The 69,518-nt window shown below is 55.6% G+C and overlaps 1 protein-coding gene across 2 annotated transcripts; it reads left to right on the top strand.

Moving 5' to 3' along the window:
- Positions 1 to 47,238: 47,238 nt before the first annotated feature.
- Positions 47,239 to 68,286, top strand: PDGFB (platelet derived growth factor subunit B). 2 transcript variants are annotated; one of them, XM_023222249.3, is made up of 7 exons: positions 47,239 to 48,375; positions 56,227 to 56,323; positions 58,564 to 58,653; positions 60,253 to 60,458; positions 61,844 to 61,988; positions 66,107 to 66,257; positions 66,637 to 68,286. In XM_023222249.3, exons 1-6 carry the CDS (start codon positions 48,313 to 48,315, stop codon positions 66,229 to 66,231), a joined length of 726 nt encoding a protein of 241 aa, XP_023078017.1. In that variant the 5' UTR covers positions 47,239 to 48,312; the 3' UTR covers positions 66,232 to 66,257; positions 66,637 to 68,286. The 2 variants fall into 2 exon arrangements, with proteins under 2 accessions (XP_023078017.1, XP_023078018.1); XM_023222250.1 differs by having other exon boundaries at positions 48,210 to 48,375; positions 66,787 to 68,286.
- The last annotated feature ends 1,232 nt before the right edge of the window (positions 68,287 to 69,518 follow it).

Below are 69,518 nucleotides of genomic sequence, written 5' to 3'. Positions count from 1 at the left end.
GAGCACAGTGATGAAGCTTTGGCTGCTCAGGTGGGTGCCCCGCAGATCGTACAAATGATCGCAATGTTCCGTGACTCCCTCTCCGGCCAAGCCCTGGGCCCTGAGCCAGCACCGTTCGGGGCGTCTCCTTCATCCTCTCTGTGGTGGGGCTGCGAGGAAGGCGCTGGGCGGGCCAGGGGCCTGCTCCTCTGAGGCCTGCCGTTGGGGCCGATGGGGTTGAGCCAAGGGTTGGGAGCCTCTGAGGTCATACTCCGTCCACACCGACGGCTGCCTCTGTCCTTCAGCCAGGGGAACAGACAGCTGGGGAACTCCCAGGCCGGTGAGACCAGAGGCCAGGACAGCCTCAGGAGGTGGCCCCAGCCGCTGGATGACTTCACGGGTCTTTCCCGCCCTGAGTCACCCGGGCTCACTGACCCTTGGGCACCTTTGGAGGGAGGGGCGATGGCTGGCTCAGCTGGGTGGGCTGGTGGGAGGTGGGGCTGGGCTCTGTCACCTAACGGTGGAGGAGCAGCTGGGGAAAGGGGCAGGGTCGTGGCTTTCTGCCCATGGTGTTGCCTCTGGGGTGCTGTGCGAGGACATCCATCTTGGCCGCTGTCTCGGCCTCGGGACCATATCAACCCCTCTGGGGGTGCTGGTTCCTCTTGAATCCCTCCCCCTCCCAGCTCAGGCCTGCTGGAATGGGCTGCCCCAGAGCGAAGGGAGGAATAGTCTCTGTCTCCTCCCGCCCCGCACTCCACACAGCTGTGAATCAGCCCAGGTGAGGAAGCTGACTCACCTTCCCCACCTGGCCCTGGAGAAAGGGACTCTTTCCCCTGCCTGGGGGTTAGAATGAACTTGGCTGTTATTCTCGGAGGAGAGTGACTCTGACAGGAGGGGGCCACAATGCGGAGACTTGGGGTGTCGCGTCTCTGGGAGGAAGTCCTGAGCACCTACTGCACGCCGAGCTCGTGGACAGTGCGGACATCCTCTGCTCCAATCTACAGCCACCTGCTGTGAGTGTCCTCCTCTGAAACGAGGTTCAGAGTGGGCAGTGACTCGCCTAAGGCCACCCAGCCCAGCCAGTGCCTGTGGAAGGAAGTCCAACCTGGGCTGGTTCTTGCTCCTGGAACTTCCTGGCCCCATCTTCTATGCCTCAGCCCCTCACTGTGAGCTCAGAACCCCTCCTTGGAGACCAGGAGAGGCTGGGGATAGTGGTGGGGGGACAGGAAAGAAGGGGTGAGGGTGCAGAGCCAGCCTCCTGCATACCCCCTCACCCGTGTCACAGAGTCCAGGGGTCGACAGGGACAGGGAAACTCCCCTTCCGTGCCCCTATCATGAGTTAAGCCTTTCTCCCACCATTCTGCTGTTAATCGTTAAACAGCCCAGTGGTTAATTAATTACCCAAGACCCACAGGGATTCGGTTGAGTGCCCCCGGTATCTGCGATCAGGGCACCCTCTCTGCAGTACCCCGGTCTCCCAGCCCCTGATGTGAGAACAAGGAGGCACACAGATGAGGCCCGCCAAACTCACAGACACAGGCGAGGATGGGACTGTCATCGGTCCAGCAAACCCTGCTCTGTCCTGGGCCCTGGGCCACAGCACAGCCTGCAGGAGACGGGGCAAGGCACCGTCAGGAAAGAAGACGGAACCCCAGAGTCCAGGCGGGGCTAGGAGGGCTCCCTGCCGTGGCACACTGGGGAGTCTGGTGTCTCTGTGTCCTTGGGGCACTGGCGGGGAGACACTCAGCCTACTCAGTAGAGTGTCTGCTGACTGGTTCTGACTCCGACTGCCCCTTTGCCAGCCTGAGCCTCCGTTTCCATCGTCTGTGCACAGGGCTGATCATTTCCTGCTCTCCTCGCAGGGTGAGCTGGGGAGAATGAAGAGCCGCTCTGGCGGAGGCACTAGGGCTGCCCTAGCGGGTGTGGAGGAGGCTGGGGAGGTTGCTGCTGAGCAGCAGTGGGACAGGCCACCTGGTTCCTAATTCAGGAGTTGACCCTGGTCAAGCCCTTTCTTCTCTGTCAGTCTCGGTTTCCCTATTGATAAAACAAGGGGTTGGAGGCCCGGCGTGGTGGCTCATGCCTGTAATCCCAGCACTTTGAGAAGCCGGGGCAGGTGGATCACTTGAGGTCAGGAGTTTGAGACCAGCCTGGTCAACATGGTGAAACCCCGTCTCTACTAAAAGTACAAAAATTAGCCAGGCGTGGTGGTGGGCACCTGTAATCCCAGCTACTCAGGAGGCTGAGGCAGGAGGATCACTTGATTCCAGGAGGCAGAGGTTGCAGTAAGACGAGATTGTGCTATTGCACTCCAGCCTGGACAACAGAGCAAGACTGTCTCAAAAACAAAACAAAACAAAACCAAAAATGAGGGGTTGGGATCAGTGACTGTCCGGGATCATTGAGGAGCCTGTCATGGGCAAGTGGGCTGCTGGTGCCAGGCAGAACCCAAGTCCACTGTCCCCCACTCCCCGGCCCTGCCATGCTCCAAGGTGCCCAGCTCCTGCCTGGAGAAAGTGCTGAGCTGGGAACGTCGGCTATCACCTTGCCATTGACTCAGGGAGGCTTACCACCTGGAGGCCTGAGGATGCCACGGCAACTTCCAGCCTGGTCAGCCGGGCAGGGGTCAGAGGCGTCCACTCTGCCATGCTGATCATTTCCACCTCATTGCCGAGGGGCCCCCCGGGTCTCCCAAAAAACTGGAGACATTGACCCTGGGAGGCAAAGGATCTTTGAAGACAACTTGTCTTCTGGGATTTTAGAACTTTTTAAAAGTTAAAATGAGGTCAGACACAGTGACTCATGCCTGTAATCCCAGCACTTTGGGATGCTGAGGTGGGAGGATCACTTGAGGCCAGGACTTTGAGACTAGAATGGGCAACATAGTGAGACCCTGTCTCTAAAATAATTAAAAAAATTAGCCGAATGTGGTGGTGCACACCTGAAATCCTCGCTACTTGGGAGGCCGAGGAGGGAGGATTGCTTGAGCCCAGGAGTTTGAGACCAGCCTGGGCAACATAATAAGACTCCATCACTACAAAAAATAAATTTAAAAAAATGAGCCGAGCGTGGTGGCGAGTGTCTATAGTTTCAGCTACTCAGCAGGGCTGCGGCAGGAGGATCATTTGAACCCAGGAGGCCCAGGTTGCAGTGAGCCATGACTGTGCCACTGCACTCCAGCCTGGGTAACAGAGACTCTGTCTCAAAAAAAAAAAAAAAAAAAAAATTAACCCATTTATGCCTGAGGTTGCAATTTTTAAAACTTTTGCAATCAGACCTTGGCAATGACCTTGAGCAGTAGGACAGAAATAACTCCCAATAATGGAACACTAGGCATAAATGAAATGATACACAAATAACACACAAGTCTAGAAATACACCCTCCTTGCAGCAGGACCAAATGATGGAGACACATCGGCCTTCCACATTGTTGTGGGTTGAACAGGGTCTCCCCAAAATTCACGTCTATTCTGCACCTCAGAACATGACTTTATTTGGAATAAGGATTTTTGCAGATGTAATTAGAGTATGGATCTCAGAATGAGGTCATCCTGGGCTGGGGTGGATCCTAAATCCAGTGAGAGTGTTCCTACAAGAAAAAGGGATGGGAGATTTGCAAACAGAGACCCAGGAGAGGAAAGGGCCCTGTGAAGTCAGAGGCAGGGATTGGAACAATGTGACCACAGGCCAAGGAACCTGGGAGTCCCCAGAAGCTGAAAGATTCTTCCCTGGAGCCGTAGAGGAAGCATGGCCCTGCAGACACCTTGATTTTGGACTTCTAGCCTCCAGAGCTATGAGAATAAATGTCTGTTATTTCCACCACCGAGTTTATGGTAATTTATTACAGGAAACCAGAAGCCACCTGCCCCACGGCCCTGCTCCGTCTGCAGCTCCTCCCTCCAGGGTTCTTCTCTGCTCTCCACACATGACTGTGGCATTGCCGAATGCAGAAGTTTTGTTTTGAAATGTGGCATTTTTTTTTTTTTTTTTGAGACGGAGTCTCGCTCTGTCGCCCAGGCTGGAGTGCAGTGGCCGGATCTCAGCTCACTGCAAGCTCCGCCTCCCGGGTTTACGCCATTCTCCTGCCTCCGCCTCCCGGGTTTACGCCATTCTCCTGCCTCAGCCTCCCGAGTAGCTGGGACTACAGGCGCCCGCCACCTCGCCCGGCTAGATTTTTGTATTTTTTAGTAGAGACGGGGTTTCACCGTGTTAGCCAGGATGGTCTTGATCTCCTGACCTCGTGATCCACCCGTCTCGGCCTCCCAAAGTGCTGGGATTACAGGCTTGAGCCACCGTGCCCTGCCAAAATGTGGCATTTTGAATGCAGAAGTTTCATAGGCACATACCAGACACGGCGTTCTGTAAACGTTCCGTAAATGGCTCTGGTCGTTGGTGCAGGTGGGGGCAGCTCCCAGTTTTCCTTGGTTACACAAGAAGCCACTGTGAACACTTTTGCCTCATCTCTTCTGCACGTGCTTGATGATTTCTGGAGGCTGGAAGATTCCTTAGAAGGAGAATTGCTGGGTCAAAGGGTAAGCCCGTTTGCAATTTGACTGGTGCTGTTAAATTGAGTCAAATCAGAAACTCAGAATCTTAAGAAGGAGAGGAGGCTTGGCGCAGTGGCTCATGCCTGTAATCCCAGCACTTTGGGAGGCCAAGGTGGGAGGATCGCTTGAGCCCAGGAGTTTAAGGCCAGTCTGGGCAACATAGGGAGGCCTCGTCTCCACAAAAAATACAATAGTTAGCCAGGTGTGGTGGCGCATGCCTGTAGTCCCAGCTACTTGGGAGGCCGAGGTGGGAAGATCGCTTGAGCCCAGGAGTTCACGGCTGCAGTGAGCCATGGTTGCACCACTGTACTTCAGCCTACGTGACAGAGCGAGACCCTATCTCAAAATAAAGAAAGAAAGAAAGAAAGAAAGAAAGAAAGAAAGAAAGAAAGAAAGAAAGAAAGAAAGAAAGAAGTAAAAGAGAAGTAGGGAAACAGACTTTTGGATTTTACAGTATGGGACACTTCCAACCCCAGAATTATAAAATTTTAGGAGAGGGGACCTCAGGAGAACATCTATTCTGGGGTCTCACTTCAGGACCCAGGAGTGATATCCTTCAAACCCTGTCTGGGTTTCTGTTTCCCTGGAATGGGCTTGGAGAAAGCAGAGGAGATAGGACCCGGGAGCCTGGAACTCTGGGGCTCCAAGGGAGCTCTGGCAGTGGGTAGTGAAATGCCTTCCCCACCTGGGCACCTAGCTCTTCTACCCAGAGGCTGCCCCTTTGCAGCCGAGGTGCCAGGCCAGCTGGGCCTCTGTAGCCACACAGTGACCCCTCTGTGCTTGGCACACACACACACACACACACACACACACACACACACACACACACACACACAAATGTGAACAGAGCCTGTAATCCCAGCACTTTGGGAGGCTGAGGCAGGTGGATTCCTTGAGACCAGGAGTTCAAGACCAGCCTGGAGAACATGGTGAAACTCTGTCTCTACAAAAAACACATGAAAAAAGAAATTAGCTGGGTGTGGTGGTGCAGGTCTATGGTTCCAGCTACTGGGGAGGCTGAGGTAGGAGGATTGCTTGAGCTGGGGTGGTTGAGGCTGCCGTTAGCCAAGATTGTGCCTCTGCCCTCCAGCTTGGGTGACAGAGTGAGACCGTTTCAAAAAAAAAAGAAAGAAGAAAGAAAGAAAAAGAAAGAGAGAGGGAGAGAAAAAGAAAGAAAAAAGGAAAGAAAAGCAAAAGAAAAGAAAAGAAAATGTAAAGGGAATGAGCAGGGGTGGATGGGACGGGCTGTGGTCTGCACTAGGCTGACTCGTGGCCCTGGCTGGAGTTCCGAGGTCTGGAACAGGGCAGGAGGCTCTGCATTAGATACTGGTTGCCTGCCTTGGAGTCTCCTCCATTCTTATTCTAGTGGTTTTAGAACATGCTCTCCCCCCAATTATTTGACACTCCTCTTCTTGAAAGATGGCAATCTATGTCCTTTTTCCTTGAATCTGGGCTCTGCGGATGCTTGATCAATATGGTGCCAGTGAGGCCATGTCAGTTTCTGGACCCAGGCCATAAGAAACTGCAACTTCCACTTCCCACCTCTTGGGACTCAGCCACCATGCTGTGAGGAAGCTCAACAGCCCCATGGAAAGGCCGGTGTGGGAAGGAACAGAGGACCCTCCACCCCCTGCCAGCTGTCAGCCCCAGCAGAGCCAATGGGACCTCCAGCTGCCACTCAAGTTGCCCTAGCTGATGCCCCATAGAGCAGTGCTGTGCCTTCCTGTGGCACCTGGCTTGACTTGCAGATCTGTGAGAGAAACAAATGATTGCTCTTTTTTTAAGCCACTAAATTTTGGGATTATTTGCAGTGTAGCAATGGATAACTGGAGCACCCTTCATGACCAACAAAGTCGCCACCAGTGCCTGCAGGCTGGGTTAAGAACACAGGCTTTGGGGTCAGACTCACCAGCCATGTGTCAAGGCCCGTCTTTGCCTCAGGGGCTTCATCTGCATGTGGTGACTGTAGTAGGACTCGCCTCATAAGGTTGCCATGAGGATGAAATGAGACGACACACATGGAGCCTGGTGCCGAGGAAGTGTGTGGTAAACGGGAGCTGTGACAAAGGTTTACCACCATGGTTGTTATTTTCCTAAGCAGAGAAAATTACTCAGTCTAAGCTGGGTTCATTCAAACAGGCAGATCCTTCCCTGCTTGTTCCTTCGAAGACCCCCTCCTCCAGGAAGCCTTCCCTGACCACTCCTCTGGGCACTTCCAGCCCTCTGTGCTATGTCTGAAAGAACAAGAGTTCCCTTGTGCTCATTGCCTGTTTACAGCTGCCAGATTGGGACCTCCCTGAGGGCATCATTAGCAGTGCCAGCAAGGAATGGAAGTCTCTAAAGCTGGCACTCGGTGTGTGCCCACACAGGCGGGGGCCCCGGGGCTGCTTATGTCACTGAGTGACCCTCAGCCAGCTGGTTATCTCCTGAAGTGTACACCTGGGTGGGCCTTGTGTGCAGGCCTCTGTGTACGTCGGCGTGCCTGTGGGAGGTGGGTGTGCACGTTTGTACACACGTGAATAGCAGTTGGTGTGTCTGCGTAAAGGTAGGTGGAGTGAGCACGTCCCTGTACACAGATGTGGATACATGCTCATGTGCACACCACTGCACGTTCACGATCGTGTGTGTGCTCGTGCAGTCGCAGGAGTGTTCCTGTGCATGGGTGTGTCCACGTGTGTGTGCCTTCGTACTGGGTGCGTGCCCTGTGTGCCAGGCCGGGCTGTATGGTAGGAATGTAGGGTACCAGCTGCTACATCTGGGGCCCACTTGGAAACTAAAAATAGCCCATGCCCAGCCCTGTCCCGCCGGGCCGGGGGCCGCCGGGCAAGCTCCACGGGGGCACCCCAGCCAGGCTGTTGGCCTCATCCCTTCTTGGGCCGCCGCCCTGCCTGTCCTGCCCTGCCCTGCCCCGCCTGGGGCTCCCATGAGCTCATGCACACCCTGCCCAACCAGGGCAGAGAGTGGGTGGGGAGGTCCAGAGTCGTGCCTGCTAGGCCGAGGCCCTGCCCACGTCCAGGCGGCTGGACACCCGCAAGGCCTGATAAGGTCAAGTGTGGAGTAGGGTCCGCCTCCTCCCTCCAGCCAGGGACAGCCGGGCGGACATGAGTCAGCACAGGGGGCATCAGGCAGCCCGGGCCTGACCACTGGCTGGTGATGGGGCAGGCTTGGGGATGGGACCGCCTCCCTGAGCAGGCCAGGGGCTGGCCAGGAGGAATCACCTGCCGGGTCGGCCAAGCCCTGACCTCATTCTCCACCTTGAGGAACCCCACCTCCACTTCCGCCCAGAAAGCCCCTCTGGAGTCCCCTGGCTGGCTTCCTGCCCTGGCCTGGTCATTGCCGGACCTCAGGAGGGCTGATGGCCACCCCTGCAGAAGGGCATTTCCGGCCTTAGCTGCACGGCCCCAAGGGTTCCATATGCCCCTTCCTCGGGAAGTTGTCCCTGGTTCCCCAGGCTGGATGGAGGAGGAGGGGAGCTCTGAGATCCCAGCTCCCTCTTGGAGCCCCCCTCTCTGCAAAGTCAAAGCCTGTTTACTCGTGTCCGGACCTGAGCTTCTTGAGGGCCAGGAAGTGTGTCATTTCCATCTCTGTTTACATCTGGCTCCCTCGCTGGGTCCCCAGCACAGCCCAGGAGGGGTCATTGTTGTTCTCCTTTACAAGGGAGGACTCCGATGCCTGTCATGGATGGTGACTGGCTCACAGTCCCCAGCCAAGGGGTGGCCAGTGGAGGCTGTTCCTGGATGTCCTGCTGTCCCCATCACTGTGCCACTGTGGTCCTTCCTCCTGGAGCCCCTGACTTCAGAGGCTCTGATGACCCAGCCCAAGCACCCATGACTGATTTTTCATTCTGTGAACCTGGTGCGTGTGCAGCTTGGGCTGGGCCTTCCCTGGAGCTCAGCTCCACAGAGCAAGCCAGGCAGGGCCGGACACGCTGATCACAGCTGAGTGTCAGGGTGGAGGCTCCCGCTGTATCTTTTGCCCCCCTGCAGGGCCCTGCCAAGAGGAGAGGAGAGGGCACCAGCTTGGTATAGGGAGAGCTCGTTGTGAGGGAGGGGCCATCAGATGCTCCATTTAACAGATGAGGACACTGAGGCTCAGAGAGGGGGTGTGATGTCCCCGAGGTCCCACAGTGAGGAACGGCCTGGGCAGGTCTTAGGAAACACTCCCTCGTGCTCATGGACACACTCGTGGCACTGTGTGTCATAGTGAAAGAGGAAAAATGGTCCTGGACGCTTGCCAGTCCTCTGTGAGCACCCTCCACACAGAGGGACACACAGGAGGGGGCTGGATCCATGCTGACCAGGTGGGGCTCCAGACCAATGAAGAAGCATGCTTTCCAACACCTCAACACGGCCGGGCGCGGGGGCTCACACCTGTCATCCCAGCACTTTGGGAGGATGAGGCAGGTACATCATCTAAGGTCAGGAGTTTGAGATCAGCCTGGCCAACACAGTGAAAGCCCATCTCTACTAAAAACACAAAAAGTAGCCAGGTGTGGTGGTGCACACCTGTAGTCCCAGCTACTTGGGAGGCTGAGGCAGGAGAATCGCTTGAACCTGAGAGGTGGAGGTTGCAGTGACCCGAGATCACACTACTGCACTCCAGCCTGGGTGACAGAGCGAGACTCCATCTCAAAAACAGTAACAACAACAACAACAACGAAAAAACACCTTAACACAGACAGAGCAATGGCATGCGTGTCCATACATAGAAGCAGGGCAGCTTCGTGGGTGGCAAAGAGCCTGGCCTCTGGCACCGATGGCCTGGGTTTGAGTCACAGTCTTGTGGATCCTGGCTGGTTGACCCGGGGGAAGGACTTCACCTCTCTGTATCTCTGTTTCCTCGTCTGGAAAGCAGAGCTCACTACAGCAGCTCCTGCGGAGTGGGTGCAAGGAGTCAGTGAGTTAAGATGTGTAAGCGTTTAGAACAGCAACTCACACTCAGGAAGTAATTTCTTTTTTTTTTTTGAGACGGAGTCTCCCTGTGTTGCCCAGGCGGGAGTGCAGTGGTGCGATCTCCGCTCACTGCAAGCTCTGCCGCCTCCCGGGTTCACGCCATTCTCCTGCCTCAGCCTCCCTAGAAGCTGGGACTACAGGCGCCACCACACCCAGCTACTTTTTTTGTATTTTTAGTAGAGATGGGGTTTTACCGTGTTCACCAGGATGGTCTCGATCTCCTGACCTCGTGATCCGCCTGCCTCGGCCTCCCAAAGTGCTGGGATTACAGGCGTGAGCCACCGTGCCCGGTGTAATTTCTTTTAAATGTAAATTCAAGCTGGATGCTGTGGCTCATGCCTGTAATCCTGGCATTTTGGGAGGCTGAGGTGGGAGGATTGTTTGAGCCTAGGAGTTGGAGACCAGCCTCGGCAACATAACAAGATCCCATCTCTCTATATATAAAAAAAAATTAGCCAGGTGGCCGGGTGTGGTGGCTCATGCCTGTAATCCCAGCACTTTGGGAGGCTGAGGTGGGTGGATCACCTGAGGTCAGGAGTTTGAGACCAGTCTGGCCAACATGGTGACACCCCCTCTCTACTAAAAATACAAACGATTAGCTGGGCATGGTGGTGCATGTCTGTAGTCCCAGCTACTTGGGAGGCTTAGGAAGGAGAATGGCTTAGTCCCGGGACGTGGAGGTTGCAGTGAGCTGAGATCACGCCATTGCACTCCAGCCTGGGTGACAAGAGCAAAATTCCATCTCAAAAAAAAAAATAACAAAAAACCAATTAGCCAGGTGTGATGGTGCATGCCTGTGGTCCCAGCATTCAGGAAGCTGGGGTGGAAGAATCGCTTGAGCCCAGGAGGTCGAGGCTGCAATGAGCCGTGATGGTGCCACTGCACTCCAGGTGACAGAGTGAGACTCAGTTCAAAACAAACCAAAACAAACGTAAATTCAGAGGAAAGTGTTTTTGAGCCCACACTGTAACTGCGTTAGTTTCCTATCAGTTTCCTATGGCTGCTGTGAGGAATGACCACAAATGTAGCAGTTTAAAATAACACGGATATGAGCCCTTACAGCTCTGGAGGTCGGAAATCTGAAGTGGGTCTCGTGGGCTAAAGTCAAGGTGTGGGCAGGGCCTGTGCCTTCACGGGCTCTCCTTTGCCTTTGCAGCTCCTAGAGGCCGCTCACATTCCTTGGCCTGGGGTTCCTTCCTCCCCTCAAAGCCAGTCGCACAGCGTCTCCCACTCCCTCTGACCCTGACACTTGCTCTTCTGCCTCCCTCTTGCACATCCAGGGATTCTTGTGATCATGCTGGGCCCACCCAGACGTCCAGGATGATCTCCTTGTTTTATGTTCAAGGTGCTGGGAACACAACACAGTGGGTAACACAACAGACACCGTCCTTGTCTCACAGGAGACAGACAGTAATTCACATGTAGCCCTGTGACACATCTGGAGGGGGAGATGCTGGGGTGCAAAGTGAAGCAGGGGAGGAGGACGGAGAGCAGTGGGGAGCCTCATCTGCATAGTATGACTCCTTTCCAGTGAGAATGGATTTGCCGTATTTGCATATTTCTTCTTCTTCTTTTTTTTTTTTGATCTCGCTTTGCCACCCGGGCTGGAGTGCAGTGGTGCGATCTCTGCTCACTTCCACCTTCGCCTTCTGGGTTCAAGCGATTCTATTGCCTCAACCTTCTGAGAAGCTGGGATTATAGGCCTGTGCCACCACGCCCAGCTAATTGTTGTGTATTTTTCTTTCCTTTTTTTTTTTTTTTTTGAGACGGAGTCTCGCTCTGTTGCCCAGGCTGGAGTGCAGTGGCGCGATCTCGGCTCACTGCAAGCTCCGCCTCCCGGGTTTACGCCATTCTCCTGCCTCAGCCTCCTGAGTAGCTGGGACTACAGGTGCCCGCACCACGCCCGGCTAATTTTTTTGTATTTTTTAGTAGAGATGGGGTTTCACCGTGTTAGCCAGGATGGTCTCGATCTCCTGCCTCGTAATCGCCTGCCTCGGCCTCTCAAAGTGCTGGGATTACAGGCGTGAGCCACTGTGCCCGGCCGTATTTTTATTTTCTATTTATTTATTTATTTTAATTTTTTTTTACAAGACGGAGTCTTGCTCTGTTGCCCAGGCTGAAGTGCAGTGGCACGATCTCGGCTCACTGCAACCTCTGCCTCCCAAGTTCAAGCGATTCTCCTGCCTCAGCCTTCCAAGTAGCTGGGACTACAGGTACCCGCCACCATGCCCAGCTAATTTTTTGTAATTTTAGTAGAGATGGGGTTTTACCATGTTGGCCAGACTGGTCTCAAACTCCTGACTTCAGGTGATCTGCCCATCTTGGCCTCCCAAAGTGCTGGGATTCAGCTGTGAGCCACCTTGCCCGGCTCCATTTGCATATTTCTTCTAGAACCCAAAGCAGGTCTAAGTGGTTCTGAATAACAGCACAGTTTATCTTCCTGCCCATTGGCTGTCTGACTTTAACGTAATGGTCTAATCTCTCTGGTCTCTTCACAGGAGGAGTCATTGGAGTGCCAAACTCCTCCTGGCGATGCTGTGAGATGCCCGAGGAGACACCTTGAGTTCTCTGGATATCCTGTTTGCGAATCTCACCTTGGGCAGGAAGTACCGAGGGATTCCCAGGCACAAGCTCCATGGGCAGGGCTGGGGGGTGGTGGTGCAGCTAGGGGCTGGAAATGCCTCTGGATGGAGCCCGGATGGTCTTTGGACCTGGGATGTGGCCATTCTGGGAAGGAATCCAGCTGCTCCGAGCCCAGCTGGGTAGGCAGGAGTGTGGTGGTGCCACTGGGGCCAGAACTACCCCACTAGCTCACCAGAGGGAACTGGAAAATGAGCCTGGGGCCTGGGGCCTGGGTTGGGCTGTGCTAGATCCCAGGCTGTGGATCCTCAGCTGAGAAACGGGAGGGCCTAGGGAGGAGCAGGGGTGGACCTAGGACCTGGCCCCCAAGCTCCAAACCGGCTTCCATAACTTCTGGTTGTGTGACTCAGTTTCCTCATTTGTAGACGGGGACTGTAACTGTCTCCCATTCTGGGGTGGTTGTGAGGACCAAGTGTATTCGTGCACACCGAGATGGGTGGGGATTTGCAGGGTGGCTGGTATACAGGGGGTCCCATCCAGGCTTAACTCCCCTCCCCTATTCTCTCCAGCTCCCAGGGAGCTGGCCCCGGGCCCCAGGGACACCTGCAAATGCCCCTTCCTGTCCCAGGCTCAGAATGAATTGAGGGAACAATGAAAAACAAACAAAACAACCATTTACTTGCTGAAGAGCGAATATGTTCACGTGTCTGATGATAATCAAAATACTCAAAGGATATGCAGTGAGAGAGAAGTCCTCCTTCCGCCCCATCCCCATGCCATTTCTTGAGTATATTTTTCCAGAGATGCCCTAGGCGGGTACGCGGGGAGATGCATTTGTATTCTCGTCTCCGCCTTAAACACACCCTGTGAATGGCGGAGTTTTTCTTGGAGAATGGCAGGCATCAGCACAGAAACAGCTTCCTTGAGCTGCGGTGTATGGGTGGGTATTCCATTGTTATTTGATGAGGCTGTAAAGGGAAGGGTTTTTTTTTTTTTTTTTTTTTAAAGCAAAGGAATAGCTTCATGGAAGCATCCTTCCTGGCATCTGGAATTCAGAGACTTGGGCTTGAGTCTGAGCTCAGCTGCTTACCACTCAGGGACTTCATGTGTTGCTTCCCCTGAGCCTCAGTGTTCTCATCTGCAAGATGGTGCTTGTGGCTGGACACGGCGGCCTATGCCTGTAATTTCAGCACTTTGAACTGTCGATGCATGAGGATCGCTTGAGGCCAGGAGTTCAAGACCAGCCTGGAGCCAGGCTCAGTGGCTCACGCCTGTAATCCTAGCACGTTGGGAGGCTGAGGCAGGAGGATCACCTGAGGTCAGGAGTTCGGGACCGGCCTTGGCCAACATAGTAAAACCTTGTCTCTACTAAAAACACAAAAATTAGCCGGTGTGGTGGCACGCACCTGTAATCCCAGCTACTCAGGAGGCTGAGGCAGGAGAATCGCTTGAACCCAGAGGTGGCGGTGAGCCAAGATCACACCACTGTGCTTCAGCCTGGGTGACAGAACGTGACTCCATCTCAAAAAAAAAAGACCAGTCTGAGAGACATAGTGAGGCCCCATCTCTACCCCTGACCATCTCGCCCAACACCCAAAAAACCAAATGTAGCTGGCCATGGTGCTGTGTGCCTGTAGTCCCAGCTACTAGGGAAGCTGAGGCAGGAGGATCCCTTGAGCCCAGGGGGTCGGGGCTGCAGTGAGCTATGATCACACCACCATACTCCAGCCCGGGTGACACAGCAAGACCCTGTCTCTACCAAAAATAAAAAAAAGTAAAAGATAAATATAAAGAAGGCGGTGGTTGCACCCATCCAGGAGATAATGTTGCCCATGGGCAGCCTGCGGGCTATGCCCCGTTTGTGGATGTGTTTTGCTCATAAAACTTTTCCAAACTCTGGAGATTTCAAATTACAACCCAGATTTCTGGCTTCTCTTGAAAAATCAAAAGTCTGGCCATTGCAGGCTGGAGCCAAGTAGCCACTGCCCGCTTTTGAAGGGCCAAGGGTGCTCCATTTGGCCTCTGGCCTCACCACTCCCTATTGCTCATGTACCTTCCCCAACCTGGTAGTCCTCCTCCGCAGAAGGGTGTGCTGGGGTTAAATTCATGCAAACAGAATGGGCAGGGACCACAGCGCTCGGCACAGGCCCAGCTTCACTCTCCTGGTGGATACTTGGGGTATCTGGGACTCAGTAGCCAGAGCCATGGACGATCCTGTCCTGGAAACCCAAGCCCTGAGCAAGCGGCTCCAGAGTGTCTCCTCCACCAGAAGGGAAGCTGAGATGCCGGCACCATGTCCGGGAAGGGCTCTGGGCTGCAAGCCAGGCGGTTTCATCCCGGGAGGCGGCGGCGGAGGCTTCTTCCCTAGGATGGAGCCGGAAGCCGGGCTCCAGGCACCTGGAGTTCCCATCTCCGGGTCCCCAGGATGTAGATTCCTGCGCACAGCCCCCCACTCCTTCCTCTTCCCTACCTACCTTTGGCAGTCACATCCTGCCTTTCAGGGGTGGACCAGGACTGAAGGGGAGACAGGGAGGTGGGTGGGGTCCCAGGAGGACCTTGGGGACATCCTCTCTTCAGGGTGGTTGCAATCTCTTCTTGGCCCCAGGGTGCCTTGGAGCACAGTTTGAAAACCACTGATGGAGCCCTTTTGCTAGATGGGAAAACAAAGGCGGGAAAACAGAGGCCTGGAGTGGGGAGGGGTAGGAGGGTCAGAGGCCTGGGGACCTTAGAGTCCCCCCCTCCCCAAGTCTATGACAGAGCCCCGGCATGTGAAATTGAGGCTCACTGAGCCCCCAGCCAGCCTCCCTGGAAGGCTGCCCCTCACCCTGCTCTTGTCGTCTGGAAGGCCAGGGAAGCACTGGGGCTCCTCCTCCTCTAAAACTCGAATTGCCTCCTCTGCCAAGTGCCCACCTTACAGGATGGTTGTGAGGAGTCAAAGAGATGAGAGAGGGCAGATAGCAAGATTAAGAACAACAGTAGCTCCTGCCTCCTGGGCTTGAACCGCAGGCTGTCCAGCCTGGACTTGGACAAGACCATTTTTACAGCGCTTTCTTGGGAGATAATTTACATACCCTAAAATTTACCCACCTAAAGTATATGAGTCAATGGTTTTGAGTATATTTACAGAGTTGTACAACCATGACCACAATCTAATTTTAGAACATTTACATCATCCCCCAAAGAAACCCAACACCCATCAGCAGCCACTCCCTGTTCCCCTCCTCCAGCCCCTGGAACGCTCCTCTGTTTTCTCTCTAGAGTCCTCTGCTCTGGACATTTCATATAAATGGAATCATACAATGTGTAGCCTTTTGTGACTGGCTTATTTCACTGAGCATCGTGTTGTGGCATGTGTCACTCTTCCATTTCTTATTGTTCGTTGTTATTTCTTCCACTAGAGCAGCCGGAAGGAACATTCCTTTTCATGGCCAAGTAATATTCCATTGTAAGGACATACCACAGTTTGTTTGTCCACTTATCTGTTGATGTACATTTGGGCTGTTTTCACCTTTTGACTATTAAAAATAATATTTCTGTGAGCATTCTCGTACGTATCTTTGTGTGGACATATGTTTTCATTTCTCCTTTGTAAAATATCTCAGAGGAAAATTGCTGGGTCATGTGGCAGCTCCATGTTTAACATTTTGAGGAACTGCCAAACTGGTTTCCAGAGCGGCTGAATCGTTTTGCATTCCCACCAGCAACCTGGGAGGACTCCAGTTTCTCCACATCCTCACCAACGCTGGCTCCTGTCTTTTCGATCGTAGCCATGCTAGTGGGTGTGACGTGGTCCCACCACTGAAGGCACGGGTTTCCATTTTCATTTATGTAATCAGCAGTCATGTTGGGTATCTTTTCATGGGCCTATTAGCCATTCATAGATCTCTTTTGGAGAAATGTCTATGCAAATGACAGCTTGCTATTAAAACCTTACAGCCACACAGTTGGAGGAAACTGGAACTATGGTCAGCCACACTGACAATGAGGAAACTGGGGTTCTGAGGAACTCTTGAGAGATAGTGGGGACAGGAGCCCCATGGTGGGACACTGCGCCCAGGGGGAGGGGGTGTGGGTGATGGGGGAAACAAGGAGGTATGAGAACCCCCTCAGCACTGCAGGCTGGAAGAACTGAACCCTGATTCCTATTACTCTCTGCCTCTGTCTCACTCTGGGACCTTGGGCAAGACACTTCCTACCCTGAGCCTCAGTTTCCTCACCTAAAAATGCCTTCATTCTGCCGTGGGAATCAGAATTGGTGCTACACATGAATGTACTGAAGGCCAGAGCAGGGTCCTGGTAGTTCCAGACCTGGGAATCACTCACCCTCCAGTCCCTGGCCCTCCAGGGCTGGCTGTGGGCGAGCTCTCTGCTCTGGGTCTCAGGCCAGCCTGCACTCTTGGCCACCAAGCACTAAGAGTTCTGGGCCTGCAAGGAAGGCTTGCTCAGGCTGGGGCTGGGCAGAGAGCATGCAGGCAGCGTCTTGGCCGCTAGTCTGTGGGAAACAGCACATTTGTCCCCGAGCGAGAGCCTCTCCTGCACTGACCACCTGCAGCCCTGGCCACCTGCTGCTTCTACCTGGGACCAGGGCGGGTGCGGGGCATAGAGCTATCAAAGGAGCAGAGGCGGGAGCGGGCTGGGAGGAAGCTAGGCTGAGAGTCCCTCCACTGGGGAGAAACTGGGCAGATGGCTTCATTCACTCATTCATTCGCTCACTCACTCATTCATTCATCCAGTCGTGTGTGCTGGCTTCTCATGGCCGCCCGTACTTCCCTGATGGAAGCGTTCACTGCAATGCAGCCACTCCTCAGGAAACTTGCTGAAGGAATGGACACCATGAGCGTGGGACCTGTGTTGAGAGCCAAATACCTCCAGCCCCTGCCTTCACAGCATTCTCGGCAGAGGAGGAGGGACAGATGGAGTAACAACGGTAGCACCTTAGAGTCTCTGCTAGGGACCAGCCACTCCCCCAAGTCCCTTGGTCAAATTAAGTCGTTTAATCCACTATGCAGCTCTTATGGTAAAACCATTCTTGTTTTTTTTTTTTTTTTTTTTGAGACAGAGTCTCGCTCTGTCGCCAGACTGGAGTGCAGTGGCGCAATCTTGGCTCACTGCAACATCCGCCTCCTGGGTTCAAGTGATTCTCCTGCCTCAGCCTCCCGAGTAGCTGGGACTACAGGCACGCACCACCACACCTGGCTAATTTTTGTATTTTTAGTAGAGACGGGGTTTCACCATATTGGCCAGGCTGGTCTCAAACTGCCTGCCTTGGCCTCCCAAAGTGCTGGGATTACAGGCGTGAGCCACTGCGCCCGGTGATAAAACCGTTCTTATCTTCTTTTTATATATTGGGAAACTGAGGCTCAGCGAGGAGCAGAGACTGGGTCAAGGTGTCCCGGTGGGTTAGTTGCAGAGCTGGAGGCAGAAACATGGTGTCTGGTTCCCAGCTCCAGACTCCTCGACATGATTCTGCCTCTTTCTGTCCACTCCCCAACCCACCCTCTGGAGTTTAGACCTGGTGCTTTCCAGCTCCCTGCCCCCTTCTCTTAATATTTGACCTGTATTTGAGAACAGAAGTCTAGTGTGCTCCCTGCAGCAGCCAGGAGATGTGGGTTCAAGTCCTCCCTCAGCCATCAAAATGCTGTGTGACTTGGGCAAGATCTCCAACCTCTCTGTTTTCAGCTTCTTCATTGGTCAGCGAGAGGGCTGGACTGGGTGCTTTTGAAGGCAGCTAGGCAAAGGCCATGTCTTAGGATGGCTCTGGGGAGCATGGAGCGGGTGATGGTGGGCTCCCTGGGGCAGGTTTGGGTGGCACCAGGTTTGGGGAAGGGACAGTTGCAGCCTGCAGGCCTTTTTCTTCCAGGGGACGCTGAGTGGCCAGGCTTATCACTTGCCTGTCTTGGGCCACTCTTCCGAGCGGCTCCTCCGGTTTCAGCCTGGAGTCTGCGATAGCAGGGACTGTGGGAGACCTGGCGGGCAGGTGGGTGGCCCTGTTGCTCACAGGGCTCCGGGCACCCCGTCTCCTCCAGGTTATCTCTGCTCTGGGACAGACTGGGAAAGTGAGAAGCTGCGCTATCTCCTTCACTTCCCCCCGGAGATAGGGCTGCCTCAAAGCCCTCTTGTTCTGTCCCTACAGTCCCCTCACATCCACTGGCTCCAGAGGAAGGGGGGCACAGCCTGTAGTGCTGAGGTGCCATTCCCTCATGGGGGCTGCAGTGGGGAGCACGGAGTGAGGCTGAGGAGTCACTTTTCCAGCCCGCTGTGCCCACTGTGGGCCAGAACAGGGGACAGCACTTCCCATCCAGCGGGGCTGATGCTGACCAATTGGGAAGTCTGGGGAGCCCCTGCTGCCACAAGCAGTGACCACTAGTTACCGGCTCATGAGGCTCAGAGCCTGGGGGCTCTGGAGAGCCCAGGCAGTGTGAGGGGCATTTGGAAACCGGAAGCAGAGACTAGTTCAGGTGTATTTGAGGATTTCTTTTTTTTTTTTTTTTTGAGACAGGTTCTCACTCTGTTGCCCAGGCTAGAGTGCAGTGGTGCCATCTTGTCTCACTGCAGCCTCCGTTTCCCTGGTTTAAGCGATTCTCGTGCCTCAGCCTTCTGAGTATCTGGGACTACAGGCGCCCGCCACCGTGACTGGCTAAGTTTTGTATTTTTAGTAGAGAAGGGGTTTCGCCCGTTGACCAGGCTGGTCTCGAACTCCTGACCTCAGGTGATCCACCCGCCTCAGCCTCGCAAAGTGCTGGGATTACAGGCGTGAGCCACCGCGCCTGGCCTGTATACAGCAAATCCTGAAATGGCTTCCTGATGACTCCCACCTAAGGGCAGGGACACCTATGTGCAAATGTAGGTGTGGCTGTGGGGACTTCATTCACCTCTCCCAGCCTTAGTTTCTTGTCTGTAAAGGGGGTTTGAGGGTGGCTTGTTTTGCACAGACTGTTGTTCAGGGGAAGTGAGGTCCTCTGGGTAAGCTTCGGCATGGTGTGCCCCGTGCAACTTAGGGTGGACCCGATGAATGGCTGTTTCCCATGCCCAGGTTAGAGTAAGTGCTAATGCGTGTTGGAATTCAAGTGTCTCAGGCCTTGTTCTAGGCACTGGGGACATAGCAGGGATGGAGGCTGGCCTAGCCCTGCCTTGGGGAGCCCAGATCCAACGGGGACACAGGTGACTCTGGGCATAAGGTGGTTGGTGGCTTGAAGGAAGGTAGACAGAATAACAGCCCCCTAAAGACACCCACGTCCCAATTCCCAGAACAGGTGACTTTGCCATCTCACATGGCAAAAGCAATTCTGCAGATGTGACTCAGGCGCAGAGCCTGGAGACGGGGATTAGCCAGGTAGGCCTGCTGCGATCACAAGATCTTTCTAAGAGGAAAGCAAACTGAACTGTACACTTAAAAATGGTAAAATAGGCCGGGTGTGGTAGCTCACGCCTGTAATCCCAGTGCTTTAGGAGGCTGAGGCGGGTGGACCACTTGAGGTCAGGAGTTTCTGACCAGCCTGGCCAACATGGTGAAACCCATCTCTCCCAAAGATACAAAAAATTAGCCAGGCATAGTGGCAGGCACCTGTAATCCCAGCAACTTGGGAGGCGGAGGCAGGAGGATCACATGAACCTGGGAGGTGGACGTTGCAGTGAGCCAAGATCGCGCCATTGCACTCCAGCCTGGGCAACAAGAGTGAAACTCCATCTCAAAAAAAAAAAAAAAAGGTAAAATAATAAGGTTTGTATTACATATACTTTACCATAATTTAACAGGTTAATAATGTAATAAACCAAACCCACTGAACTGTACACTTTAAATGGATAAATTACATGGTATATGAGTTATATCTCAATAAAGCTGTTTTTTAAAAATCCAAAAGGGGCTGGATGTAGTGGCTCATGCCTGTAGTCCCAGCACTTTGGGAGGCTGAGGTGGGCAGATCACCTGAGGTCAAGAGTTGGAGGCCAGCCTGGCCAACACGGCAGAACCCCATCTCCACTAAAAATACAAAAATTAGCTGGGCATGGTGGCGTGCGCTTGTAGTCCCAGCTGTCCAGCTATTCAGGAGGCTGAGGCATGAGAATTGCTTGAACCTGGGAGGTGGAGGTTTCAGTGAGCTGAGCTAGTGCCACTACACTCTAGTTTGGGTGACAGAGTAAGACTCTGTCTAAAAAAAAAAAAAAAATCCAAAAGGAGGGACCTTCTGCCAAATACCCAGCCACCAACCACTACTCCTGAAGGTGTCAGGATCAGGAGAGACTGAGGAGCCATCACACTTGGGAGGGGACTAAGGAGACTTGATGACCTGATGCCATGTGGGATCCTGGCCAATCCTGGAACAGGCACAGGACATCAGTGGGGAAGCTGGTGATGTCTGAATACAGTCTCTAGATTACAGGGTCGTCTCCATGCTAACTCCTTCACTTTGATAAAGGCACCACGGTTATGTAAGATGTTAACATTAGAGGAAACTGGCAGGCAGGTATATGAGAAATTTCTGAATTATCGTCACAACTCTTCTATAAATCTAAGTTGATTTCAAAATGAAAAATTAAAAAAAAAAATAGAAGGTAGCTGGGCGCAGTGGCTCACACCTGTAATCCCAGCACTTTGGGAGGCCGAGGTGGGTGGATCACCTGAGGTCAGGAGTTTGAGACCAGCCTGACCAACATGGTAAAACCCCATCTGTACTAAAAATACAAAAATTAGTCGGGCATGCTGGTGAGTGCCTATAATCCCAGCTACTCAGGAGGCTGAGGCAGGAGGATTGCTTGAACTGGGAAGTGGAAGTTGCAGTGAGCTGAGATTGCGCCAGTGTACTCCAGCCTGGGTGACAGAGCGAGACTTCGTCTCAAAACAAGAAAAAATAGAAGGAGGGGAGAGAGTCAAAGTCAGAGAGGAAATGTGGCAGAAGGAGAGATCAGATGAGAGTTTGCAGATGCTATGCTGCTGGCTTTGAAAACAGAGGAAGGGGCCACAAGCCAAGGAGTGCAGACAGCCTCTAGAAGCCGGAGAAGGCAAGGAAACGGTTCTCCCCTGGAGTCTGCAAAAGGAACTCAGCCCTGCCGAGACCTTGGCCTCCAGATCTGTGAGATAAAAAGTTTGTGTTGTTGTAAGTCACCATGTGAATGGTAACTAGTTACAGCAGCAATGAGAAGCTCGCCGAAGGCAAGGAGGCGATACTAATGATGATGGCCACAGTGATGGGCACTTTGAGTGCTTAGGAAGGGCCCAGCCCTGTTCTCCAAGCACTTTACATAGCTTAACTCAGTTAATTTTCAGACACTGTTCTGTGGGATGATTATTATCCCTGTTTTATAGACAAGGACACAAAAGCACAGAAAGGCGAAGTAACTTACCCAAAGCCACACAGCTGCAAACACAGAGTGGGATTCTGACCCAGGCAGGTGGTGGCTGAGTATGTGCCTGTGACCACTGCCCCCCGGTGCCTGGCGGCAGCATGTGTGTGAACTCTGACCCCGCTTGCTCAGGGCTAGGCCCTTTACAGAAATGATTTGGTTTAATGTTACGACCGTCCTATGGGGTAGATGTTCCTGTCATTCTCCATTTTACAGTTGGGGAAACTGAGGCTCAGCAAGATGGAGCCCCTTGCTCAGGGTCACAAGGCCAGAGACTGTTCCCCAATGCTGCTGCCTCCTTGCTGGGGCTGGAGGCAGGGACTCATGTTACCTGCAGGGTGTTCCCACTCTGCGGCCCCCTTGCACCCCTGCCCTCTCCAGCCCCCATCTCCACATTCCCCGTGCTCCCTGATTGGGAATGACGTCCAGTCAGATGTCCCTACACTACTGCACGCCAGGGGCTACAGGAGGCTTCATGCCTCTTGGCCCCATTGTTTAGGCCAGGAAGCCAGCCCTCCCTCCTTGGCCAGAGGAGACAGTCTCTGGGGAGAAGGTTCCTTCCCAGAGAAGCAAATGGCCAGGAAGCAGGCCCTGGCTGGGCCCAGGGCAGAGATACATGCTGGTCCTTTAAGGGGAAGGGGCCAGGCTGGGGGCTGCATCACTGGGTCCCTTCTTTTGTTGTTGTTGTTTTTTCGTTTTGTTTTGTTTTTTGAGATGGTCTTGCTCTGTTGGTCTGGCTGGAGTGCAGTGGCACTATCTCAGCTCCCTTCAACCTCCACCTCCTGGGTTAAAGCAATTATCCGGCCTCAGCCTCCAGAGTAGCTGGGATTACAGGTGTCCACCACCACACCCGGCTACTTTTTGTATTTTTAGTAGAGATAGGGAGGGGGGGTTCTCACCACGTTGGCCAGGCTGGTCTTGAATTCCTGACCTCCAGTAATCCGCCCCCGCTTGGCCTTCCGAAGTGCTGGGATTACGGGCCAGAGCCACCGCGCCCGGCCCTGGGTCCCTTCTTATCAGGAATCCTTCGACGGGGTGGACCAGGGCCAAGGGCAGCTGGCGGCAGCAATTGGAGTTCGGGTCAGGGGCTCCCTCTGGAGTTAGGGTCAGGGGCTCTTGCTGAAGCGACTGCCTCCTCCCTCCCTGGGTTAGTTTCCTCAGCTATAAAACAAGACAGTGGGGCTGGGGTCTCTAGGCTCCCCGCATTCTGTGAGCCCATGACCCGGGGGTGGGTCCTCCCCTGTTCATTCATAATAAGATGACCACTTACTGGGGTGTCCACCGGGGGCTGTTCCCGTGAAGCCTCACAGTGACCAGGGGAGGAACTCCACTACAGTCTACTTTAGAGGTGAGGAAGCCGAGGCTCAGGGTGGGTGGGGAATGCCTAAGGTCATGCAGCCAGTGTAGGGTGAAGCTGGGGTTTTTTGGGCCACCCTAGGCCACCAGTCGCCCTACTGTCCTGAAGTCACTGCTGTTTCTTCCTTTCTCTCCTAATCCACGTGGAGCTGAGGGGTGGGAGGTGGCTGGGGTTTGGAGTGTGAGCGGGGGGTCTCCCGTGGGGGCAGTGGGAACTCAGGAATGTGCAAGTCACTGGTGCTACAGTCTCTCCTGCCCAGTCAGGGCCGCACCTCCCTCTGGGCTGGACCAGGGCTCTGAAGCCAGCTGTAAACCCTCCCTGGGGTCAGGGAGGGCTCCCTGGAGGAGGTGGCGTCTCAGCTGAGCCAGAGAAAGCATTAAGCAGGTAAAGGCAGGAGTAGAGGGCGTTCTGGGCAGAGGGAGGCTCTCCTCAAATAGGAAAGCTCCAATCAGACTTTTGAGCTCTGACTCCCGGGCCCATGTCCGCAGTGCTGTGTCTTAGACCTCTGCTGCCCCGGGGACCCTCTGAGCTGCCCCTGGCTGCGGTGGGGCAGTCTGTCCCCCTGCCAGGCTCTCCCAGTACCTGACAGTTTTCCCACTGGACTGTCAGGAAGGTGTGGCCAAAAGTCTGGACTCAGGATCCGGGCTGCTCCGGTTCAAATCCTACCCCTGTCCCTCGTAGCTCTGTCACCTCAGCCAAGTGACTTCATCTTCTTGTGACTTGTCTCTGGATTACAATCATTAACATCCCTCCAGCCGAGTGAGGAATGGTCACGAACTGAATGAATGTGTGCAGAAAGGACGGCCAAGAAGCTGAGTGTGCTGTGTGTCAAGATAGCCAGGTCGGGCCTGGGTGGAGGGGGTGCCACTCCTGAGCTCCAAACCCTGGGGGCCCTCTGGAACCTGGGCCCAGCGTGGCCAGGCCTATAGAAGAAGCCAGAAATCCAGACTCTTGTGAAATCTCCCAAGTTTTAAGGGAAGGCCAAATGTTCGAAAACAACTTGGGGCTGAGGAAAACCAGGACCCTGCCCTCGGAGCTGTTAGATGTCACCCTCTGCTGGCCCACCTGTCCCCAGGTGGGATGCAAATGAAAGGCCATGCAACCGAACACCTCACATTGCATATAACTGAATGCGGAGGTGGGTGAGAATGTGCCCTTCTTCCCATCATGCCTTGTGGTAGAAATACCTGCAGGGCATAGGCTTTGACTGTCCACCGCGGAGTCTCTGGAGCCCAGACCTGCGCCTGGCACACAGTGGGTTCACCTTCTCTGTTGAATCAAATGAATGAATGAAAATGATTAGAGGGAAGCATGATGACGGAGGTAGGCGAGGGACGGAGGAAGGAGCGTGGGCACGGCTGAGCAACTGAGTGGCCATGAGCACTGTATGTCACCTCCTGGGGCTTCTCTGCTTCTCTGTAAACCAGGCATGGCTCAGGTCCTTAGAAAATCAACTGGGTTGAGTCAGAAGCATATCACACACGGCTTGCTGACCCAGGAATTCCATGCCAGCCAAGGAGCAACCCCTAAATATGGAAAAAGGAAAGCTATCTGTAGAAAGACATCAATCGGAATATATTATTTATAGCTTCGAAAAACTGGAAATAACTGAGATTTCCAACAATGAGGGAATGGCAAAATAAACCATGGAATATGATTTGACAAAATATTAGGCAGCCAATAAAAACGAGGTTCAGAGAAGAGGAAAAAGAAACGAGATTACAGAGAGTAAAAGAACTAGAAAAGTGCCCATGATATAATGGCAGGTCAAAAAGGCAGGATACCACCGTTTTTTTTTTTTTTTCTTTTAATATACAGTATGACCTCAGTCCCTTTTTTTTTTTTTTAAAGTCCTCAAACAAAAAACTATGGAAGGAAATACATCAAACCTTAACAATGATTGTCTCTGGGTGGTGGGGCTGTGGGTGGTGATTTTTCTTCCTTATTTTGACTTTTCTGTAATTTTTAGATTTTCATAAATGAACATGTATTGTTGCTTTTATGGTAAAGACATTAAAAATGACTTTTTTTTTGGACAGAGTCTTGCTCTGTCGCCCAGGCTGGAGTGCAGTGGCAAGATCTTGGCTCAGTATAAGCTCCGCCTCCCGGGTTTAAGTGATTCTCCTGCCTCAGCCTCCTGAGTAGCTGGGACTATAGGCGTCCACCACCACTCCTGGCTAATTTTTTTTTTTGTATTTTTAGTAGAGATGGGGTTTCACCATATTGGCCAGGCTGGTCTCGAACTCCTGACCTTGTGATCTGCCCATCTCGGCCCCCCAAAGTGCTGGGATTACAGGCATGAGCCACCGTGCCCAGCCAAGACATTAAAAATGAAAAAAAAAATCAAAGGAATTCGGGGTGGGGATGGGGTGGATGCTATCTGAGTTCTGCCCAGGTATTCGAATCTCGGAAAGGGAGTTGGCATCAGGGAAGGTTCTGCGCTTGGAGGCGGCAGCCAGGTGTCAGGGGCTGTCTGTGTGATCCCAGGCAGATCCCTTTAGGCCTCAGTGGCACATCCTGTCAAATGGGGCCTAGTCACCTCCTTTTTATTTTTTATTTTTTTGGAGACAGAGTCTCATTCCTGTTGCCCAGACTGCTGTGCAGTGGTGCACCATCATGGCTCCCTGCACTCTTGACTTCCTGGGCTCAGGTGATCCTCCCACCTCAGCCTCCTGAGTTGCTGGGACTACAGGTTTGCGCCACAACGTCCGGCTAATTTTTGGTATTTTTAGTAGAGACAGGATTTCACCATGTTGCCCAAGCTGGTCTTGAACTCCTGGCCTCAAGTGATCCACCCACCAGCCTCCCAGAGTGCTGGGATTACTGACGTGAGCCGCTGCACCCGGGCCTCTGGCCACCTATTTGACAGAGAACGTAGCAAGAACAGGAAGGGAATGTGGCTGAAAACAGTATCGTTGTTAGTTCTTAGGAAGGCCAGTTCTGTTTTCAGACACTCGGAAAGATGTCAGCGTTCTTACTAGGGTGTCCCTGGGAGTATTTTTAGTCCCGGAGGTACAGATGTTCTTGACTCATTTTGGAAAGTAGAACTGGGGTGATTTCTAGACACGCATCACTCTGTGGGGGAGGGGCATGGCCAGAAAGCCAGAGTCCTGGGTTCTAGGACTGGCTCTTCCTATATTGCTGTGTGATCTTAGACAAGTCACTCAGCCTTCCTGGGCCTCAGCTTCCCGTGTGCAATGGGCTCTGGACACCGAGATCACTAAGATGACCAAACTCTCTCTGTTTAAATGAGGCCTTCTCCCCCAGGCCCTAAGCGGCAGGAGCCCAGGAGTCTGAGAGTGAACCCCTTACCGGCTGTGGTCCCCAGAAACTTTTTTTTTTCTTCTTGAGATGGAGTTTTGCTGTTGTTACTCCAGGCTGGAGTGCAGTGGTGCAATCTTGGCTCACTGCAACCTCTGCCTCCTGGGTTCAAGCGATTCTCCTGCCTCAGCCTCCCCAGTAGCTGGGACTACAGGTGCCTGCCACCACGCCTGGCTAATTTTTGTATTTTATTAGAGATGGGGTTTCACCATGTTGGCCAGGATGGTCTTGACCTCTTGACCTCATGATCCGCCCGCCTCGGCCTCCCAAAGTGCTGGGATCACAGGCGTGAGCCACTGCGCTCAGCCTCCCAGAATCTTCCTATGTGTCCTGTGACCTCATTTGCAGCCACCCTTCCCGAGGGGAATATGCATGTGTGTGAGGGTGTGTGGGGGTCTCTATGGAAACTCAGTTCACCATGATGGGATCACCCTGTTTCCGTGGACCTCAGTGATATTCCACTGCCCGGGGGTCCAGTGGTAGGGGAGGGTGGAGGCTGCCTCAGAGCAGGTGGTGTGTCCAGGAAGAGAGTGCCTGTGAGGAACTGGACGCCCGTCCGTGTGCTGTGCACACACATCCCCAGCTTGCACGAGCAGGGAGCTGTGATGGGGCCCAGCGAGTTTCCGGCTGCCCTTGTCCTTGGTGCCATGAGGAACCTCAGAACCTCAGTCCTGAGCACTCCCAGGCTTCCACTCTGACACACGTAGTAGATGTGTGTGACAAGCACCTCACATCCCTGTAGACGCAGATCAAAACCTAATCACGGTGCATGCACTTTCTGTGCTTTCTACAGGCCTGGCTTTCCACAAAACCGGTGCCAGGAATCTTCAGAACGATTCTGTGAGACAGGCACTGATTCTCTTCAGCATTTACTGATGGGGAAACAGAAGCTCAGAGAAGTTAAGACACTCACCTGAGGTCACACAGCAGCGAGCGGCAGGGCAGGATTCGAACCCAGGCTGTCTGCATCAGGCCCACACCATGACTCACGCATAGACTCTTCCAGCTGCTGATCTGGCAGATGAGGAGAAGCCCAGCGGAGATCGGTGGCTTCCCACGGTCCCATCGCAGGTTAGTGCCGAGCCCAGGCCCTCTCCAGGCCCCTGGATTTGGGAATGGGTTCTTTGCCCATGAATGTGAGTGGAGCCATCTCTGAGTCCTGGTTTCTGTGCCCAGCATGGGGCCAGGCAAGCAGGCCAGTAGAGAATGCGTCGATTGGACCTGAATAGCTTCCCTGTTCACTCATTTATCACCAGTCTGTCCACTAAGATCCTTCTTGGTGCCAAGCCCTGCACCAGGCCCTGGGGTACAGAGACGAGCAAGACTTATTTTCTGCTCATAATCCAGGGACTTCCAGGAGAAGGTGAGGGTGAGATTTGTTCAGATAGAGGAGGGCAGACAGGGCGTTCCAGGCTGGGGAAATGTCTGATGCATCTGGGGAATCTCCATGGTTTCCGGGAGGGCTGGGGAAAGCGAAGGAGGGGAGGTTTCGAGGGTCTGACGCTGCTGGAGGCAGGCGGGTGGGTCAGGTAGGGGGGACAGCTGCTGAGTCCACTGAGGCTCTGGAAGTTTCAGGCCCACCCTGGGGAGGGAGACGTAGTCTAGGGAAGGACATGCCCCCCCACTTCTGGGTCACGGCTGGAAGGGGAAGTGGGGGCTAGGCACAGGGTCTGAGGTCACAAGGCGGGGACAGGGAGGTGGTAGAGCAGCACCCCTGCTGGTCCCTCAGAGGTGGGGAGGGCAGAGGGAAGCAGATCCAGCACCCGGGTTCTCTGACCACAGCTCCTGCGGCGCCTCCTCCCTCACTTCCCCAATGCGACAAGCTCGTCCCCGCCACAGGGCCTTTGGACCTGCTGTTCCTCCTGCCTGAAATGGCTTTCTACTTTCAGCCACTCGCCTCCCCAGAGCAGGCTCCAATTTGCTCATTTGTTCATTGTCTGTTCCCCTCTTGGGACATGAGCTCCACCAGGGCGGACTTGGTCTGTCTTTGCCATTGACTCCCAGCTCCAAGCACCACGCCCAGCACGCAGTGGGCCCTCAACAACATAGCACCGAGTACTTGCCATGTGCCAGGCACGCCTCATGGGCAGTAACTCATTTAATTCTCAAAACAACCCGCTGGGCAGGGCACTAGGGGCCTGAAGCTGAGTCAGTCTCGAGATCTTCTTCCAGGAAAACACATGATTGTGGGGATGAGGGAGGAAGGGTGCCTCAGAAGGGGCCGTGCACATGAGAGGTGCTGGAGCTTAGGGGTCAGGAGCCAAAGGCAAATCTGCCCCTGCCTGTGGGGTAGGGGGTAGGCCCATGGTAGATGTGAGGAAACTGAGGCACAGAGAGATTAAGTAAGTTGCCCCTTTGGCTTGCAAGTGGCAGCCCTGGGATTTGAACCCAGGAGGTCTGGGTTCAAAGACCCCAGAAAATTTGGATGCTACATATAGCTTTAACTCAATCAATATTTGTTGACTGCGTGAGTGACTGGTTAGGCCTTGACAGATGATTTGTCTTCTCCAAGCCTCAGTTTCTGCATCTGAAGCATGGGATGTACCTTAAACAGGCAGGAGAGCAACCCATCTTGAGAGGCTCAATGCCCCTTCTCTTACTCTCGTACTCTCTCACCCACTGGATGCTATGGTTTGAATATTTGTTCCGTTCAAAACTCACGTTTTAAGGAAACTTAATCCCCAGTGTGGCAATATTGAGAGGTGGGCTCTTTAAGAGGTGATGGGGTCAGGAGGGCTCCGTTCTCATGGATAGGTTAATAGATTAATCCATTGTGGACTAATGGGATAATAGGTTATCATGGGATAACCTCTTCTAGAAGAAGAGGAAGAGAGGCCTGAGCATGTTAGCCCACCAGCTCCCTCACCACGGGATGCCTTGCACCATCTTGAGACCCTGCAGAGAGTCCCCACCAGCAAGAAGTCCCTCACCAGCTGTGGCCCCTCAACCTTCGACCACTCAGACTTCACAGCTGTAGGAAATAAATTCCTTTTCTTTATAAACTACCCAGTTTCAAGGCCGGGCGCAGTGGCTCACGCCTGTAATCCTAACACTTTGGGAGGCCGAAGCAGGTGGATCACGAGGTCAAGAGATTGAGACCATCCTGGTTAACATGGTGAAACCCATCTTTACTAAAAATACAAAAATTAGCTGGGGGTGGTGGCGCACGCCTGTAGTCCCAGCTACTCAGGAGGCTGAGGCAGGAGAATCGTTTGAACGTGAGAGGCAGAGGTTGCTGTGAGCCGAGGTCGCGCCACTGCATTCCAGTCTGGCAACAGAGAGAGATTCCGTTTCCAAAAAATAATAAATAAATAAAGTATCCAGTTTCAGGTATTCTGTTATAAGAAACAGAAAGCAGACTAAACAAGGGTTTCAACTGGGCAGAAAGGTTCTGGTGTCCTTCATTCATTCAACAGACATTGGAAGGTCTATTTTGTGCAGGGCTTGCTCTAGGCACTGAGGATAAAGCAGTAAAAACAAGTCCGTGTTGGCAAGGGTTCATATAATGATGAGAAGAGGTAGACAACAGACAATTGAGATCTAACTTATCACCACCATGAGGAGATGGGGCATTCAACAGAGACAAATCAAGCAGAGAAGGCCAGGGAGTTTGGTGGAGGGGAAGCGGGGGTGGGGAGGCCTCCCCAGGGAGGTGATATTTTAGTTGAGAGCTGAAGGGCTGAGGGACGGAGCCAGCCAGACACCTGGGGGAAAAGAACTAGGTAGAGGGAATGGTGCTGTCAATGGCTCTGAGGAAGGGAAATGCTTAGTGAGTTTGGGGACACAGCCAAGAGGCCTGAGGGACTGCAGCAGAGAGAGGTGGGGCAAGTGGGACAAACTGAGGTCAGATAGGTTGTGGGGCAGGTCTTGTTGGGCCTGTGGGTCACTGTCAGGACTTGAGTGCCATGGGAGCCACTGGAGGGCTCTCTGAGCAGGGTCATCTCTGTCCCGCAGCCCCACTTGGGCTGCTGTGCAGGGGACGGCCTGCAGGGTTGGGGCAGAAGTCAGGAGACCACCACGCCATCCAGGCAGGAAGTGATGGTGCTGGATTTGCTTGGTGGGTGGAGATGTGCGATGGGTTGGCTTCTGGGTTATTCGGAACTTCAGTCAACAGGATTTGCCACGGGTCATGATCTAACTGGCTACTACTGCATAACAAACCGACCCCAAATGTAGTAGCTTAAAACAACAAGAATCACTGGATCATTTCTCATAGTTTCTGTGGGTCAGGAATTTGGGAAGGGCTTAGCTGGGTGAACTTGCTTGGGGTCTCCATGCAGTTGAGGTTGTAGTTGGTGGCTGGACCAGGTGCAGTGGGCACTGGCCGGGCCTCTCTCTCCTCCCCTTGTACTCTCTGGGCCCCTCTGTTGGGTCTCTCCGTGTGGGCTGATTGAGCTTCCTCACAGCATGGCAGCTCAGGGCTCCTGAGGCAAGTGTCCCAGGAAAACCAAGCAGAAACAATACTGCTTTTGATGACCCAGATTCAGAGGCCACAGAGCTTTGGTTCTGTGGATTCCAGTTTATCTGGATTCAAGGAAAAGGAATGCAGACCCCATCTCTCCACAGGAGAAACATCAATGTGGTATTACAAGAGGAGTGTGTGGGATGTGAGGTATTGTTGTGGTCCCTGCTGGAAAGTGCAGCCTGCCAGAGATTGACAATGCTGTATTTTTATCTTGTCACTGTGTGTCCATGGGCAAGTTGCTCAGCCCCTTGATGCATCTGTTTCCTCATTTGTAAAAGAGAGCAGAGACTAGTCGCCTCCTCAGATTGGGATTCCATATGGGCCATGACTCTCATGGGGATGAGCTCAGACAGGCTCAGCCATGAGCTGCCATGATGTGAGGAAGCTCAACCAGCCCACACGGAGAGACACAACAGAGTGGCCCCCAGAGTACAAGGGGAGTAGAGAGAGGCCTGGACAGTGCCCACTGCACCTGCTATAGCTACCAAGTGCAACTGCAATTGCAACTGCACGGAGACCCCAAGCCAGCCCACCCAGCTTAGCCCTTCCGAAATTCCTGGCCCACAGAAACAATGATCCAGTGATTCTTGTGAACTTCCATCCCTACTTCCTGCCATCCACACCTGCTTCACCCTGTGTAGTCTGAAGGTCCTCCACAGGGAAGGTGGAAACAAATGGGCATGGAGTGGCTGTGCCTTGTGGCAGCATCAACTCTGCACCATCTGCCTGGGTCTGGACTGCTTGCTCCATGAGTGCTTGTGAGTGCCTGTGCATGCACAGGTGTGAGCACACTCGTGTGCTCATGGGCCTGTGAGCGCATCTTTCTCTTGCCCACACCAGAAGCTTCTCCGGTCCTCTTCTCTGGGAGGCACGCCTTAGGCGCTGGACAACAGCCCTGGCAGGCAGCCCCCATTAATCCTCACCCGGGCCTGAGGGCTCCTCCTGGATCATTTTTGATGTGGCCCCTCCTTTCCCTTCCTGGACCAGGCTCACCACGGTCACCTGTCCCCTGTGACCTCACCCTGAAGGGTTCCTCGCTCCTCCTTGGCCCTCCCCACCAGGGCCCTATTGGAGGTCCACTCGGCAGCCAGAGCAGCCTATGCACATGCAGGTATGAGAGCATCACTCTCCTACTTATGTGAAATTCTAGAAAAGGGAAAATTCAGGCCAGGGTTGGTGGCTCACACCTGTAATCCTGGCACTTTGGGAGGCCAAGGCCGGGGTGGATCACTGGAGACCAGGAGTTCAAGACCAGCCTGGCCAACGTGGTGAAACTCTGTCTCTACTAAAACTACAAAAATTAGCTGGGCCTGGTGGTGGGGCCCTGTAATCCCAGTTACTCAGGAGGCTGAAGTGGGAGAATCACTTGAACCCAGGAGGCAGAGGTTGCAGTGAGCCAAGATCATGCCTCTGCACTCCAGTCTGGGTGACAGAGCAGGGGGGTGGGCAGGGGCGGGAAAGGCAGAATTCTAGCGCTGGAAGGCAGGTCAGTGGTACCCAGGGCAATAGGGAGGGGAAGGACCTGCCTGGAAAGGAGCAGTGGGGACCTGGAGTGGTGGTCACGTGCTCTAAAGGTTCTCCATTCTGACTGAGGTGGTGGCTACTCAACTGTGTCCCAGAGTTTGGACAATGGGTGAGTTGTATTGTGTGGAAATTACACCTCACAAAGCTGACAACAACAAATCCCTCCCAGACTCCTCATTCATTCCAGGGCCTGTTAAACGTCTCCTGTGTGCCTGGCCTTGTTCCAGGCTCCGGGGTGCAGTGTAGACAAAACAGACAGAACCGCTGTTTTCACAGGCCGGGGAGTCAGCCAAGTATATAATGACACGGGACATTACAGCAGGGATGTTAAGGATGCCAAGGAGACAATTAGACCAGCCCAGGAGACAGGAGAGACCCAGCCCCAAGGCCTTTGACCACTCGAACCCTCTCCACGCACCCCCACCCACCCTGAAGTCTCCCTTTGAGGCTGGGTCCCTCAGTGGTCTGGAGTGGGCCAGGCTGTGGGAGAGAAGGGGCCCTGGTGACCTGTGCCTGCCATCCAGCAGGAGGAGATGCCAGCAAGGTGGAGACACAAGGACATACTCCTGCCGGGTGTGGTGGCTCACGCCTGTAATCCCAGCACTTTGGGAGGCTGAGGCGGGCGGATCACCTGAAGTCAGGAGTTTGAGACCAGCTTGGCCAACATGGTGAAACCCTGTCTCTACTAAAAATACAAATATTAGCCGGGTATAGTGGTGCATGCCTGTAATCCCAGCTACTCGGGAGACCGAGGCAGGAGAATCGTTTGAACCCAGGAGGTGGAGGTTGCAGTGAGCGGAGATTGCACCACTGCACTCCAGCCTGGGCGACGGAAAGAGACTCCATCTCAAAAAAACAAACAACAACAACAAAAAACCCAAACAACAACAATGACAAAAAATACATACTCCCACTCCCTGATAAATGGCAGGGGTGAGGGGACAAGCTGCCTCAGGTCCTGTGTGCGTCTCCTGGGCACTCACACAATGTCAGTGGTATGCACTTACCAGGCCTGGCACACACGTCTCACTTGGACACTGGTGCACAAACACCTGGGTTGGGCCCATGAGCAAATCCACACCACTGATTTGGTGTCTGATCTCTTTCATGCACATCCAGTGGCTTCCACACCCTGGGAGCACCACACAGGCTGGTGCACACACACACGTACACACATGCATACTTGTGCACATGGGAAGAACTCCTGTTTATTGAGCACTTACTCTACGTATTTTATTTCTTATTTATTTATTCATTTTTGAGACAGGGTCCTGCTCTGTTGCCCAGGCTGGAGTGCGGTGGCACGATCATAGCTCACTGAAGACTCGAATGCCTGGGCTGAAGGGATCCTCCCGCCTCAACCTCCCAAGTACCTGGGATTAATAGTGCCGCACCACACCCAGGTAAGTTGTTGATTTGTGAAGATGGGGTCTTGCTTCACTGCCCAGGCTTTTACATATTTCATCTCAATCTTCCCAAGAGTCCTGTGAGGCAGGTACTATCTTAGCCCATTTTACAGATGAGGAAACCAAGCCACTGAGGGTTTATCTTGCTCAGAGTCTGAGACTGATAGTGGCAGAGATAGGATGAGAAGTCAGACTTTCTGGCTCCGGGCTCTGGTGTTTGTGGCTGTCTGTAGAGACCATCAGGTGTTGGGGACCCCCATGTCCAGTGTCTCCTGCTCCGCCCCATCAGAAGCCCTGTGCCCCACATGAGCACGGCACCTCACAGCTTGCAAAGCCTCCTCCCACCCTGTGATGTGGGGTAGGGGGTTTAATCATCCCCGTTGTTCAGAAGCAGAAGCCAGGGGACAAAGGACAGTTGCTCAAGGTTGCTTAGGGGTTGATGGCAGAACCAGGACGAGATCTCATTTACTTCCCGGCTGCTTGTCCATGGCTCTGGCTCTGCTCTTGGGGAGGGAGTGTGGCCTCAGGGACCTCCAGGTGCACTGCCCTCCTGCTGCATAGACTCAGGAATGTTCTGGAGAGCTGGAGCAAGTGGAGTCTGGAGAGGGGATGTTGCAGCCCACGCTGGGTTGGCAAGGCCTTCCAGAGAGGCAGGATGTCCAGCCTGGTCTTGGAGGGGCTGTGAGGGATGGAGGGGGTCTGAGCCAGCCCCTCTGAGGGGGTCCATCAGCCAATCCTGAGACTGGCCCCTGGGTGCCTGAGCACAGCACGTGTGTCTCATCTATGACTGATGCGGCCTGTCCCAGCCAGGGGACAGGGACTACTGAGGATTCTAGAATCCGGACCCTCTGAGGTGGAGAAGGGTTGAGGCTGGGGGCGAGAGGAATCTGAGCAGGCTCTATGCCTCTGTCAGACGGAGGGTAGAGCCCTTGGCACCTGTCTGGGGGCGAGGAATGCTGGCCTAGGAAGTGTGGGGCCCCTCCTCTCCCAGCTCTCCATCCTCTGCTCTGTGGTGAGGCTGTGCCTGGCCAGGCATTGTTCGAGGCTTTGAAAATAAAGGCTTCTGGCCGGGTGCGGTGGCTCACGCCTGTAATCCCAGCACTTTGGGAGGCCGAGGCGGGCGGATCACAAGGTCAGGAGATCGAGACCACGGTGAAACCTCATCTCTACTAAAAATACAAAAAATTAGCCAGGCGTGGTGGGGGGCGCCTGTAGTCCCAGCTACTCAGGAGGCTGAGGCAGGAGAATGGCGTGAACCCAGGAGACGGAGCTTGCATTGAGCCGAGATCGCGCCACTGCACTCCAGCCTGGGGGACAGAGTGAGACTCCATCTCAAAAAAAAAAAAAAAAAAAAAGACTTCTTGGCCTGGCCCTGCTGGCAGAGGGGAGGGGACAGCTCTGGCCCAGGTCTGAAGGATAACAGGCTGCAAACGGAGGTCCCACCCAGCTCCACCTCCAGTACGGCTGGGAGTGTTGGGGTCCTCGGAGTGTCCTGGCACCCTGGCTTCTGCCGCCTGGTAAGTCTGGTTCTGGGGCCTTCTCCTCCTCCAGGGGCTCAAGCTGCCCCTCCCCAGCCAGAAGCTTCCAACCATCTGGGGCTGGTGGGGGACAGGTGCTCCCCCCACGCTTTCTTTCACTTACCAACAGATAACTTAACAGTAATGATGCCCCCATTACCCTGGTGGGGTAGGCGCCACTGTTATTACTGTTAGAAACATGAGGAAACCAAGGCTCAGAGAGGTTGAGTAACTTGCCCAAGGCCACACAGCTGGCCAGCAGAGGAGCCACGGCTCAAGCAGAAGTCTGCCAGGCTCCTGGTCAGAGCCTAACCATGTACCCCACCACCCCTCACCTCCCCACTGTTCCACCTCCCCTGGGCTCCCCTTCCAGGCCCTCCCTCTGGCCAGCAGAGCAAAGAAGCTTTCTGCTTCCTCTGAGTGGCCAGGGCTTGGGGATACCACATAGGGTGTTGGGGGAGGGAGGGAGCCAATCAATAGGGAAGGGCTTGCAGTGGGGTGTCCTTGTCACCTTGTTAAGTTTTCACACCCAGCCCTCACGCAGGAGCGCTGTCTAGATGAGCAAACTGAGGCCCAGAAAGGCAGTCATTTTCCAGATGGGATTTGAACCTAGATCCGTTTCTGTCCAAAGCCTTTCCTCACACTCAGTGTCTGAAGGGCTAATAGGAATCCCCACCACAGAACACTACCCAGCCTCTACAGGGTTCATGTGTGAACCAAGAGGCACCAAAGGGTGGGCTAGGGGCACTGTTGCTCGGGCACAGGACGGACGGCAGGTAGAAGGAGCAGGTCAGTAGCCAGGGAGCCCAGGCAGCTCCGACACCGGGACGTCCCCAGGACTCAGCAGGCAGGGCCCTGCCTTCCTCCAGTGGCACACGGCTGCCAGCCTCCCCTTCCAGACGAGATCCGGTGATCCCCCGTCCGCCCCCGGGGCCTCTGCTGAGGCTGGCATGCTGGTGCTGGCACCGGAAGGCGACATACCAGAGTCCCCCCACAACTCCCTGCCAAACCTGGATTCTTGGCAGAGTAGGAGAGCAGGGGCTTCTGGGAGATGCTCAGGGCAGGAGTGTGGGGAGAGGGCTGTGGCTGGGGAGGACTGTGGGTGGGACCACAGCGAACACACCTGCCCGCGGGACGTGGGAGGGACCAGGGAGGGGACAGGGCAGACCCCCCCACCCCCCAGGAACTAGGCATCTCTGGGCTGCTTCATCCCCACCCCAAAAGAAGCCTGGATGGGGTGACAGCACAGCTTCCAGATGCGGGGGGAGCTAGGCTGAGGACAGCATCTGACGTGGCGTTCCTAAAAAGATGCATCCTTCTCAGGTGGCCAGGTACCCCTCACTCTCTCCTATAGAAGGTTTTCCAGGCAGAGCTCTGACTTGCTATGTGACCTTGGGCAAGACACATGCCCTCTCTGGGCCTCAGAGACTCATGACAGGGCTGAAACAGGCAAATCTTGAAGGTGCCTTCGAGCAAATGACTTAGGACACTTGGTTTTTATTGTTCCAAGATCTCCTGACTTTAGCCTCCTCCCTGGCCTATCTCTACACAGCAGCAATGGATCCTTGCAAACCTGATGGGGGCTCCCCTGCTCAGCACCCTGGTGGGGGGAGTGCCACTGGCTTCATCCCCCTGCCCCTGTGCCTGCCCCGTCCCCTCCCTCCAGCGCACTGGCCCCTCCTGGACAACTTTCTTCTCTCCGGGTGCGTCTGCCACTCACCCCTTCTCTGGCCCCACCCAGATCTTTCAATAGTTCTTTCTGGTCATCCAAGGCTCAGCTCAAATGTCAGAGAGGCCTTCCCTGACCCGTTTCTTAAACTTGTACCCTTCACCCGTCCAGAGTTTGTGATCACGTTTCTCTGATTTATTTGCTTTATAACATTTTCTCACAACTGGGGTCTTCTTGTTCATTTACTGTTTACTTGCCGATTGTCCTTCTTGCCTCTGGACTGTCAACTCTGAGCGGGCAGGGACGCATCTCTCGTTCCCAGCGCTCGGAAGGCTCTCTGTCTCCTTTCTGAATGAGTGACTCTGAGACCGTGTGTTTCTCAGAACAAGCCCAAGCTCCTAGTTCTTCAGCTGGAGATTCCTCCCTGGGGGCTCACTGCTCCCTCCCTCCATGGCCTCCCCCACCCCAGGCTGGTGGCGATGTGCCTGGGTCCTCAGCTCTGGGACGAGGTTGCCTCAGGCCCTGGCTATGGGGCTCAGCAGCCCAGGGGCCTGGCAAGGGAGGGCAGGGTGGGGAGGAGGGAAGGCCCACGTCCCCTGGTCCCCATGAAACCCTGTTCCCCAAGAGCAGGAGAGGAGTCCTGGGCCTGGAAACCCCCTGGGCCTGGCTGCTGGGGCAGGCGGTTCCGGGGTGACCTCATCGCCTTGAAAGGAGGGCAGCAGGGGCAGGAAACGGAGGACGCATCAGAGGGACTAAATTTAGAGCATTAGATTCAGCCCGGGCGGGACAATATTCCTGGAGTCCCCATTGTTTGTGAGGGGCCAGAGGGCAGGCTGCCCGTTGAATGCTGGGTCTGAGCCATGCCAAGCTGTCTGGGCATGCAGGGGTGGGGGGTGGTGGGTGCGGTAAACCCCCCACCTGGAGAGAAAGCTGGGCCAAGGGTCAGGGCAGATGAGGTGGGGTGCAAGCTCCGGGGTGCTGCCCTTCTGATAAGGCCAAAGGTGGAAACGGGGATGCCTCATAGAGGAAGAGGGGTTTTTGCTCTCCTGATAACACGCCCTCCGCAGGGCACCCCTCATAATAGCCAGGATAGCCATTATCCTCCCCCTCCTCTGCCATTGTCCAGGAAGGGGTCTGAGGCTGAGCTGGGAGACTACGTTGCTGAAGGCCACGTGGGGGATAATGCCCCAGCTCCCAGCCCAGGTCAGCAGCACCAGCTGTGCCCTCCCACCCTTTGTCCTCTGACCAGGACAGGCCCTGCCCCCCCCATCACCCCCCACCAGGCCTAGCAGCTGCGGGTGGACAGGAGTGGGTGACTTGGCCTGCAGAGACTCCAGAACCCGTTGTCATGGCAACCTGGGGTCCAGGCTTGTGATGCTCTGGAGAGGAGCCTGGAGCCGAGGACGAGGGTGAGGATGCAGGGGTGCTGGCTTCTGCCCCCTGGCCTGCGAGCACCAGAGATGGGCCAGCAGCCCGGCCAAGCTGCCTGGGCTGGTCACACTGGCTTGGCCGGAGGTCTTCCAGGGTGTCCTGTTTCTGTGCCCATGCTTCAGGCCACACTGCAGCGGGTGCCAGAGGAGGCTGGGGATTGTCCTGGATTCAGGGCCACCCTGGTAGGTGAAGGCTCTGCAGTCCCTGTGCTCAGGACCCTCCTGCTCCTGTCCAAGCCCCCTTCCTCCCTTCCCGCAATTCGCACTGAGGCTCAGGGAACCTCTTGGGCCATCTGCCCTGGAAATGGGGAGAGGGGACCGGAAGTTCCAGTGGGCTGGCTCTGTCCACCACTGTGTGTCAGGCACAGGGAAAGGCCCCAGGGATGTTCAGAGCTCACCCCCGCCCTCCTTTCCTCTCTCCAGCTGCAGGAGGACCTGGGGAAGGAAGACAGCCCCCCGCATATGCCAGATGAGTAAACTGAGGGTCTGAGCTGGGAAAAGGCCTGTCTTGGACCAGGCACAGGGCAGCAGCTTCACCCATCAGCCTGGGCCCTGCCTGCTGCAGTCCTGGGCCCCTCACAGTCGCTCCCTGCAGCCCACTGCCCTGCCAGGGCGGCGGCCCGGGCGCTCGCTGCTCCTGTTGATTTCACGTCATGACTCATGTTATCATGTTCTCAGGAGCTGAGTAACCACCTGGGTTATTTATACCCTGGCTTGGCAGGCTTCCTTCCCTCCTCCCAGAACTCGGGCAGGGAGGACGGGGTGGGGGTGGGGAGGAACCTGGGAGAGGGACATGGACTGGAAGAAGGCGGCTGAGTACCCCCACGTCCCCTCCCCTGGGGCACCACCCCCGTAAGGCACCCCAAAATAACCGTGCCTATTCCAGCATAACAGGATGGGCCTGCCTCGATGGCATGGACCTAGAGGTGTTATGATGGTCTGGGGAGGGGGGAATTCCTTTCCCGAGCGAGTCACCCGTCTGGAAAAATAAAGAAGGAAAAAGCTGAAAAATTTTCCTTCCATCAAAACAGGAAGGAGCTGGGGAGGGGGATGGACAGGGAGATGAGGCTTGGAGGCTGAGGTGCATCCTCCCCTCACCCAGTGGTGGTCTTTAGGGAAGGGAAGCCCCGGCGCCTGGGGTCTCCAGCCCGCTCGGCTGTGGCCGGCATCCCGGGTGTCTCCCGAGCAGGACATTGCTGGCTGCCAGGGGGTGTTTCTGTGCTCCCTTCCTCCCGGGCCTGTGGACATTGGTTTACACCCACAATGCCTGTGTGCACGCAGGCCCCCCAGTCGCCCTTCACACCACGTCACACAGGCACACTCACCCTCCCTGCATGCGCCCACCAGATCCCACATGGGAAAACAGCTCACTCACACTGGTGGGTGAGATGGGGGGATCTGTCTTTCTGGCTGAATCCATTCTTCCCTCCCTTTGAGCACTTCCCTGGGAGTGCTGTGACTTAAGTTCAAACCCAGCTCCACCTCTAACCAACAGGGTGATGTTGGAGAAGTCACTTTCCCTCTCTGAGCCTCAGTTTTCCCATCTGTAAGAGGGGTATGATCCCTCCCATGCCTCTTGCTTCCCTCTGAGGCAATTGTGCGACTGAATGAGGTTTGTCCCTCACATGCCTCAGCCAAGTGGGAAGAATGGTAACCATGGCTCCCGCGTACGGAGTGCTCCGTTTGTGCCAAGCCCCTTCATTCATTTGCTAGATTAACCCCATCCCCAAATGGGGCAGGTTCCAGAATCACACTCACCCAGGGTCCCACAGCTGGGAGGGGCGTGGGGAAGCACTGTTGGCATCCAAGGAAGAACAGGGAGGTCCCCAGGCGCCCCAAGGGGGAAGGCGCAGAGGAAGGCCCATCCTTCCTGGAACACCCCTCCCACCTGGGACCATCGATGATAACTCTGTGGCTTCAGCAGGGACGTGCCCCATGGCCTGAGCGCATCTGTGCCCGGGGAGTATGTACTATGCCCATGGCTGCGGTGGTTCCTATTAAGACTCTTAGTCACTCCCGTCAGCTGCCCTCTGTTTGCTTACTGACTTATATAACCGTGGCCCCAGGGTGTCTGTATAGTCGTCTGGGTCTTTCCGTCTGTCTACCTGCCTGCCTGCTTTGGCCTGTAAGCCCCACTAGGGCAGGGGGCTCCAGAGAGGTGAGCTGGTGGTGGAATGGCCAGTGCTTCCTGAGGATAACCCCAGAGGCATGCCATGCATGTCCTCACACACTCCCCACAATCAGCTTATGTCTGGACACCCATTCTACAGATGAGGACACCGAGGCTGCGGACATTGTTCCTCCAGGCCCAGGACTCAATTTTCATGCCTGTAAAATGGGGATAACGTATTTTCCTCTCCCTGGATTGTTGGGTGGTTCAGTGAGTTGATGTATGAGCTTGAAACATATAAAATCACAGTGTTTAACTTTTTTAAAAAGTACTTTTTTTTTTTTTTTTAAGTGCAGTTTTCAGTTCACGACAACAGTGAGACGAAGGCACAGAGATAGCCCGTGGGAATCTGTGAGTGAGTGAGGGTGAGGCCTCAGTGAACCGGGCAGGTGTGTTTTCATCTTTGCCTGCCTGGCAGATGGGTAGAGAAGTGCAGGGCAGCGATGTTGGCACTGAGTTGAGTTGCCTGGGTTCAAGTCCGGGCTCTGCCCTCAGCCCTCCCTGACTTTGGCAGAGCTGTTGTGGACCTTGGTTTCCCCACTGTGAAATGGGAGTGGTGAGAGCTCCTCTCGTGCCTACGTGTCGTGCAGTTCAAATGAGTTATTGCACTTATAGGCATAGAGCCGCTGCCCAACTGCACGGCCAGGGTTACATGGAGTTTGCTCTTATGAATACTCGTGGAAACTTTGTGACTTTTTGGTTTTTTTTTGAAGCAGAGTCTCACTCTGTTGCCCAGACTGGAGTGCAGTGGTGTGATCACGGCTCACTGCATCCTCAACCTCCTTGGCTCAGGTGATCCTCCCGGCTCAGCCTCCTGAGTAGCTGGGACTACAGGTGCACACTACCACACCTGATTTTTGTATTATTACTGTTTTTGTAGAGATGGGGTTTTGCCATGTTGCCCACGCTGGACTCCAACTCCCGGGCTCAAGTGATCCTCCTGCTTTGGTCCCCCAAAGTGCTGGAATTGTAGACGTCAGCCACTGCTCCTGCGTACGTTTGTGACTTTTATACCATGGCTGGCTTCCCATTCTTTTGATAGGCCCACCATGCTTCCCGCAGTTACGAGCAGTCTCCTCTAACAAGCTGGGATCCCCACCAAGAGGGGTGCCTGCTCACTGCCTGTCCCTCTCTCCTTCCCACCTCCATCCCTTCCAGAATCTCCAGTCAAACCCTTAGAAAGCGACTGAAAGGATGTCCTGATTCGGAAGGGGCTGGCTAACCCATACCTACTCCATTGTTTCCCACCTATGGGCCCACCACAAGCAAATGGCTTCTGTCTCTGGGGTGGGGGTGGACCCGGGGTCCCCCTGTGAATCGTTGGTCCCACTGCCTCCAGCCCTGCATAGCCTCTCCATGTAGTCCGTATAATTTTGTGTGTATGCATCATGACATGAAGAAGGCTGGGCAGCTGCCTGGGAGGCATCGTGTGGCTGGGAGGTGGCAAAGGTGTGGGCTTCGGCATCAGAGCCTTGGATCAAATCCTTGCTGGGTATGCTTCTCGGAGCCTCAGTCTCCTCTCCTTCCCCGGATGAAAGATCAGAGCACCAGGAGCGGGCCAGGCTCAGCCAGCCTCCCTTTCCTTGCTGGTCAAACGGTAATCACTGTCCTGCCTCCTCCCTCAGGCTGTCAGCTCAAGAGCATGATTGGCCCGGGGCGAATGCTCTGCAAGGGAGGCTGTCCTGATGGCGGCTCACTCCAGGCCCAGGGGGCAGGCAGCAAAGGACGCTGTCAGGATGGGCCTTCTCTGGGGAGAGCCAGCCTTCAAGCGTCAAGGTAAGGGGCGGGCCCAGACCCCCGATGGGGTCATCTTCCAGCCCATCTGGCCCAGCTCCCCTCACCCCAGGACGGTTTCACTCCAATTCCAGCCAGCTTTCAGGGCAGGTAGGTCTGAGCTGTCCCGTCCAAACATCCTCTTCCTTGTCTGGAGCCTGGAAGAGCTAAAAATGCATCGGCTTTGGGAAAACAAACACTGCGCTTCCCTGCCTTTGTATACAGGACAAGGCCCAAGGCCGCAGGGTGGGCTCCTCCAGGCTGGCTTAGGCCTGGGGTCCATCTGTCTGCCTTCCTGGGGGTCTCCTCTCCTGCCTCCCTGGCACTCACAGGCCAGTGGCCAGAGCCTCATTAGGGTGAGAAGGTCTGACAGAAGAGGTGGGGTTCTGTGTAAGAACAACCTCCACCCTCTTCAGGTGAAGGCCTGTGACCCCTCTCCTAGCCCTGGCTCTGGAGCTCAGGGGTGAAATTTGCAAGCGTGTGTATGTGTGTGCGCACGCGCACGCATGCACAAAGCCCGCAGTAATAATAGCCATCACTGTGATGACCAACAACTGTGGGGTGCTCACTCCAGGCTTTATCACTTCAGGTGCATTAACTCCTTTAACCCAGTGAGGTAGGGACTATTGTTACCCACATGTTACAGAGGAAGAACCTGAGGCTCAGGAAGGTTAATAAATTTGCTTAAGGTCAGAGAGCTAGTAGACGGTAGGGCAGGGCTTTGAACCCAGGTGGTCTTTGACGGGGAGCCTAGTCCCTTACCCTCAGCCTCACTTTCTTCGTCTGTACAATGGGCACATACAAGGGCAATGCCTTCTCCCTGGGCAACTGTGGGGGTGAGGCAGGCAGAGGGGAAGGAAGTACTTTGTGGACAGCAAAAGGCCCTGTAGACAGGGAGGCAGGGGATGGGGCAGCAAGGGGCATGGGGGAGCTAATGAGGGTCACATGGAGTGGGGTAGAGCTTGGAGTCTCAGATCATTTGTGCCATGGTCTTGGACAGTCCCCAGCTTAGAGCCCCACTTCCTCTCCATCAAGTACAGAGAAGCAGAGCTGCCTGGCCCAGGTGTTGCTGGCCCTTCTCAGTGGACGGGAGACCCCAGGGATCACTGCTCTCACTTTTCTGGACTTGAGGGCGAGTTTGCCCCTGGGATGCAACCCACTCCTTCCTTGGTATTTCTTCACCCCAGCCAGTGTCCTGGACCCCCACGCCCAGGATGTAACATGCTCTTCACGGATGAGGCTTGGATAGCTCTGAGCACAATCTAAAAAGCCCCTAACCTTGGGCAGCACCCCCATCCCCCAGGGCTGTGGCCACGCTTTTTCCCTTTGGCTCAAATCTGTCCTGGAGTGCAGAGTGGAGAGTTACGGGCATGTGGCGCCCCCATCCCTGCTCTGCTGGAGAACCTTCTTTCTCAGTGGCCTGAACGTGAAGACGGGTGGGGGCTTCCCAGTTCTTCCATTCAAGTGCTCCTCAGACCCGACCCGCTGAAGTTCTGAGGTCAGATGAGACCACGTGCATTCACGGTGGTGTGGCTTCAGATCCTTCCCAGTTCTGATACCTCAAGAGGGGGTGCCCCTCAGGGGCTCTGTGCTTCCAAGCTTAGAGGCTCATGCTACAAGCCCCCTCCCCAACTCTTTCCACCCTTCAGGAAGGGCCTGGCATCTCTGCAATAACTGGTCAGGACTCAGAAAGAGAAACGGGCAGGGTTTTAATCATTTATTCATTCCTTCAGCGAGCAGGCACTTCCTGAGCAGCCACTGTACGCTAGGAGCTGGCAGGAGGCCCTTGAACACTCGGGACTCAGTCTAGTGCTAGACTGATGATTGGGCCATGACAATGCCAGGGGTGCATGCTGTGGGAGCCTGGAGCAAGTGCCAAGCCTGGTGGGCCTTCTGGAGGAGGTGCCTGCTACGCCCAGCCTGGCAGGAGGCAGAGTAGTAGGTGTTCTTTATTAAAAAAAGTTTTTTAGGCTGGTTGCAGTGGCTCACGCCTGTAATCCCAGAACTTTGGGAGGCTGAGGGGGGCAGATCACTTGAGGTCAGGAGATCAAGACCACCCTGGCCAACATGGTGAAACCGTCTCTACTAAAAATACAAAAATTAGCCAGGCGTGGTGGTGGACGCCTGTAGTCTCAGCTACTTGGGAGGCTGAGGCAGGAGACTCGCTTGAACCTGGGAGGCAGAGGTTGCAGTGAGAAGAGATCGCACCACAGCACTCCAGCCTCGGCAACATCTCTGAGATGGCTCACTGCAGTCTTGAACTCCTGGGCTCAGGGGATTCTCCTTCCTGACTCAGCCTCCTGAGTAGCTAGGGCCACATTCAGTTTTGTTTTTTTTTTTTTTTTTTTTTGGTAATTTATTTTAAGAGATGTGGTCTCGCTATGTTGCTGAGGCTGGTCTTGAACTCCTGGCTGCAAGTGATCCTCTGTCCTCAGCCTCCCAAATCGCTGGGAATACAGGCGTGAGTCACCACGCCTGGGGAGGTGTTCTTTACAGACTGTTCCTCTGCAAGGAGAGGGTACAAGAAAGGGGCCCTTAGCACAGCATTCAGGCCCAGGTGCCATGCAGGGGTCATGCAGCATTCAGGCCCAGGTGTCTGCTGGGCCTTCTTCTGTCACTTCTAACTCATGTACTGGCACCTGCACTGTGATGATTTGTGTCTATCTCACTGAGAACGTGGGAAGTCCCTGAGTGCTGAGACTGGGACTCCTTCCTCATTCCGTTTCTCAGCGCTTCACACAGGGTCTGCAAACAGTAGGCATTCCACAATTCTGCTCCCAGTAGCCTTTCCTCTCCCCCAACTTGTACCTAAGTCAGAGTTCATATGGGTCCAGCACTTTCCAGCTGGCAGAGCAGGTTCCCATATATTAATGCATGTGGTGCTCACCAAAGCCCTGTGTCAAAAGTGTCATCACTGTCATCAGCATCACCTGCCAGAAAACTGCACAGCACGGTGGTTTCAGCATGTGGGCTCTGTAGCTGGACTGCTCAGATTCAAGTCCTGTCCTTACCACTTACGGGCTGTGTGGCCTTGAACAAGTGTCTTGGCCTCTCTGTGCTTCCATTTCCCCATCTGTAAGATAGGAATAACACATCTCACAGGAGCATGGAGAGGCTACAGGTAGAGTAAGAAAAACACTACCTACCACATAGTCAGCTCACTAATCATGGCAGTTACCATTCTATTTACAGAGAAGGACACAGAAGGTCAAGGTCAAGATGACCCAGCTGTCCGGTGGAACAGGATTTTTATCTCTGAGTCATTAGACTTCACATCTAGTGTTGCGGGGTTTAGACTTCACATCTAGTGTTGGGGGGTTTAGACTTCACATCTAGTGTTTGGGGGTTATCTCCTCGTCCCCCTGCCCCATCTCCCTTGTCACCCTGTCTTCTAATTTATCTGTTTATACATCTGGTTGTCCTTCTCAGTGGGGCTCTTCAAAGGCAGGGGCCTGTGTTAGGCTGGTTCACACCTGTCTTTCCAGTGCCTGGAGCGGTGCGGGGCCCCCAGTGAACTCGAAGGCTGCATGGAAGGATCCACGTACTTACTTCCTGCTAAGGTGTTCTGCTGAGCACCTTCACATGGAGGACCTCACGGGAGCCTCCAGACCACTCTAGGAGGAAGGTAAAAATTCTCTACAACTGCACTAAGGTACAATAAACTACACACATTTTGTTCTGATGTACGTATACACCCATAAGCCCATCACCACAATCAAAAATGACAAACATTTCCATCACCCCTAAAATTTTGCCATGCCTCTCTCTGTTATCCCTCGCTCCTTCCCATTATAGATTTATTTTTATTTCTTTAGAGATAGGGTTTTGCTCTGTTGCCCAGGCCAGAGTGCAGTGGCACAGTCATAGCTCACGGCAGCCTCCAACTCCTGGGCTCAAGGCCATCCTCAGCCTCCTGAGTAGCTGGGACTACAGGTGCGTGTCACCACACCCAGCTCCAGTTTATAGATTCATCTCCAGTTTATAAAGGAGGAAACCGAGGTACCGAGAGGTTAAAAAACCTTCCCGGATAATACACTTGTCCAGCAAGTGGCCACTCCAGGATTTGGCCCAAGGTGATGTGTCTTCAGGCTGCCTCTCTGCCACTGTGCCATGCGGCTGGGTGGCAGTCAGCAGTGGGTGGGTGCCTGCAGTGGTCTGTAAAGACCACCTGAGATGTCCTTCCTCCTCTGTTCCACCCTGTCCAGGTCCAAGAAGACAGTTTATGAAGACAGAGCAGGTGTGACTCTCTCAGCGTGCTCCTGTGTGAGAAGCAGGCTGACGCCCCAAAGGGAAGGGCGGACATCAGAGACAGTGCAAGCAGAGGACATAAGGGTGCCTCAAAGCCCGGAGGCTGGGTGATGTAGGAGCCTGCGTGTCCCGAGGCGGGTGCTGGGCCCAGTGTGAGTACGTGTGACTGTGACTGAGACAGTGTGACTGCTGAAGGCAGGGACATAGCAGCTCCCTGACTGGGGGCGGAAGGCGTTAACTGTGTGAAGGCTGGTTGTGGGTGGGTGGGCTCTGGGCCTCGAACCCGGGGGCTGACGGAGATAGTAAACAGCAGGGTGACTGACGGGAGGATCATGTTGGTAGCCCTGCGAAGATGCTGCAGGGCTGTGGGGGTTTGTGTGACTTTGCAGTTCAACAAATTCAAATTCAGCCAACGCTGGCAGGGCCTGTTGTGCCAGGCAACCAGCTAGGAGGAGGAGACTCGGACCCAGCTTGCAGCTGAAGGGCGCTGGCTGCCGGATTCACCTTGTGGTGCCTTCCCTTGCTGGCATTGAGTCCTTACAATAGTCCCATCCCCAGGTTGGGGCTAGACGGAGTGGCACAGAGGGAAGTGACTTGCCCAAGGTGACCCAAGCTCCTGAGTGCCAGGGCAGGATCTGAATTCAGACTCTCAGGCTGCAGAGCCTCAGTCCCTCCCCGCGACGCCTGTGCCAGGGTGGAAATGTCTGGTCCTGGAGGGGAGCTTGGACTCCTGGCCTTGGCCCTGGAGACATCCCCCTAGACCACGTGGGCTCCTAACCTGTCCATGGTCACAGTGCTGAGGGGCGGGACGGTGGGTCGCCCCTAGTTCTTCTTTTCCCGGGGCCAGATTCATGGACTGAGGGGTTGCTCGGCTCTCAGAGACCCCCTAAGCGCCCCGCCCTGGCCCCAGCCCTCCCCCAGCTCCCGCCCCCCCACTCCTGGCGCTGACTCCGGGCCAGAAGAGGAAAGGCTGTCTCCACCCACCTCTCGCACTCTCCCTTCTCCTTTATAAAGGCCGGAACAGCTGAAAGGGTGGCAACTTCTCCTGCAGCCGGGAGCGGCCCGCCTGCCTCCCCGCGCGCCCGCAGCCTCCCCCGCTGCCTCCCTAGGGCTCCCCTCCGGCCGCCAGCGCCCATTTTTCATTCCTCAGATAGAGATACTTTGCGCGCACACACATACATCCCCGCAAAAAAAGAAAAAAAAAAAAAAAAGCCCACCCTCCAGCCTCGCTGCAAAGAGAAAACCGGAGCAGCCACAGCTTGCAGCTCGCAGCCCGCAGAGGACGCCCAGAGACGCGAGCGGGCGGGCAGACGGACCGACGGACTCGCGCCGCGTCCACCTGTCGGCCGGGCCCGGCCGAGCGCGCAGCGGGCACGCCGCGCGCGCGGAGCAGTCGTGCCCGCCGCCCGGGCCCCGCGCCAGGGCGCACACGCTCCCGCCCCCCCCCCCGGCCCGGGCGGGAGTTTGCACCTCTCCCTGCCCGGGTGCTCGAGCCGCCGTTGCAAAGCCAACTTTGGAAAAAGTTTTTTGGGGGAGACTTGGGCCTTGAGGTGCCCAGCTCTGCGCTTTCCGATTTTTGGGGCCTTTCCAGAAAATGTTGCAAAAAAGCTAAGCCGGCGGGCAGAGGAAAACGCCTTTAGCCGGCGAGTGAAGACGAACCATCGACTGCCGTGTTCCTTTTCCTCTTGGAGGTTGGAGTCCCCTGGGCGCCCCCACACGGCTAGACGCCTCGGCTGGTTCGCGACGCAGCCCCCCGGCCGTGGATGCTCACTCGGGCTCGGGATCCGCCCAGGTAGCGGCCTCGGACCCAGGTCCTGCGCCCAGGTCCTCCCCTGCCCCCCAGCGACGGAGCCGGGGCCGGGAGCGGCGGCGCCCGGGGGCCATGCGGGTGAGCCGCGGCTGCAGAGGCCTGAGCGCCTGATCGCCGCGGACCCGAGCCGAGCCCACCCCCCTCCCCAGCCCCCCACCCTGGCCGCGGGGGCGGCGCGCTCGGTCTACGCGTCTGGGGCCCCGCGGGGCCGGGCCCGGAGTCGGCATGAATCGCTGCTGGGCGCTCTTCCTGTCTCTCTGCTGCTACCTGCGTCTGGTCAGCGCCGAGGTGAGTTGCCACGGCGGCTGGGGCTGGTTCTTCATTCATTACCTTCGCCCCCACCTTCTGACCGCCCCCTCCTCTCCCTGCAGTGAACTTTGGACCCCTGCAGCCCGCGAGCCTGACGCCGGGCGCTGGGTGACCTCCTCGGGCTGGGAGCGAGGTCCGGGGGTGACAGGCTCTAAGGGAAGGCAACAGCGGTGGCTTTCTTTCCAACTGCCCGGCGAACCTGGCTCCCTAAGCCGTTCCGTGTCGGGGGAGGGTGTGTGTGGCCCTGTCCCCCACCCTTTGGGAACCCGAGAACAAGCCCCTTCCCAGCCGGGGGAGAGGGGGTGGGGTGGCGCCCAGGGTGCAGAAGGCAGCGCGTCCTCCCGAGCCCACTTCGGCGCCAGTCTCGGCTTAGGCTCTGTCCTGCCATCGGCGTGCCCAGGAGGTGCAAGCTTGAGCACCGGTGCCATCCACGCCGACCTTTGGCGGGACTCGGGTCCCACCCTGGCTTCCGGTTGGGGTCCGGGTGGACGCCCTCCGTCATGCGCAGGGCATGCCCGGCCCCAGAGCACTATCTGGAAGCAGCTTGTGTCTCGGGCGCGGGGGTTGGGGTGGGAGTAACAGGGAGAGAGACAGAGAGAGGGAGGGAGAGAGAGAGAGAGGGACGCAGGTAGGTTAGGGGCACTCGGGTAGGGGGAGGACTGGGGGCTCTGAAGGAATCCAGCCCCCGGGGTGGTGTGTGCCTGAGGCCTTGCCGTACCTGTGCCAGCGCCCTGCGAGAGGAAGCACCTCTCTCCCCCGCATGCAGGGTGCGGAGCGCGCCGCCTGCAAAAGCCTAGCTGCACGGGAGATGGGGTATAAAAACATCTGCGGGAGCGCTGAGGTCGGAGCCGTCCCCATCCCTCCCAGCCTCACGTAGCCGTGAGTTGGCAAGTCTACCCGGAATCCAGGTGGGAAAGGGGGCGGGGCGGGAGGACGCGCGTGGTGGAGAGGAGAGGGCAGCGTGCCTGGGTCCCGTCCCACCTCCGCCCGGCTGCGGCCGGGAGTCCGCACCTCGCCCGCACCTTGCCGGCTCCCGGGGAGGGTCGGCCCCTGCGGCCTCCAGCCAGGCGCAGGAAGGAGGCAGCGGCGGCGAAGGGGTTAAGTCGGAGGGCTCGGAAGCCGCGGCCCGGCCTTGGGCCGCCGCCAGCGCAGGTTGTTTTGACCGCGGAGGAGCCGTCGCCGTCTCCTTTTGTTCTCGGGACTCCTCGAGGGCCGCAGGCCGCCCGCCCAGGGGCCCCGCCCTTCCGCGGCCGCCCCCCGCGGTCCGCACCCGGGAGGGAGGACGCGGGGCTCGGCCGGGCCGCCTGCAGGCCCCTCCCGACGCCCCCTCCTCGCCTCTCCCGCAGCCCCCCGGGCCGCGGCCAGCTGTTGGGGAGGGGGTGGCCGGCCGGCCCCAGCTGCTACCTCGCCTCGCCTTGGGACCTGGGGGCTGGGCCCGGTGCCAGGGCGTCCTGGGAACGGCGGCGCCCCGTGGCTGCTCTCCGCAGCCCACCCCGCCCGGGCCCCCGACTCGCTCACTCACCCCACGCATGCACACTCCTGGCCGGAGGCGATGCTGCGCTCCGGCGGGCGGGCGCGCAGAGCGACGGGCACGCACTACCGCGGCCGGGTCGCGCGCCCGCCGCCGCCACGCCTGTGCACACGCGGGACACACGCGCGCGCACCGCACACAAACGCACGCACGGCCCCTACACGCGCGGCCTGAGCACACGTGCGCGCACACCCACGCACGTACACAGGCACGCACGGGCCCCCGTGCACCCAGCGCTTGGTGCTCGCCCCCGCGCAACAGGTGGGCCCTCCGTGGGCCCTGGCACCTCACCACCTCTGTAACGGCCCCATTTCCTTCCTGGCGTCCTGTGAGGGAGGGAGAACCTCCCATCAGCTCCACAGCACCCACTTTTTTTTTTGCCTTGTCAGGTCAGCCTGACGCCCCTCAAACCTTACCCATCTGTGACTACTTTTTTTCAACCACCTCCGCGTGGTGGAAAATGGTGGTGATGTGACTCCGAGGGGCACTGAGGTGTCCAAACCGATTTCGCCTTCCCATAAGCCTTCATTTGAACCTGCAAGACTGGAGGGACCTGGCGTGTGCAGCCCGCGGAGGGGGCTCCCACCCCTGGCTGTTGCATTCTCTTGGCTGATCCCAGCGTGCCCCGGAGAGGCTGACAGCTGGATGTTTCCCCAGCCTCCCCTTACCATTTCCAGCTTCATCCAGCACCTCCTCCTCCTTTCCCACAGCTCCACCGGCTCGTGTATCTGGGGTGGAGGCTGTGGCACAGAAACTGCCTTTCTCCTCACTTTAGTCACAGCATTCTTGAACACATGGCCACAGGCGCGATGTATGTGGCACTTTGCAGTTTATGAAGCACTTTGCTGCTAAGCCTGAGTGAGCCTCAGGCTGGTCCTGGGGGAGGGGACCTGCATGGGGATGGGACCACGGTGGGGGGTCAGTCCAGGAAGGAGCTGTAATGGCCAGTGCTGGGAGAGTCAGGGCAGGCCTGCTGGTGGAGGTGGCCTTGAAATTGGCCACGTCCTGGTCGTGCTCGGACGAAGCTTTCAGCAGAGGGCAGGCAGCCCTGAGGCAGGGCTGGGCGGAGGGCCTGCCGAGGCCTCTGAGGTGCCATCTCCACCAGCTGAGCTGGCTTCCAGGAGGGCGAGTCCCACTGTCACGTGGCGCATCTGGCCTCCGCACCCTTCTTCCGGGAAAGAGTGAAGGGCCCCACAGCCCTTTGCCGTCTAGCTTCCTCTGGGTTTGCTAATGACCCTAGGAAGCAGGGGACCAACTGCTGGAATCCCAGAACCCTGGAGGTGTGCAAGGGCGGGTCAAACAGAATTTGAAGGATCTGGCGCAAGAGCCAGGAAGAGAGAGAGAGAGTGTGTGTGTGTGTGTGTGTGTGTGTGTGTGTCTGTCAGAGAGGGAGAGAGACTGATTGAGCAGAAATGGTGAATGTTTACCACGGGCCTCATAAGTACCTCTTCACGTCTTGTCTTCCCCTCCCCGCAATGAGGAGCCTCTTCTGTGACAACTCTTCCTATGTTCTGGTTTATTTCATTGTTTATTACCTGCTTTCTCCACTGGAGTGTCAACCCAGGGAAAGAGAGCTTTCCTCCTGGTCCCCACTGTTAGAACAGTGCCCAGAGCCCTGTGGACAATCGGTAACTATTTGTGCAAAGAACAGTGAGTGTTGGGTTGGTGCGGAGGGCAGGACCTGGCCCCCTAGTTGCTCCATGGCCCCACTGACTCCTCGGTTCGCTCTGCTCTGAGGGCAGCCCTCCTTTTCAGCCCTCCGGTATGCATCAGTCTTTCAAGGCCCCCCATCTTGAGAGAGAAGCCTGTCTGTCTCTCCTCTATCTTGGGACTTGGGCTACCAGGATTAGACAGGACAGAGAAGAAACAGGAAGAAAATCAGACTGCAAAGGTTCTGTGGATTATAAATGGCCGGACTGGTTCCTTTCTTCCTGCTTTAATTTTCCTCTGCTCCTGCAAGAGGTGGGGAGGCCAGGGTGCTGGACCCACGTGAAGGAGCAGAGGCTGAGCGGGAGGGTCCCAGGAGCAATAAGGAAGGGGAATGCTAGGTGGGAAACACTGGTTCTAATGGCTTCTGTGGTTTGCCCTGAGAGGGCTTCTTCAAAGGGGTTGGTTGGCTTTGGCATTCGATCTAAATAAGGCCTGCGACTCTCAGGCAGGCAGGCTCTGGGAGGCCTCATCAGCTTCTTCCTCTGCCAGCCACAGACAATGCCCCTGGTTGCTTGGCCCTGTGTGTCCCTCAGTGGGAACGGCAGGCAGGCCGGGGAGTGTGTATCTGTGTGTGTGTGCTGGGCCCACGAGGAGGGTGGGGTTCAAGCCCCTTTGATCTGCCAGCCTGGTGGGGAGCAGATCACTCACCTGGCCTCACGCTGGCTCGTGCCCTTCCTACCTGCTGCAGCTGGCGCTGGGGGCGGGGTCGGAGGAGGCTGTTTACCTTGGCTCCCATGGCTGGCTTTGCCCCAGCTCCCTCCTTGCCACGCCCTCACTCTGCCAGAAACCCCGGGCCTGAGATCTGGGGCAGCTTCTTCAGGGTGCCAGGCCTCCTTTGCCATGTCTGAAGTGAGCTGCCTACGTGGAGGCCTGCAGAACCTGTGCCCAGGAAAACCAGGCTCCAGACAGCTCACCTTCCCATACCAAGAAGAGCCTGTGACTCCGAACCCGTGCTCATGCTCGTCATCCTCAGAGCATTGCATCCTGGAGCTGAGCACATACTGAGTGTCCCCCCACCTTCACCCACCCCCAGCCCCGGAAGGGCCCTGCCAGCCCACACAGCCCCAGGCTCTGCCAGTGTGGAGGTAGGGTACCATTTCCTGTGGCCCAGCACAGGGGATAATGCAAAGTCACGCACTCTTTCATTGGCGGGCAGCTCTCCACCCACTCCTTGTCATCCTCAAAAATGTCCTGTGCTGCTGGCCCTGAGCACGTGTGTTACTTGCTGCTGCCCACAAAGGAGCCATCCGGAAAGAATTAATGATGATGACAGTGACAACTCATTAAGCACCCATTATCTGCTGCCAGCTCTGCTCTGTGCAATTATGCTTCCCAGTAACCCCGGGCGAGGTATTATTAGCCCCATTTAAAAGATGAAGAAGCCGAGGTTTTAGATTGTGACAAGATTCCAAGAATCCAGGTTGCCTGGCATCTGGAGCCGTTGCTCTTTCCTCTGCTACAGGGTTTTTTAGCCTCTGCCCTCCTGACATTTGGGAAGGCTGTCCTGTGCCCTGAAGGTTGGTGAGCGGCATTCCGGCCTCCACCCACTTAGATGCAGTGCACACCCCAAGTTGTGGCCACCAGCAGTGCCTTCATACATTGCCACTGTCCCGTGGGGGCCCAGTCGGCTCTGGTTGAGAGCCTCGGACGTGGGACATGCTGCAGAGTAAAGAGCCAACACCAACCTTGAGCACAGGAGAGAGAGGCTGAGATGCCCCATGGTGGGCTGGAACGGGTGGGCATTCTGGAGCCTGGGAACGACCCAGCTCTGCCACTTGCTGATTGTCTGGACCTGTTGCTGCTTGTTTAATTTTTTCTAAGCCTCATTGGTCTCATCTGGAGGATGGGGATACAAATACTGCCAGCCTCTTAGGATTGGTAGTTTATACGGTGTTTTTCTCAGCGTGTGGCTTGTAGCTGGCATTCATAGATGTTAGTTGTGGTATTATTACCAAATCCGGGGGCTTATGGGAGTTCTGGGCATCTAGTGGCCACATTACTAGAAGCATCTGCAGGGATGGCCTCCCTGCTCAGATTAAAAGGGACTCTAGGAGCTCATTTGCCTAGGGTTGGGGAAGAATATCCAGGTGGCTCTCCTGGTAGAGGAGGTGGAAGAATCATACTGGACAGAGCCTGGAGAAGGGTAGATTCCTTCATGCATCTGACCAGTATTTACTGAGGACCTACTATGTGCCCCTCCCTCCTACTCAGACCCTATCCTGGGCTCTTTCACACTCAGCCTTGGAGGGTCTGTTTGTTTCTGTAAAGATGTCATCTCCTGTGCGTCATGTACCTGGGTCTGTTCAGGGGTCCGCCTCCTCTGCTGTGGCTGGCAGCTGCAGCCGGCTCTCCAGTGGGCAGGGAGAGCTTGGCACAAGCACTAAGTGCCATTTGCTACTAGGCCTTTGGGCCCCTCCCCTGGGAGGTGAATTGAATCTTTACCCCACAAACACTTCTTGTTTTCCTTCTGCCAGTGATCCAGGGAGGCCTGGCTGGGCACCCGGCTTTGGCGTTTCCTCTGCCCCTTCTAACACCTCCTGGCTGAATTAGAACTGAATCGAATGTTTTTCAAGCCCCTCGATTCACAGAGGAGAGCCAGGACCATAGGGGGCAGTGACCAGCCGAGGTCACACGGCAGTTGGTCCGTAGGCGTGGGATCTGGCTCTCTGGCCTGCCAGTTCTGGGTTTGACAGAACTCTCAGGGGAAGCGGCTCTCGCTGGTGTTCACTGGAGACCAAGCCCTCTGTTCTGTGGGTTGGATACTTTGTCAACATTTGGAGAGCACCAGAGGCGTGGTCTCTCTTCTGAGGTGGAAGGAATGAACTTGCTTGAGGGCGGGAGGAGGCAGAGCCCGGAGGATATGGGGGCTGAAAGTGAGGGACAACAGCGCCCATACCGTCCTCTGTCTCGCATGTGCAGCCCCTGGCTGCCCGGAAATTGAAGGACAGACCGTAGTTCTCAGCCAAGCCCTGCAACCTTTTTTTCCTGGAGTTGCCCAGCAGCCCTTAGGCATTGGGCGGGGTTGCAACTCCAGGTTCAAACAAAGACATGGAGACTCAGGGGTTTCAGGGAATGATGTAGCTTTAAAAGTGGTCACCCCCACCCCCCCACCCTAAGTCTTCTAGCTCCTGGATCATGTGGGTGGCCAGAGTTGGTCATGGCTGAACCCCTGGAGGTGTTCGTAGACTTCATGATAAGCTGGAGGAAACAGAGTTTTTCGGGAGAGCCCCTTGAGGCTGGCCACAGGGCTGAGACGACCTCTCCTCCTTTCCGGCACTCCCCGTCCGCCATCAGGCAGTGAGAAAGCAGCATCCCTTTTGTGAAGGTAGCCTGCACCGAGCCTCTCCGAGCTCCCCGACCTTCGGCTCCAGGAGTGTGGAGTGAACCAAGAAGGGCCGGAAGTCCTCCCTTCTTAATCCAGGGAAACTGAGGCAGAGAGTGGTTTAACCCAAGGTTCTATAGTAGTATGCCAAGCCTATTGGCGCCCTCTCCAGAGCTGTCTGTCCAGACCTTGCAGCCCGAGTGCCTGTGCCTGCACGTGTGTCTTTGCACGCCTGGAAGTCCGGTCCCAGCCTTTGAACATGCAGTGACATCTTAGGAATTTTCTTTGCTTCTCAGTGGCTGGTGGTCTGGATTGTGATTCTCAGTCTCCTATCTGCCCTTGCCTCTTTCTTGGGATCTCTGGCATCAGCCCCTTGGGTCTCCTGGAACTGTGGGGGACGTGGCTGTGACCTTCCTACGGGGCTGCTCTTGTGTCATTGTGGGACCTGCGGTTTCCCTGGAGGAAGCCCGGCTCCGAATGAGGCCTGTTGAAGTGCTTATCAAGTTTCGAGTGTGTTTGGCAACAGGCCAAAGGGGCTCTAAAAATAGGGTTTGGTTGGGCACAGGGCACGGGTAAGCTTTCAGGTTTCCCGGCCGTATCTGAGGATTCCCTTTTGCCTCTTTCGAGTGAGAGACCTTCATAGATACCGCTAGGACCTGGGGCCTCCTGAGACCATCACACTCTGCATGCATTTATTAAGTACCTCTTGGGCCCAGGAGCCTGGGAGTACAGGCTCTGTCATCCCAAAGGCATGGGTTCGAATGCAGCTTTTGCCAATAATTGAGCCTTTCTTTGAGCCTTTGTTTTCCCCTCTGTAAAATGGGGGTTAGATTGGCCATGGGAAATGCTGGCTGTCTTCAACTGTCAGATGTGGAGCGAGACTCAGAGAGAAATCAGATTTTGGTGTCTTCCCAGAGCTTGTAGTTTGGTGGGGGAGACAGACATGGACAAGCAGGTCCAACTCAAAGCAAGCTGGGGTTCCTGTTGGGAGTTGAGGGTGCAGGGAGTGAGCTTGGTCTCAGAGGCTTCGGCAGGCCCCGATATATTGAAGGAAAGACCCTGGTTCTCAGCCAAGCCCTGTAACCGTTTTTTACAGGCCCCGAGGCCTTTGTGCTCCTGATCATCAGGCCTGGATCCTGCTTGTCCATCTCCCTGTGACCTCAGAGCTTTCTGCAGGAAAAAGCGAGAAAGCATGTGGTGGGGGAGATAGCCGTGCTGGAAAGCCCCCGCTCCCAGCTCACTCAGCCTTTTGGTGTCTGCCCGGCAGGGGGACCCCATTCCCGAGGAGCTCTATGAGATGCTGAGTGACCACTCGATCCGCTCCTTCGATGATCTCCAGCGCCTGCTGCACGGAGACCCCGGAGGTAAATGGAATCCTCGCCCCGCGCTCCGGCCCTCCGAGGAGACTCTAAGGGAGCTGGGAGGGGCAGGACAGGAGGCATCCCTCTTCCCTGACGTCTGGGGAACTGGAGGCCCATGGCAGCCCAGCGAGAGCCCGGCCACACCCATCCAGGGCAGGGCCGAGTCAGCAGGCGGGTTGGTACCTGGGACTTGGGGTGTGGCAGGAGAAGCACCCACGTGTGGCTCCGGCTTGGTGCCGAGGGTGGGGTGCCGGGAGGAGAGAGGGCGGGGAGAAGGTGCCCAGGTCATCTGCCGAGTATGTCTCCAGGTGTGGGCCCAGCCAGGGAGGATGGCACTGGAGGAGTCATCTCCCCGCCCCTCTGGCTAGAGGCCCAGTCTGTGAGGTCCCCTGGGGACACCTGGCCTCGACCAGCAGGCAGCCCTGCCCGTGCCCCAGAGCGCACTCAGCAAATGGGCACGTGCTCGGTGGCACACACGTGGCAGGGCTGGCGGGCTGGATTGACAATGTATTTATAAACGCTGTCTTCAGAGCAAATTCCATTCTATTCTAACCTCTGGCCTGTTCCCTGGAGCCCTGGTCAGCGGCCCCCCTGCACCCCCAGGTCCCCTTCCCTCTGGGGTTCTGTCTCTTTGTCACTTTGTAATCCTTGCCCAGACGCTATCTACGGGGGAACAGCATTTCCTGCCTTTGTTTCCTCTCCCCGTTGGGCCCCTGGCTCCCTCTCAAAAGCATTCCCAGGCCCTTTCAATCCTGCCTGTGCTGGGGGGCGGTGAGGCAGGCAGGAGGGGACCCAGCTGGGCCCACCTATTGTTCGCCAGGGCCCCCACCCGACGTCTCCCACAACCCCCACCCTATGCCCGACTGGCCGCCCCTGGCCACACACAATGGGGCAACTTCCAAATTTAGCCTTTCTACCATTTATTTCCAAGCCTTTATGCCCCCACCCTCAGACGGCCCCTCCACACCCCTGGTGGGGGTCGGGATCTTGGAGATGAGGCTTTCAATAGCAGGCCTGTTTCAAGGCAACCATGTGGCTATTTTTTCCTAATCAACTTAACCTTTCCACAAAGCGCATCTTTTCCCCATCTCCTCCCCACCAGGGACATTCCAGAGATGGCAGGGAGAAAGGAAAGGAGCCAGAGGGACAGATAGGCTCGTTGACGTAGGGGCTGTCAGGCTGGACGGAAGCGGACTAGTCATCAGACTCCCTGCAGTACCCGGGACGGACAGGCGGCAGGCGCCTTTGTCTTGGATGGGGCCAGTGGGTCGGGGCCAGAACTGGAGCCATGGGGTGCTGTGTGGAGGTGGCAGGAGCGTGTTCCCAATGCCTGTTAGTTTATTTGTGGCTCGTCACCCATGAAATAGACAGAAGAGTCTGTCCACGCTTTAACATCCAGCTCAGAGGCCTCCTTCAGCCCTCACTTCCCAGCAGCCAACCTCTGGCCATGGGCTCTGGAAAGGACCGATGTCTCAGACTAAGGAGTGCTGATGGGACTGAGATGGTGCCCAGCCTGGAAAAAGGAGCTGTCATTTGTTACCAGAAGAATCAACAGACGGCTGGGGGCAGAGGTGGGGCAATAGGTTAGAGACGGGGAGGGAGATAGATGCAGATACGGGTGAGGGGCCCGGAGCTAGAGAGACCAGGCCCTAGAAGGGTGTGTGGCGGGGACTCCCCACCACCAGCAGGCCCAACTCCCACCCCTCTTCTCCTCTTCTCTATCTTCAGCTCCCACCCCCGCCCCTCTCCCTCCCTCCCTTGCTCCCGCCTGCCCAGCGCCGCCATTGTCCAGGCCTCCAGAGGGGCTGTGTTCAGGGCATGCGGTCCCCCTGGGGCTTCTGGGAATTTCTCCATTCAGCACTTCCTATGGGAACGCTGGGTGGAGGGGCACTGGAAACTGGCCTTCAGTGCCCCAGGTCCTAGCCCCGCCCTGGAGGCCGAGGAGGGTTCACTTACAGTAGCAAAGGGGAAGGGTTATTTTTAACTCCACTGACATGGGTTCTGGCCAAAAATGTGGCTAAAGAGCCAGGGATGCAATCAGGGTCCTGGGCGTGCGGCTGTCCTGGGGGTTGCTTGGAGGGTCCGTGCTCAGGGCCAGGACCCGTGCATCTATGGGGGCTGGAAGGAGGGACTGTTCTCTGGAGTAGGGGGAGGCAAACCTCCTGTCTGTCCAGAGACCCTGGCGGAGGGAGCCCCTACCCGAGGTCGGGCTGCCTTGTGTCTGACTACGCCTTCGCCTGCAGAGGAAGATGGGGCCGAGTTGGACCTGAACATGACCCGCTCCCACTCTGGAGGCGAGCTGGAGAGCCTGGCTCGTGGAAGAAGGAGCTTGGGTAAGACTGAGGCACGCAACAAGGGTCCTTCAAATTAGGATGGGGGCCAGGGAAAGAGAATGGGGGCGGGCAGCCAGTCGGAGGGCTCTGAGGGTCCTCTTACAACTCCCTTTCCCCCCACATTCAGGACTGAGTGAACTGAGAGAGTAAAACCATCCTTAAATGCCTGTGTTGAGTCATCACACCCCTTCGCCCCCACACTATCTGTTTTCTAAATATAGTGCTGCAAAGCTCATTCGTTCCTTATTTCAATCCTGGAGGTAGATATTATTAACCCCATTTCACAGAATTGGAAACTGGGGCCCAGAGAGGGTAAAAAAGTAGGCGAGGTCACACCGCTAGGAAGCAGTAGGGCTGAGATCCCAACCTGCTGCCATCACTTGAGCCCAGCGTGGTCCCTGACGGGCTATGGGACTCACCTGCGGTGAAGGGCAGTGGCCTAGGCTGGTAGAACTTGAGCAAAGCCTGGAACTGCCTCCTGCTCCCTTGCAGAGATCTAAAGGAGACTGTAGATCATTAGGTCCCAGAGAAACCCTCCCAGGTGAGGCCAATGTCCGCTCAAACCCCTTCTCCTTTTTGACACCTGGAGTCCCCAAAACACTGCAGTTAGAGGCTGGGGGAACCTATGGATAAGAGTCAGGTGGCCTGGGCCGGGCACGTTGCCTTACGCCTGTAATCCCAGCACTTTGGGAGGCCAAGGCGGGCAGATCACAAGTTCAAGAGATCGAGACCATCCTGACCAACATGGTGAAACCCCATCTCTACTAAAAATACAAAAATTAGCTGGGCGTGGTGGCGTGTGCCTGTAGTCCCTGCTACTTGGGAGCCTGAAGCAGGAGAATTGCTTGAACCCGGGAGATGGAGGTTGCAGTGAGCCAAGACTGCGCCACTGCACTCCAGCCTGGCGACAGAGCAAGACTCTGTCTCACAAAAAGAAAAAAGAAAAAAGTCAGGTGGCCTGAGTTCTACCCCCAATCTTTGAATGTGGGCGGGATATTCAGCTCTCAGAGCCACCTGTCCTCTGTATGTGGATAGCAGCCGGTAGCCTCAGTGCTTGCTGTAGGCCAGACTTACTCACTTTACACCTTAGATCCACATGGGAGGGAGGCGCTGTTCTTATCCCACTTCATAGAGGAGGAAGCTGAGGCTTTGAAAGCAGTGGTGATAAAAGAATCCATGACACCGTAAGACAGCAGTGCACGCGTGGTTTCAAGATAATATGGTACCCGCATAACGACCACAAGCCCATAAATGTGTAAAATCATAAAGAAGAATAAAATAATTACATGCCAGCAGAGGGAAGGGGACATTTACTAAGCAAAACATGCCCCACACTCTGAATTTTCTCACTTGAAACCTACAGTGGTTCTTGGGTGTAGATCTCATTGTCCCCTTTTGCAGATGGGGAAACGGAGGCTTAGAGCGGCTCAGCCACCTGCCCAAGTCCCATGGCTAATAACAGCCAGGACTTGAAACCTGAACCCTGGGGTTGAAAGACATGAGAAAGAACAGTCCCAGGGGCACTGGCTGAGCTCCCCTGCCAGGTGGGGGGACTCTGGGCAGGCCCACGCTCCTGACCCAGGTTCCCTCTCCTCCCAGATTCCCTGACCGTTGCTGAGCCAGCCATGATCGCCGAGTGCAAGACTCGCACCGAGGTGTTCGAGATCTCCCGGCGCCTCATAGACCGCACCAATGCCAACTTCCTGGTGTGGCCACCCTGCGTCGAGGTGCAGCGCTGCTCCGGCTGCTGCAACAACCGCAACGTGCAGTGCCGCCCCACCCAGGTGCAGCTGCGGCCCGTCCAGGTGTGTAGGCTCCGCAGGCCCCCGAGGCTGGTCCCGGTGGTGGATGGAGGCCACCCTTCTGGGCCTCATACCTGACCAGGCTTCCTTGACTGGGCAGAGTGGTGTGTCGAAGGACGTTCCTGATTTGTCCCTGGGCTCTGTCTACAGGGGCCCACTCTTGGGAAGCTCTTCCTGGGCAGGTGGACTAAGGCCGACCATGAATCCTCTAAGGTGGCCCAGGCCACTGTAGCCAAAAGCTACAGACAGATACCCCAGGCTGGGCGAGGTGTGGAGCCAACTTGAAATAGGGATGTCACCTCCTTTACAAGGACAAAATCGCAAAACGTCCCTTGAAGAGACGTATCCGCAAATATTTGTCTGACATTCAGAGTGTTCTGGGCAGCTGCTCAGGCTCCCCCAAAGCTCTCCCTATTCAGGGCTCTCTTGAGAAAGGCTCGGTGGGTGCCCCTGCATCTTTGACACCTGCTTGTCTCTCTTTGACAAGCTGTGTCTTTAATAAGGAGGGAGCAGAGAGGCCCACCAGGTGACAGACACTGCAGAGCTGGGACAGGTCCCCCTGCAACAGTGGAATGCTGACCCTGGCTTTCTTCAGAGGGGCGGGGGATACATACCCTGGACTCAGGGAACATTCTAGAGTAGAGGCTATCTCAGGGAGCACCCTGGTCTCACCCTGGTGAGGGCAGAATCAGAGAAGCCGCAGCTTCTGCTTCTTGTGGAAAGATTCCTGCACGCTCCAGGCCAGCCTCGCCCGCAGGCTGGGCACTGCGCACTTCCCTAGCTCAGCACCGGCCCTTGCCTGATGCTCTGCCTGCTTAGCCGCACTTCCTTCTCCTGCCACCAGCCCGTGGCCTCTCCTCCTGCCCACCTTCCCTCCCTGGCTTGGGCCCCGCGCCTGAGACTACGAATGTCACTCCACCCCACTGCCCACTCTCGTGGTCTCTCCTGTCCTCAGTGCTTCCAGCTCTATGGATGGACACCTGACATCTGACCTCCCCGTTCCCACCTCCCTCCTAGATGAAGCCTCCCCCCACTTCCTTCCAGACAACCATCTCCCGCCTCTGGCGCAGCCCTGACCTTGGCTGGCGCTCCGGGAGTGAGTAGACTGCAGGCCCTAGCTCAACCCGGAAATGCCTTTCTGGCTCTCCCTCTCTGGGGGCACTGAGGGGGGCCCCAGGTCAGGAGGGCTTGTTTTGATGGAAAAGCTACGAGAAGGGCAGAGGTCAAGGTCCTGCTATTGTTTGGGCCAAAGCGTTTGCCCCGCAGCCTGCTCTCCGGGCTTTCGAGGAAAGATTGCTGCAGGAGACACTGGGGTGGGAAGCGCAGGCTGTTCCCGGGCTCCTGGCTGTGTGGCCTCTACAGAGGCATTTTGTGGCTCTGTCCTCCAGGTGAGAAAGATTGAGATTGTGCGGAAGAAGCCAATCTTTAAGAAGGCCACGGTGACGCTGGAGGACCACCTGGCATGCAAGTGTGAGACAGTGGCGGCTGCACGGCCCGTGACCCGAAGCCCGGGAGGTTCCCAGGAGCAGCGAGGTAACCGCCTTTCCAGGTTCAGCCCTCAGCCCCCTTCCCCTGCAGCAGCTGGGAGCAGGGGCCAGTCTTAAAAATGGAGATGGGATCACGCCCGCCCCCGGTTAAATTCATGGGAGGCTTTCTTTCCATCTTGCTGAGAACAAGCCAGATTCCTCCCTGGCCTGAGAGCCCTACATGAGGATTAGCCCCTGGCTGGCCCTCTGGTCTCTGCCAACCAGTACCCTTCACCTGTGCCACCCCCGCCAGGCAGGCCTCTTTCAGTAACCAAATGAGTTTCTGCTGTGGCTGAAGGACACTTCTCCCAGCTCTCCACAAGCCTAGCTCCTTCTCTTCATTAGAGTCTCAGCTCAGAAGTCACCTCCTCCTAGAAGTCTGCCCTGACCACCCCATCCGGCGTAGCCCCATTTCCAGTCTTGCTACCACAGCCCCCTGCTTTGTTGGATGTGGGGATGGGATAGTGGAAGGAATCTGGGCCTTGATGAGAGAAAGCTCCATGCCCATCAACTTCAGATACTGGGCAGCTTATCCTGGGGATGAGAAATAAAGCTAATTTCTCGTACCCTTGAGCAGGGGAGCCAGGACCAGTGGGGAGAAGCCACTGGAGAGAGAATTTAGCTCCATATGCAGAACAGCTGGCTGGTGATCAGTCAGGGGTACGAGATGGCGTTGGCAGCATTGTGAGGCAGTGAAACCCCATCTCTACAAAAAATACAAAAATTAGCCAGGCATAGTGGCACACGCCTGTAATCCCAGCTACTTAGGAGGCTGAGGTGGGAGGATCGCTTGAGGCTGGGATGTCGAGGCTACAGTGAGCCGTGATGGCACCACTGTACTCCAGCCTGGGCAACAGAGCAAGACCCTGCCTTTAAAAAAAGTGATTAATATGATTAGATGAGCATTAAAAAAATCATGTGAGTGATAGTTCTTTTTCAGTAACTTTCTATTGTTAGGGACAGGACAATCTTTTCATTCTCATTTCTTATTAACAAGACCCTGAAGACAGAGCTGTTTCTTGACCTCTGGGTCTTATTCCCAGAGCTGAGCTGAGTCGCTGGATGCCCTGGAAAGGCTGATCATATGACAGCTTCAAACTGACGTGTTATAAATTATTGAGTTAACATGGAGGATGATTTCTCTATTAAGGGAAAATTATATATATATATATATATATATACACACACTTTTTTTTTTTTTTTTTTTTTTGAGACAGTCTCACCCTGTTGCCCAGGCTGAAGTGCAGTGGTGCAGTCTTGGCTCACTGCAACCTCTACCTCCTGGATTCAAGCAGTTCTCCTGCCTTAGCCTCCCGAGTAGCTGGAATTACAGGCACCTGCTACTACACCCGGCTAATTTTTGTATTTTTAGTAGAAACGGGATTTCGCCATGTTGGCCAGGCTGGTCTGGAACTCCTGACCTCAAGTGATCCACCTGCCTCGGCCTCCCAAAGTGCTGGGATTACAGGCGTGAGCCACCACGCCCAGCCTCTTTCTTTCTTTTTTAAGAGACAGGATCTCTCTCCATCACCTAGGCTGCAGTGCAATGGCATGATCATAGCTCACTGCAGCCTTAAACTCCTTCCTGAGCTCAAGCAAGCCTCCCTCCTCAGCCTCCCAAGTAGCTGGGATTACAGGCACGTGCCACCACGTCCAGCTAATATTTTAAATTTTTGTAGAGATGGGGTCTTGATTTGTTGCTCAGGCTGGTCTCTAACTCCCGGGTTCAAGTGATCCTCCCACCTCAGCCTCCCAAGGTGCTGGGATTACAGGCATTGAGCCACCACGCCTGGCCTTCTTTATGTTTAAAATGAGTTACTTCATGTATTTGTTTCACATAATTTTCTAAACCAGTTTCTTGGGAGGTGCATTATACCAGTGAAACGTAGATGACGTAAAGTCCCATCATTTTAGTTCCGGTATTTTGGTTGAGTATGATGGTGTTTCTGTCACCTGTCCATGGGCCTGGCTAAGGCTTGGTGGCTCTCTGTGATACTGTGGTCAGTGTCAGACCTCCTGGGCTCAGATCTGCGTGCTGTCACTCGAGCTGTGTGGTGACCTTGTGCTTGCCTGGCCTTGGTATAGCCCAGTGTCCTGCTGATGGCCCAGGCTCTGAGGAAGAAACTCCCTGGGCCCTTCAGTGGCCCTCCTGGTGTCTTCTGTCTGAGGGGATCTGAAGCCCATCCAAGTCCCTGAACTGCTAGAAAATCTGCCCATTTGCAGAGATGGGATAGCTGCCTCATGGGACCTGGTGTCTGTAAGGTGGGAGGTCAGGTGTCAGATCCCGGCAGGCTGGGGGAGCTCAAAAGGCTCCCAGGAAAAGGCTGGCCTTGAGCTCAGCAGACACAGCTGTCCCTGCCAAGACAGCCACCTGGGAACCCAGGAGGGAGATAAGTGTATAAGAGCTCCCCTTGACTGAAGCTCACGGACATTGTCGTTTGTGCTGAGTGGTTGGAGGTATACACTCTAGAGGCAGATCCCTGAGTTCAAATCCCAGTCTCTCTGCTTCAGTTTCCTCATCTGTAAAGTGTGGGTAACAGCACCTGCCGGCAACAGCACCTGCTGTAAAGGGAAATGAGCATAGAGCAGCACCAGGTGCATGGTAAACACTAGCTGGGGAGTTTCTGGCCATTTCCATGTATTGTCTCCTAACGCTAGGAGGCCAGGGCTGCTGTCTTCTCTGCTTTAAAGATATGGAAATCGGCAGGGCGCGGTGGCTCACGCCTGTAATCCCAGCACTCTGGGAGGCGAAGGCAGGTGGATTACTTGAGGTCAGGAGTTCAAGACCAGCCTGGCCGACATGGTGAAACCCCATCTGTACTAAAAATACAAAAATTAACTGGGTATCATGACGCATGCCTGTAATCCCAGCTACTCGGGAGGCTGAGGCAGGAGAATTACTTGAACCTGGGAGGTGGAGGTTGCAGTGAGCTGAGATTGCGCCACTGCACTTCAACCTGGGCAACAGAGTGAGACTCCGTCTTAAAAATAAATAAATAAAGATGTGGAAATTAAGGCACAGGGTGTTTAAGTGACTTGCTCCCATGTCCACAATACATGGGAAAGCTCAGATTTGAGCCCTGGTGAGTCAGATCCGCAGCCTGAGTTGTGGTCCATCCATCCCACTCCATTGCTTCTCAGAGTGGCAAGGGGCAGGTAGGTGACAGGCACAACTGACCTGAAGGCCCAGCTTCATGGTGGGAGTGTGATTCTGGCCCAGAGCCCAGTGACCTCCCTACCACATGACTGGATGAGGCTGAGAGGTTGGGAGGAAACCTCAATAGTAGGTCAAGCTAAGGAAAATAAGAAAAAAAGTGAATTGTAGCAGCTGCCATGTGCTGACCACTTCATACTTGAAGCTTTTTATTATCCCTCCCAGGTCTGGGGGTTGACTGGGCTCAGTTGGGTGGTTCTGTTGGCCCGTCTACTGGTTGCAGTCAGCTGGCGGCCTGGGCTGTGGTCATCTGGAGGCTCAGCAGGGACAGCTGGGCCTATTTTCCTCTCCCTGTAGTCCAGGGCCTCTGGCTCTGTGGGGAGAGCCAGTCCCTACCTGGCCTCTCCATGTGGCCTCTCCAGCAGGGTAGCCAGACCTGTTATGTGGCAGCCCAGGGCCCCCCAAAGCATGAAGGCGAGAGCTGCCGGGCCTTCTTAAGGCCTCTGCCTGGAACTGGCACAGCTGCACTTCTGCCTCTTGTTGGTTAAATAGCTCCAACTCCAGGCGAGATTCAAGGGGAGGGAAACAAACTCTTATGGTCAGTGGACAGTGACAAAGAACTTGAAGCCATATTTAATCTACCCGGGTCTGTGTCCGGCACTGTGCAAAGAGCTTTGCCAGCGTACTGTCATTTATTCCTCCCACCAGTCCTATGAGGTGGGCAGTCTTATTACGCCCATTCCACAGATGGAGGCGCCGAGGCTCAGAGAGGTTCAGTCATTGTTCCCAAGGCACATACAGCTGGTGAGCCGTGGAGTTGGGATCCAAACCCAGGACCCTGGCCCAGATTCCCCTCTTGTCCCTTTCCTGAGCCCAGAAGACCTCAGGAGGTCCGTGGCAGGCCTTGGTCAGTGGGGAGAGACCGCCCCAGTGGTCCACATGCTCACGAGCTCTTTCTTTTGCTTGTGCAGCCAAAACGCCCCAAACTCGGGTGACCATTCGGACGGTGCGAGTCCGCCGGCCCCCCAAGGGCAAGCACCGGAAATTCAAGCACACGCATGACAAGACGGCACTGAAGGAGACCCTCGGAGCCTAGGGGCATCGGCAGGAGAGTGTGGGCAGGTGAGGGCCGGGCGGGGAAACGGAGGCCTAGAACCCTGTGTTTCCTTCTCCGTGGCCTGTGGGTGGGGTCAGGGGAAAGGATTTTTCCATCCAAAATCCAGCCTCTGAGCCTTGGTCCTCTCTGCTCAGTTATCAGCTGGGGCAGGGTGGGCGGTGGGCTTTGGAGACCCCAGCCCAGCTGTGTCCCAGCACGCCCTAAGAGAATGGGAGGTCTAAATCTCAATCTTCCCAGCCCCTCAACGCCCCAGCCCTGAGCACTGCTGGAAATCAGGGGTGGCTAGTTGTCCCCAGCTCCCTGCCCCTGGCATGGGGGACATACGAACGTGGGATGGACCCTCTAGGTTGTCTCTGACCCCCCGTCTCTCTGCTTGGCCTGCAGGGTTATTTAATATGGTATTTGCTGTATTGCCCCCATGGGGTCCTTGGAGTGATAATATTGTTTCCCTCGTCCGTCTGTCTCGATGCCTGATTCGGACGGCCAATGGTGCTTTCCCCCACCCCTCCACGTGTCCGTCCACCCTTCCATCAGCGGGTCTCCTCCCAGCGGCCTCCGGCGTCTTGCCCAGCAGCTCAAGAAGAAAAAGAAGGACTGAACTCCATCGCTGTCTTCTTCCCCTGACTCCAAGAACTTGGGATAAGAGTGTGAGAGAGACTGATGGAGTCACTGTTTGGGGGAAACGGGCTCCTTCCCCTGCACCTGGCCTGGGCCACACCCAAGCACTGTGGACTGGCCCGAGGAGCCCTGCACATGGCCCTGAGGACCTCTCAGCGTAGCCTGCCTGGTCCCTGGACCCCTGGCCAGCTCTGAGGGGAGACACCTCCAGGGAGGCCAGGCTACCTCGGACTCCGTGGCTAAGACCACAGACGGGCACACAGACTGGAGAAAACCCCTCCCACGGTGCCCAAACACCAGTCACCTCGTCTCCCTGGTGCCTCTGTACACAGTGGCTTCTTTTTGTTTTCGTTTTGAAGGTGTGGACTCCTCTAGGTGGGTGTGGCCACACACCAAGTGGCTGGGTGCCCTCTCAGGTGGGTTAGAGACGGAGTTTGCGGTTGAGGTGGCTGTAGATGGTGACCTGGGCATCCCCTGCCTCCTGCCGCCTGCTCCTCCCTGCACTCCACTCTGATTCACCTCTTCCTGTGGTTCCTTTCATCTCTCTACCTCCACCCTACATCTTCCTCTTGTCCTGGCCCTTCAGTCTGCTCCACCAAGGGGCTCTTGAACCCCTTATTAAGGCCCCAGATGATCCCAGTCACTCCTCTCTAGGGCAGAAGACTAGAGGCCAGGGCAGCAAGGGACCTGCTCATCATTTTCCACCCCAGCTAAGACTGCCATGTAAGGTTGTGCAGGGTATGCACTGCACAAAGACATTGTATGCAGGGAGCACTGTTCACATCATAGATAAAGCTGATTTGTATATTTATTATGACAATTTCTGGCAGATGTAGGTAAAGAGGAAAAGGATCCTTTTCCTAATTCACACAAAGACTCCTTGTGGACTGGCCGTGCCCCTGATGCAGCCTGTGGCTTGGAGTGGCCAAATAGGAGGGAGACTGTGGTAGGGGCAGGGAGGCAACACTGCTGTCCACATGACCTCCATTTCCCAGAGTCCTCTGCTCCAGCAACTGCCCTTCCAGGTGGGTGTGGGACACCCGGGAGAAGGTCTCCAAGGGAGGGTGCCGCCCTCTTGCCCGCACCCCTCCCTGCTTGCACACTTCCCCATCTTCGATCCTTCTAAGCTCCGCCTCTGGTGGCTCCTCCTAGGAAACCAGCTTGTGGGCTGGGAATGGGGGAGAGAAGGGAAAAGATCCCCAAGACCCCCTAGGGGTGGGGTCTGAGCTCCCACCTCCCTTCCCACCTACTGCACTTTCCCCCTTCCCACCTTCCAAAACCTGCTTCCTTCAGTTTGTAAAGTCGGTGATTATATTTTTGGGGGCTTTCCTTTTATTTTTTAAATGTAAAATTTATTTATATTCCGTATTTAAAGTTGTAAAAAAAAAAAATAACCACAAAACAAAACCAAATGAATCCGCCGGAGGTCTGTCTTTTGGCATCGTGTGTGACAATTAACCTTTCTGCCTTGGCAGGATGTGCCGACAGCTTGCGGCGTGTTCCTCTCACTCTGGGAGCTTCAGGCGCGATCGCACACACTGGCGCGCGCGCACACACACGTACATGCTCATACATGCGTGCACATACACGCAGGCCCGCGGCTTCGGGGAGGCCTCAGTCTAGTGGGAGGGAAGAGACACACAGGCCACTCTGTCGGTCTCGGTCCTGACGCAGTCCTGACACGTGGACTTGTGCCTATCTCTGGCAGTGACGAGAGATGGGTTTCTGCAGCCTGAGGGTTTCCATAGAGGAAGTGGATCCTCAGCATCGTGGGGTGGGCTGGCTGTGGGGAGGGAACAGCCACTGTGGGGAACACTGGAGGAAGTCCCAGAGGGGATGTGGGATTTAGAAGGAAACAGTGGAAAGCCGAGTCTGGGGTCTGGTCTCGGCTTAGCCCCCCCTTAGCCAGCTGTGTAGCCTTGGGCAAGTCACAGACTCACTCCGGCTAGAGAGGATGAGGAAAGGTGTGTGGGCTCCAAGCTCCTGTGTTCTGTGCTTCCTCTTGCTTATGAAGACTTGGGTACCAGCTCATAAAAAAGAGGCTAGATGTAGTCTAGGTCCCACCTGCAGCGTGGACTGGGGCTGAGAGGGACCCAGAAACTAAAGATCTGGGTGCTCACAAGGGCAGTCTAAAACTAAAACCATTTTGCCCCCCGAGGTAGTAAGCGCCGTGTCACTGGAAGTGTGTAAGCGAAAATTGGGGAACAATGTGGCTGAGGTTAGACTGAATAACATTTGGGCTCCCAGCAATTGATTGATCAATGGACTGATTCATTCCTTCACTCACTCACTCTCTTGAACCTCTGACATGTGCCTGTTACGGCCAGGAGCTTTTATAGTCATTTGATTTGAATTCATCCTGGGGTTCCTAGCCCAGCCCTTGAGGAAGTAGAGTCCACCCATGGTGGTAGTGGGCCTTGCAGATCTGAGGGATCTGTTTACCTGGCAGCTCCTACCCCTGCCTGCCCAGTCCTGACTGGGGCCCTCCCGTCTCCCCTAAATCCCCAGTGTTCTCAGTTTCCGGGGCATAAGAGAAGGATCTGGCTGGGAGGAGGAAGACACAGCTTCACCAGGAGACAGACATCAGAGGTCAGCTGGAGAGCCCAGCACGTGCAGCATCCTGGCAGCTACCAACAGCTGGTCTGTGC

Source organism: Piliocolobus tephrosceles, chromosome 19 (assembly GCF_002776525.5).
Source record: "Piliocolobus tephrosceles isolate RC106 chromosome 19, ASM277652v3, whole genome shotgun sequence".
NCBI lineage: Eukaryota > Metazoa > Chordata > Mammalia > Primates > Cercopithecidae > Piliocolobus > Piliocolobus tephrosceles.
The sequence above is the reverse complement of the archived record's forward strand: the minus strand, read 5'-3'. Positions and strand labels throughout refer to the sequence as shown.

What these genes read in the sequence shown, in the direction of transcription:
- PDGFB (XM_023222249.3), top strand. Translation starts at nt 48,313, where the DNA reads ATGAATCGCTGCTGGGCGCTCTTCCTGTCTCTCTGCTGCTACCTGCGT. An exon ending in TGCGTCTGGTCAGCGCCGAG is followed by an intron (nt 48,376 to 56,226) that starts GTGAGTTGCCAC and finishes TCTGCCCGGCAG; the next exon opens with GGGGACCCCATTCCCGAGGA. An exon ending in TGCAGCTGCGGCCCGTCCAG is followed by an intron (nt 60,459 to 61,843) that starts GTGTGTAGGCTC and finishes TCTGTCCTCCAG; the next exon opens with GTGAGAAAGATTGAGATTGT.